The 72089-nt window shown below is 44.7% G+C and overlaps 1 protein-coding gene across 1 annotated transcript; it reads right to left on the bottom strand.

Annotated features, from left to right (window-relative positions):
- Nucleotides 1-28014: 28014 nt before the first annotated feature.
- LOC124552288 (extensin-like) lies at nucleotides 28015-41282 on the bottom strand. The gene is made up of 4 exons (XM_047126565.1): nucleotides 41122-41282; nucleotides 35710-35794; nucleotides 28672-29217; nucleotides 28015-28617 (listed from the first exon to the last, which is right to left on the bottom strand). The coding sequence occupies exons 1-4, from the start codon at nucleotides 41280-41282 to the stop codon at nucleotides 28015-28017; spliced, it is 1395 nt and encodes a 464-aa protein (XP_046982521.1).
- Between the last annotated feature and the right edge of the window lie 30807 nt (nucleotides 41283-72089).

The raw sequence follows: 72089 nt of genomic DNA, 5'->3' as shown, positions 1-72089 counted from the left end.
TGTGCCCAGTGGCAGAACTGTAGATGACGTTAAAAGTCGTCGCCATGCAATTCCTGGTGCACAGAAATATGGTAGGGGTGCAGTCGATGTTGATGTAGCATTCTCAACACCGACGTTTTTCAGATTCCCGATTCTCGCTCAATTTGTCTGCTACTGATGTGCGGATTATCCGCGACAGCAGGTAAAACACCTACATGGGCATGATCATCTGTTGCAGGTCGTGGTTGACGTTTCACATGTGGCTGAACACTTCCTGTTTTCTTAAATAACGTAACTATCCGGCGGACGGTCCGGACACTTGGATGATGTCGTCCAGGATACCGAGCAGCTTACATAGCACACGCCGGTTGGGCATTCTGATCACAATAGCCATACATCAACACGATATCGACCTTTTCCGCAGTTGGTAAACGGTCCATTTTAACACGGGTAATTCATCACGAAGCAAATACCGTCCGCACTGGCGGAATGTTACGTGATACCAAGTAATTATACGTTTGTGACTATTACAACGCCATCTATCACAAAGCGAAAAAAATGGTCCAACTAAAACATTCTTATTTCTTTACGTACTACACAAATATGTAATAAAATATGGGGGTTCCTATTTAAAAATAAAAACGCAGTTGATATCCGTTTGACCTATGGCAGCGCCATCTAGCGGGCCAACCATAGCGCCATCTGGTTTCCCCCTTCAAGCTAGACGAGTCTCGTTCTTTGTAGTTTTTTAGTTTGATGGTTATTTAGTGAGATATTTGGCCCGGTCACTATCAATGGACCACCCTGTATAATACACACATCGCAACAAGTTTTGCGTCATCCCGTTTCCCAGAACTCCTGAAGGCAGACGTTGACTATGTATATTTTATCACAGTCACAGCCCCTTCGACTGTTCAGAGATGTCACTAAACCTACCCAAAGACGTAAACAACGCACATGAGCAGCGCCTATTAGACGCAGGTGGTCCGACAGCCGATCAGTTCCAGTCATTCCACCAGGAAAGAGGTACATGGTTCGTGTTATCTGTAGCTCAGCCATGCCTAGACGGTCAATACCGCGGTTCGATCGCTTCCGCTTTGTTCCTTTGTGCCAGGAAGGATTCTCAACAAGGAAATGTCCGGGAGTCTCGGAGTGAACCAAAGCGATGTTGTTCGGACATGGAGGAGACACAGAGAGACAGGAACTGTCGATGACATGCCTCGCTCAGACCGCCAGAGGGCTACTACTGTAGTGGATGACCGCTACTTCCAGATTATGGCTTGGAGGAACCCTGACAACAACGCGGCCATGTCGAATAAAGCTTTTCGTGCAGCCACAGGACGTCGCGTTACGCCTCAAACTGTCCACAGTAGCCTGCATGATGAGTAACTTCACTCCCGCCATCCTTGGCGAGGTCTGTCTTCGCAACCACGATACCATGCAGCATGGTACAGATTGGCCCAACAACATGCCGAATGGACAGCTCACGATTGGCATCACATTCTCTTCACCGATGAGTGTCGCATACACCTTCAAGCAGACAATCGTCTGAGACGTGTTTGGAGGCAATCCGGTCAGGCTGAACGCCTTAGACACACTGTCCAGCAAGTGTAGCAAGATGGAGGTTCCCTGCTGTTTTGGGGTGGCATTATGTGGGGCCGACGTACGCCGCTGGTGGTCACGGAAGGCGCCATAAGGGCTGTAAGATACTTGATTGCCATCCTCCGACTAACAGTGCAACCATATCAACAGGGTATTGGCGAGGCAGTCGTCTTCATGGGCGACAATTTGCGCCCCCATCGTGCAAATCTTGTGAATGACTTCCTTTACGATAACGACATCGCTTTAGTATAGTGGCCTCCATGTTCTCCAGATATGGACCCTATCGAGTATGTCTGGGATGGATTGAAAAGGGCTGTTTATGGACGACGTGACCCACCAACCACTCCGAGGGATCTCTGCTGAATCGTCGTTGAGGAGTTGGACAATATGAACCAACGGTGCCTTAATGAATTTGTGAGTAGTATGCAACGAAGAATACAGGCATGCCTCAATGCAAGAGGACGTGCTACTGGGTATTTGAGGTACCGGTGTGTACAGCAATCTGGACCACCACCTCTGAAGGTCTCGCGGTATGCCGGTGCAACATGTAATGTGTGGTTTTCGTGAGCAATAAAAATGGCGGAAGTGATGTTTATCTCTATTCCAGTTTTCTGTACAGGTTCTGGAACTCTCGGAAGCGAGGTGATGTAAAATGTTTTTTGGATGGTGTATGTGCGCTACAGAATTTTCACGGGTTATAATCTTTTTACATTTTCATACTCTTGTATAGTCTGTCGGTAAACTGAAGAGCGAGCGAGCGAGTCCCCACTCTGCCAACCCAGCTACGTCATAAGGCGCTTCTACAGGCTGTTTCACAACGTAGTACTGGCCCTGCCGCGGCGCGCGATTTAAATCTGTGGCGACGCCGTGTACAGATATGTCTCGGCTGCGTTCATTTTTAGACAAATGCATTAGGACCAGAAGGGATAGAAAAAACGATAGCTTCTTCCGAAACACAACATTATGGAGTAAATAATATTAAGATAGAACCGAATGCCTGTTCATGTGAATGTATTGTATGATCCTCTATTGCTATTCGTAAAACGAACGCCATATAATGCACTCAATCTGTAGAATTTAAGCCTTGTTCTAACTTTGTGTTTCTACTAAAAGGTGGAAGTTTTCTTTAAAAGACTTGCAACACGAAGAGTGTTTAAAAAGTAAGCAGAAATTTATAATTTTGTGTGTCCGACTTGCACTACTTTTCGTCATTGTCTTCGTGAACATGTCCCGAAAGTATGTGTACAATGTTATACATATTGGGTATTTACTCTGTTGTCATTTGTCAGAAAGGTTACATGTGTTTTCGTAGCATCAAGGATTATTTGTTTTGTATAAAAACAGATTAGAGAATGTGTATTAAATTTTGTTATAGGAATGGAATAAAGTGTATGAAATTTTTAGAAATGTTAAATATTGCTTTTGGTGAGCCTGATATGGGTGAACCAAGGGCATAGTAGTGGAATAAACATTTCAAAGCATGGATGAGATTAAAAATGCACAGTTAAGAGATCCATAAACCATCCCGAAGAAACAGTTCCTAAAGAATCAGGGAATAGGAAAAAGCACTGACACAAGTGTATAGCATGCAACGGGGAATATTTTGAAGAGGATAACGTTGCTGTAGATTAACAAATAAAGTTCTTACCAAAAAATAAAAATTAATTTGTGAACGCGCCTCGTATGTCAAGCTATTTGCTTATAAGTCCAGAATCGATGTACATGTTTCGACGAAAATTTCAGCAGTGTTTAGAATATCTATTGCGCACGTATTTCTAGTAATATGCCTCAGAGTCAGGTGAATAATGACCGAGATAGAGATTTAGTGTTCCATAAGTATCAATGGTTTCGCGTGATTTGGAAACTGTCTATAACGATCAGTTTCCTCCCAAGATTATTAGTTTTCGTTTGTGGCGATTCCATTCAGCCATGCGGCTTATTTTCGCGTTCGTTCCTTATGCGTCCTATTGGACGAGGCTGACTTTTGCATAAATTTCAGCCCTTTGATTGGGGCTGGTAATATTAGCCAACAGCCCTTTTTGTGTCGCCTCTTTAATACACGCTGTAATAACATGAGAGACGATCTAAAGCTCGTTTACTCCGCAAATACCTCCTCTTCCTCGTATTCTGCACATTTTCTTGCAATGCTAGACGATTATCCATCACTTCTGGATATCGAAGTACATCAGCAAGTATACAAACTGACTGACACTGGCAACTAAGGTCCCACCAACAGAAATGACGTATATCACTGCACGCCAATCTACACCGCCAGACAGGTAACGGGCAACAGATTTTGGGTGCCCCTGTAGGCCGGTGGCAGCGTTCTTCCGGGAAAGGCCACTTCCCCCACCAAAAGCGCTGCTCGCTCTTGAGTTTACAGACAGACTATAATTCATTCTTATATTAGTTCTTAATTCTTATATTTTATTACTATGTTTATTCTGTAGGAAGATTTGGTGCATTCCCTTGGGTGATACCGATCGTAGAAAGGTTAGAAACACAGAAATTCCGAACAGCACGAACATGTCGCGAATTCGGGTTTGACACAGAGACATTTCTTTGTACGAATCTCACTAGGCAAAGAAAAGTCGTTAACATAGCTGACGACTTCACGCGATGCCATCAATTTCGTGGCAAACCACAACGGATCACTTTTCCGAAAACTGGTGATTTCAGTTGATTACACAGGCGAACGAAAATTTCTTTTGAAAAAAGTTTTTTTTTTTTACTTCGGTAGCTGATCTTTACAGACTTTTATGAGCCGAATCCAAATCTAGCCTTAGTTTTTTTTGTATCACCCATAGTTCTCGAACAATATGCTTTTTATTATATAGTATAAAAATCCTATGCTCTACGGTAAATGGTGAAATTAATGAAACGCTTTGTTACAACATAAGTAGGGTTTGTATTTACAGTAAAATACTTACAACAATGATGTGTGTTAATAGAGGTTTCATTTGTCAGCTGGAATTGATTTGTGTTTTCTTTCTCTTTTTTCTTTGAAGCTTCTTGTGTAGCTTTTTCTACAATGAGTCGCTTGCTGAACTTATCGGTGAAGTAACCAACAGTAGTCCCACATCATGTTGGTGTTCCAGTGGCTTTGGTAACATTTTTCTACCACTTTAATGCCCTGGTTAAAACGCTCTCATTGCTCCTCACTAACATCTCCCATATTGTACAGGAAGTAATGAAGGTGACAGTTAAAAAAGTGAACTTTCAGGCTCGTTAAACATCATAATATTTTAAAGTTCTTTAACATTGTAGCTATAATAGAAACATATTCTGGGTCTTTTTCATGTCCTAAAAATTTGTAACGACTAGCTTGAATGATACCCATGCTTCTTTCTCATTTAATGTCATTGTGGATTCAAAATGTGGAAACTATTGGCAGCGATACCTCGCATATGGTCTATCTTTAGGCAAAGCCTTTACAAAGTGTTTCATGAAGCCTAACTTTACATGTAGAGGCGTTAGGAGTACATTTTTTGCATCTACAAGGTTTTTGCGTAGAATGTTCTTCTCACCAGGTTTTAAAGAGTCCCTCACAGGCTGGTTCTTTCTGCACCAGTGTTGATCCCTATCCCTACTGTCCCATTGACACAAGAAACATGGAAATTTGGAAAAGCCAACTTGCTGACCAAAGAGCATGCATGTTACTTTTAGATCGCCACATATCATCCAGCCATGAGCAGAATAGCTTATTTTATTTAGCACTATCTTTAGGCTTTCATAGCTTTCTTTCATATGCACGGAATGTCCAACAGGTATAGATGCTTACATGTTACCATTGTGTAATAAAACAGCCTTTAAGCTAGTTTTGGATGAATCATTAAACAGCCTCCAGTCTTCCTTTTTGTATTCAATACCAAACTCATTCATCAGACCGGGAATGTCTGAGCAGTACACTAAATCACCTTCTTGTTGAGAAAACTTGGAAAATTTCTGCTCTCTCTTTCTATACATGTATATGCTGGTTCCAAATGCCAGTAAGGTCTTTTCTTTTAATCTAGAGCGAAGCAATTCAGCTTTTTCTTTCGTTAAGCCCAAATTCCTAACCATATCGGTAAGCTCGGTCTGAGTAAACAATTTGGCATTTAGACTTTGTATTACAGTGGAATTTATCATCATCTGATTCATCTAAATTGCCTCATCCACCCGACAGTCCAGACCTGGTACCCTGAGACTTCCATCTGTTTGGGACGCTTAAAGATTCTCCACGGGGAACACATTCTGAGATGAGGAGAGTGTCAGACATGAAGTGAAAACATGGCCCCGCCTACAGAACAAGAGCTTCTACCAGCAGGGAATGCATGGTGTTCCACAGCGTTGACTTACGGCCATAGAACGTGATGGAGACTACGTAGAAAAACTGGACGTGACCAAAACACGTTGACGTATATTGTCACCAAATTCTGAGAAAAAAAGTAGGGCATTACGTATTGAACGACCCTCGTATACATTTCACTTGGCTCCTGTAGTATTAATGTAGAAGTAGTTGCAATGTATGGTCCAAGTTTTATCATGCTATGTTGCTTGTCAATGGCAAATGATGCGAAAGCTATTTTCTTCCCTACGTTTTGCACAACAGTGAACCTTGCAAAACTCTGGAACAGTTAAGCTGAAATGAAACATATGTCTGCGTAAGCAGAAGACACTAACGATCAAAGTCCGAAAACAATTTATTGGACTGTTCAAATTACCAAAACAAATTCTCCAAGTATAACACCAACACAAAACAGTGATCCGTCTTCGATCATACAAGAACAACATAGAAAACAACTGAAATAATTTCCTACTAGTCTCCGCCAGAGACTTCTACGATATACCAAGCCTATTCCAGAGATCAGCGAGAAGATCCAAGCCGGGCTGCCGGGGCGGCAGCTATCCACGTCTGCTGGCGGTTGATGAACTGCCGATGTGCGGCCGAGCGCCGGCCTTTATAGCGCTTCGGCGGATGAGTAGCTCGGAACTATTTTCCAGCACGTGGTTTGACGTGTGAAAATAGTTCCGGGATCTAAAGCGACCTCTTCCTTATGTTTATGTGGGCCGATAGTGGCCCCTGGTGGGCGCTGGTGTTGTTGTTGTTGTTGTTGTTGTGGCCGTTCATCAATATTGCCTGTCGATTGTGTAGTGCTTCGGTGAGCCTGCGAGGCGGGCAACCGCGGCTGCAGGCTGTCAGTTTGGTTGCTGATACTCTAGGCATTTCACAAAACACATTATCGTATAGTGCTTTTCTATTAAACTTTTAGTGAAAGATTCTTCTATTTTTGTTTGTCGTCTAATATGCTAAAATAATCAGAGGATTCAAATTGATTCAGCATTTTCTTAATAAACATGATCAGACATGGTCGGCTGCATTCAGCGCGTCACAGGTAGTTGAGACACGGCATGTGTGTGTGTGTGTGTCTGGCTGCAGGTGACGGCGATCCAGAGGCACTCGTCGTCGACGTCATCGTCTGAGAGGCGCCGCAGGGCGCACTGCACCTCCCAGGTGGACGTGGGCCTCCTGTCCTCGGGCATCCTCTTCCCCCGCAAGAGGTACCGCCACCACCGCAGGAGGCACCGGAGGTACGTCGCAACACACAGGCGTAAAGTGGGACCGACATCTGATGTTACATCTTCGTTGATCCATTATGGATCGTGGGACGACGGCTGGCGTGAACTGTTTGATGCAATAATTTACCAACATCCGTATGTAGTAAAAATTTGCTTTATTTTATGAACTTCTATGTGCTGCCATCAATGTAATGCAGAAACTGGTAGCATAAAGAAGTTCATAAAATAAAATAAATTTCTACAATACATACGGCTGTTGGTAAATTATTGCATCAAGAAATTTGATATTACAGGTTGCCTGTAAAGTTAGTCCCTGAGCACAAAAATTTATTTCCAAGGAACAATGCGGTTTGTTGCAAATGATACACTATGTGATTCAAACTATCCGGACACCTGGCTGAAAAAGACTTACAAGTTCAGGGCGCTCTCCATCGATAATGCTGGAATTCAGTATGGTGCTGGCGCACCTTTAGCCTTGGTGACAGCTTCCACTCTCGCAGGGAAACGTTCATTCATGTGCTGGAAGGTTTCTTGGGGAATGGCAGCCCATTCTTCACGGAGTTCTGCGCTGAGGAGAGGTATCGACGTCGATCGGTGAGGACTGGCACGAAGTAGGCGTTCCAAAATATCGCAGTGGTGTTCTGTAGGATTCAGGTAAGGACGCTGTGCAAGCGGTTCCATTACAGGGATGTTATTGTGGTGTAACCGTTCCGCCACAGGCCGTGCATTACGAAAAGTTCCTCGACCGTGTTGAAACATGCAATCGACATCCCCGAATTGTTCTACAACAGTGGGAAGCAAGAAGGCGCTTAAAATATCAATGTAGGCCTTTGTTGTGATAGTGCCACGCAAAACAAGGGGTGCAAGCCCCCTCCATTAAGAACACGACCACACAAAAACACCACCGCCTCTGAATTTTTCTGTTGGCACTACAAACGCTGGAAGATGACGTTCACCGGGCATTCGCCATACCCACACCCTGCCATTGGATCGCCACATTGTGTACCGTGATTCGTCACTCAACACAACGTTCTTCCAGTGGTCAATCGTCCAATGTTTAGGCTCCTTACACCAAGCGAGGCGTCGTTTGGCATTTACCGGCGTGATGTCTGGCTTATGAGCAGCCGCTCCACGATGAAATCCAAGTTTTCTCACCTCCCGCCTAACTATCATAGTACTTGCACTGGATCCTGATGCAGTTTGGAATTCCTGTGTGATGGTCTGGACAGACGTCTGCCTATTACACATTACGACCCTCTTCAACTGTCGGCGCCCTCTGTCAGTCAACAGACGAGGTCGGCCTATACGTTTTTGTGCTATACGTGTCTTTTCACGTTTCCACTTCACTATCACATCGGAAATACGGGACTTAGGGATGTTTAGCAGTGTGGATATATCGCGTACAGACGTATGACACAAGTGACACCCAATCACCTGAGCACGTTCGAAGTTCGTGAGTTCCCCGGAGCGCCGCATTCTGCTCTCTCACGATGTCTAATGACTGCTGAGGTCGCTGATATGGAGTACCGGATAGTAGGTGGCAGCACAATGCACCTAATATGAAAAACGTATGCTTTTGGGGTGTCAGGATACTTTTGATCACATAGTGTAGCATATACGGTTTTTATGAATTCACTGACACAGGGGCTCAATTTGTTTCCCGTAGAACCTCTAGGTGGGTTAACTTCTCTCCCCATGAAACTGAAGTTAAATTAATATGACTGAATAATATCTATAATCCGCTCATCATAAGAATAAAACTGATGTAAACAAAGACAAACGCGATGATTTTTGAGAAGCCGTATCCCACATTTACTGTTGTTGTCACGCTCTTGGGATTAGGTCCTACTTATGTATTCGATGTACAAGGTGCCCCAAAACAGTGTATACACTCCTTTAAACTGAACATCTCTTTAATGAAAGGGGTTAGACATACAATTTTAGTGGTGTTACGTGTCTCACGGTCCGACTTAGTGGTAAACATTCACAATGGTGTCAGTCCTTCGCAGTTCACCGTCCACAACGACTTACAACTGACCGACATGCCAACTTTATTGTTTCCAACGTAACAGCATCGCAGGCTTGCTCAATTTGCTCTCGAAGATCATCCAGTGTGTGTGGTCTCGCAGCGTAAACTGTATTATTGAGTGTACTCCACTGAAGTCTAGAGGAGTTAAATCTGGAGATCGAGCGGGATGCTTCACACTCCCTCTTCGTCCTATCCATCTAGCAGGGAATGTACGATTGAGAAATGCACCCACATCCAGGCGAAAGTATCAGTCTTCATTTCGAAACACAACGCTAAGACCAGGAGTTATTATTTCCAACATTTACAAGCACGAGTCGCCCGTGACAGTGTTGTCAAATAAGTACGGCCCGATTAACCCTCTAGAAGACAGAGCACGCCAGACCGTTACTCCTGGTTGATTAACATGCCTTTGCTCGGTTACTTGTGGATTCTCCCTGTCCCAGTACACGCAATTATGGCGGTTAATTGTTCCATCAAGTTGAAACGTCCCTTCATCTTACCAAAGAATTCGATCTTTGAAACGTTGCTCTTCTTCACACCTGTTAATGAACCACTCACAAAATTCGCTTCGCCTATCAGGCTCACCCTCCTTAAGAGCATGGAGAAGTCTTGGAATGGAAATGGAAATGAGCATTTGGCGTCAATGGCCGGAAGGTCCTTGACGGAGCAGGTCCGGCCGCCATGGTGCAGGTCTTATTACATTCGACACCACATTGGACGACCTGCGCGCCGGAATCTAAGGCTTAAAGTTCTGAGACCGCAAAATTGTATGGACACTGCTTCTGCAGCTCCCAGTCTCACGGGAGCATTGCCTCGCAGATTTATTCGGGGATCGTGTGTATGCCTGGATTACTGCATCAACACACTCGTTGTCTGTTGAAGTATTCCCTTCTTCATATCGTGCACCGTTCCTTGGGCTTCAAATCTATCTCTTATTCTTGTAATTACTCTTGTCGGTGGTGATGTCCCAAATTCAACTCTCCGACGTCGACGTACCGCACTAGCATTCTCAGTTTTCCACTAACACGTTAGCACCCATGTCCGTTGTTCAAACGATAACGCCATGTTTGCTGACAATTCTGTTCCAAAAGAAAGCGTTGTTATGTTTTCCACCACCCTCTAAATTATAACCTATAAAAAACTGTATTTTCGTCTCCTTTAATTAAAGTGATATTCTGTTTGAAGGAGTGTATATATTATTTTGGAATACCCTGTATTATTTCTAAGTTCCATTAAACGAATCTTTAAGATATTGTATTAACAGCCATCAACGTTTTTCTTAATCACGCTTTTGCTACGTAGTTTTATTTCAAAAATAGTGTACAGTCAGAACCTCTGCAACAATATGCTCTGATTATCGCACTGTTAATGCGCCGTATAAAAATGACCGAGGCTGCTTTCTGTTCGTAGTGAAACACGTGTGTGGAATAAGGCTAAAAACTGCCAAGAATGATTTTCATAAATTTTCGGAAATAATTGGCTTTGAAGTTTTTTTATATAATTCAGTTACAATTGAATTCAAATCTTACGTGTAGCGCAGTCGATAGCGTAACGCAATAATAGCAACCTGTGGGTAACGGATTGTTGGTTCATACCTCCACAGAATCATTTTTTTCTCGTTCAGTTTGAAATACGAACGTCCTGTAATTATAAAACTCATCATTTTTTATGAATAATGGACACCGTCTTGTTTCTAATTAAAATATTGGACACAAAATCTCTCTTTGCCGATGTTTTGTGAAATACTGTCCATACAAGTTGTAACCTCCCCCTTACTTATCGACCTTAATGACAGTGAAAAATAAAACCGCGTGTACCTAATGGAAATTTGGGAAAAGCAATCGTCACCGAAGTCAATTTGTCGGTAAAGAGGGAGGAAAGGTTTACATCTAAATGAAAGGAAAAAGGCTAATGAAACTGGTGGAAATTAATTTTGAAAAGGGGTAAAGTTAATAAAGAAAGTATATGTGGCCGGCCGAAGTGGCCGTGCGGTTAAAGGCGCTGCAGTCTGGAACCGCAAGACCGCTACGGTCGCAGGTTCGAATCCTGCCTCGGGCATGGATGTTTGTGATGTCCTTAGGTTAGTTAGGTTTAACTAGTTCTAAGTTCTAGGGGACTAATGACCTCAGCAGTTGAGTCCCATAGTGCTCAGAGCCATTTGAAAGTAAATGTGCGGCCGTTACGTTAACAATTAACTAGCGGTAATTAGATATTTGAGATTTGGTGGAAATTACGGTCGCCAGTCCTAAGGACAATTACTATAGTAACTGAAAAAAGAAAGGTAATTACACATATAATTAGCACTAGAAGCGTGGCAACTGAAGGTTGACACGTGTAGTGTGAAAATTGAAAGTGTCAGAAGTAATAAATTTCGCTACACTCTGAGTTAAATTAGCAAAAGAATTAATAAAACCGGAAAATCGAAAGTTAATTTACTGACTGAAGTTAATAGTGAGCTTTCTTTCTGAAGCACATCGAAATTCAGTAAAATACGGTTAGTCTTGGACTACCTCAACAATCATTTCAAAAGCTACTTGAATCTACACAATTTAGAAATAAGAGATTTAACTTTGAACTTGAATTAAATGATTCTGAACAATTAACAATAGTAACATTTAGTACGTACCAAGCTGAGCTGTATCCACAGGTAAGCTAAAATACGGTAACAAAAATCGCTCTCTTAATTTGTGACTGTGTAATTTAAATATTGTAGCCAGCTATGAATACCTTAACTGAACTTTGAAATTAAAGCAGTGAAATCGAATGATGCTGGCGTTTGAATTTCAACGACACTCGGGTTCATTCCGGAAAAGGGAGGGACCCTGCTTGGTAATGCAATTGGAACAATGAGCAACAAAGGTTCATGCTACGTTGCTGTAATTTTGTGATTTGAACAGTTTGAAAAGCTGAGGTCTGCCATACAGTTCTAAAACTTTGCGTGCTTCCAGTCTTCCTTGTTGCTTGATTGAAGGTTTGAAGCCGTCGATCGAGGAGGTGGCGACAGTCACTCATTGTCGGCCGTCGCTGATGCAGAAGCTGGATGTTGGCGCGCCTTCTTCTCGACACGGTCACCAGGCGAAACGGGCTCTTGATGTGCGCCAGCTAATGCTTCCCGTGCGCAACACCGTATCAGAAACTATCGTAGCAAGTCGAGCGCAATTACATGCTGCCCAACCCCGAAAGCGCGGCAACTCGCGGAAGCGTCACACAACACACCTGCTCCACTGCACTACCCCAGCCAGACTCCCTCTCTGCCCGCGCTCCACGCGACAGAGTTAACACTACCAAAGATCCTAAACACTTTGGTTCTCCACACGACCTATCGATGTATTCGTTTGATGGCATAGTTTTCCCTAGGCAAGACCCAGCGTAAAAATACAAATAATATTTACAAAACAAACCAATTATAGATCGACAGAAATGCATAAATATATATATAAAAATAGTGAAACAATTATAATAAAGAGACAGAAATGCCATATCTTCAGGTGACAAAATAAGGAAAAAATTTAAAGTACAATCGATGGAAACAGGAGGATATCCATTTCCGGCGTTACAAAGTTACTTAAATTAAGAAAGCATAACAATTCAATTTTTAAGGCAAAAATGAAAACCCAAATCCTCTTTATTTGGACTACGTCCATCGTTTTATACCACAGAGGAAGATACGTATCGTAGAAACATGAAAAACAATCATTTTCACAGCGTCGAGAATATCATACAAATGCTGCATTTTTAGATTTGCTACTGTACCATTACAATATGAACCTAACAGTACTGATCTGGAGCCAGGTTGCGGTGTTTGGCTCGAGAGGTAACAAGACTCTTAAGGTCCCAGACATACTGGAACTAACGCACGTGGCTTTTTCACAAGTCACTGCCAAACGCCCCCACATTCCGGTGTTAGAGTCGCTGCAACGCACTTCGTCACCGCACACGCAGCGCTATGTCTGGGAAGCAGATTGCTGCCGCAGTGGAAGCCCTTATCAAAGCGATGGGGTTCACTGGCGGTCGCCAACGGCAGCCAAGGCGTAAGCGAACGCAGTGGAATGGGACGATGCTCCAGTGCTACAACTGCCAGCGGCTGGGGCATACTGCGAGCGGGTGTAAGAACGCCGTCGCGTGCTTGAAGTGCGCGGCGGATCACGACACCCGCAGCTGCACGAAGCCTCGTGGGTTAGCCTGTTGCTGCGCGAACTGCGGCGGACCACATGCCGCCAACTCGCGTAGCTGCGGCTACCTCCGCGAGTCACGCCGTCTACCCGCCGCACCACGCCCTGCGGCGACGTCAAGCGCCTCGTCGGCCGACCCGCCCCCCCGCTCCGGCGAGGGGTGCGAGCCGCGCCGTCTTGAAGCCTCCACCGATGAAGCTCTGGCCGGCTTACACGCCGCCTTCGCGGCCGAAAGGGCCGCACTGAAGGAGGAGCTCGCAGCAGTCCATCGCCAGCTCCAACGGCTGCGCGACGAGCTGCGGGCAATCAAGAAGATGCCGCCAGTTCCCGCCGCCCCCGCCGTGAGTCGTTCGGTGGGGGTCGACGCCACCACGCAAACAACTGCCGCTCCGCCCCCTGCAGCAATGCAAGAGGTGGCGCCCATGGAAACGGAGGATGTGCCGCCTGGGCTGCCCCTCTCCAAGGTGGCAGCCGCAAGCAAGGGCGCTAAGGCGCCTCCTGACTCCTCGCAAGCCGAGAAGCCAACGAAGCAGAGGAGACTTAGCTTACCATTCCCTAACGTGAGCAACGTACAGGACGTCGTGAAGAACATCGCAGCGACACTGAAGAACGGGTCCTACCCCCATTCAGATCTCCCATACCCCTTCACCCCACCCGGCCAGCCAAAGCCTCCCCTCCCCCATCAACCGCTCGACCTACGGACATATAGATGGCGTACCATATTAGCAGAAGCAGCCACGGACAAAGAGTTAGCCATCATCAACTCTTACCCCATATTCACGCCCTCCCAATGGGACAGCCTGGTCGACATTACAGAATCGTGGGTGTGGGAAGAGTTCCGGTCGGGTAGGAGAGACAGAAGGAAGAAGCTTCCCGATGAAACATTTGCCAGAGACGAACTTAGACAGAAAGGGCAATTACAGGGCCAAGTTCAGTAATGAACACACGCTAGGCAATTACCAGGCGTAGCGGAGACTTTTACAATTACCACTGGCCAGTCACTTAGGCCGTTCGTTTTCCATTTCTCTCACTGTCCCTCTCACTATCCTTTAATCTTTCTTTTATTTTAAAATAAAAAATATAAAAAATCACAAAAAAGGAAAAATGCACAAAAGCCAAGCAGCACGATAAGTCATGTAATTTTCTAGCCAAACCGTCATGACAGAAGGTGAAGCGCCTTATTGCGCTAGTACTTCGCCCCCAGTCGAGGTTATCATCCTCAGTCCATTGTGCAGGTTCGTAAGGTGACTTTCAGTGCAATAAATTATTTGCGCCGTAGAGTAGAGTGAGCAATTAATCTTGTAGTCGTAATGGATTTACCCTCTTGTGTGTAACAGTATGTCAGATTCGTTAATCGGGCAGGTAGGTTAGAAAATTTAAAATGGGAAATGGATAGGTTAAAGTTAGATATTGTGGGAATTAGTAAAGTTCGGTGGCAGGAGGAACAAGACTTCTGGTCAGGTGACTACAGGGCTATAAACACGAAATCAAATAGGGGTAATGCAGGAGTAGGTTTAATAATGAATAGGAAAATAGGAATCCGGGTCAGATACTACAAACAGCACAGTGAACGCATTGTTGTCGCCAAGATAGATACGAAGCGCACACCTACTACAGTAGTACAAGTTTATATGCCAACTAGCTCTGCAAATGACGAAGAAATTGAAGAAATGTATGATGAAATAAAAGAAATTATTCAGATAGTGAAGGGAGACGAAAATTTAATAGTCATGGGTGACTGGAATTCGAGTGTAGGAAAAGGGAGAGAAGGAAACGTAGTAGGTGAATACGGATTGGGGCTAAGAAATGAAAGAGGAAGCCGCCTCGTAGAATTTTGCAGAGAGCATAACTTAATCATAGCTAACACTTGGTTTAAGAATCATGAAAGAACGTTGTATACATGGAAGAACCCTGGAGATACTGAAAGGTATCACATAGATTATATAATGGTAACACAGGGATTTAGGAACCAGGTTTTAAATTGTAAAACATTTCCAGGGGCAGATGTGGACTCTGACCACAATCTATTGGTTACGACCTGTAGAGTAAAACTGAAGAAACTGCAAAAAGGTGGGAATTTAACGAGATGGGACCTGGATAAACTGAAAGAACCAGAGGTTGTACAGAGTTTCAGGGAGAGCATAAAGGAACAATTGACAGGAATGGGGGAAAGAAATACAGTAGAAGAAGAATGGGTAGCTTTGAGGGATGAAGTAGTGAAGGCAGCAGAGGATCAAGTAGGTAAAAAGACGATGGCTAGTAGAAATCCTTGGGTAACAGAAGAAATATTGAAATTAATTGATGAAAGGATGTAGGTTCCAGTAGGTACTGAGAAATGAAGAAGCTTGCACAGGACAGAGTAGCATGGAGAGCTGCATCAAACCAGTCTCTGGACTGAAGACCACAACAATTTAATTGATGAAAGGAGAAAATATAAAAATACAGTAAATGAAGCGGGCAAAAAGGAATACAAAGGTCTCAAAAATGAGATCGACAGGAAGTGCAAAATGGCTAAGCAGGGATGGCTAGAGGACAAATGTAATGATGTAGAGGGTTATCTCACTAGGGGTAAGATAGATACTGCCTACAGGAAAATTAAACAGACCTTACGAGATAAGAGAACCACTTGTATGAACATCAAGAGCTCAGACGGAAACCCAGTTCTAAGCAAAAAAGGGAAAGCAGAAAGGTGGAAGGAGTATATAGAGGGTATATACAAGGGCGATGTACTTGAGGACAATATTATGGAAATGGAAGAGGATGAAGATGAAATGGGAGATACGATACTGCCTGAAGAGTTTGACAAAGCACTGAAAGACCTGAGTTGAAACAAGGCCCCGGGAGTAGACAGCATTCCACTGGAACTACTGACGGCCTTGGGAGAGCCAGTCCTGACTAAACTCTACCATCTGGTGAGCAAGATGTATGAAACAGGCGAAATACCCTCAGACTTCAAGAAGAATATAATAATATAATATATAATATATATCCCTAAGAAAGCAGGTGTTGACAGACGTGACAATTACCGAACAATCAGTTTAATAAGCCACAGCTGCAAAATACTAACACGAATTCTTTACAGACGAATGGAAAAACTAGTAGAAGCGGACATCGGGGAAGATCAGTTTGGATTCCGTAGAAATATTGGAACACGTGAGGCAATACTGACCTTACGACTTACCTTAGAAGAAAGATGAAGGAAAGGCAAACCTACGTTTCTAGCATTTGTAGACTTAGAGAAAGCTTTTGACAATGTTGACTGGAATACTCTCTTTCAAATTCTAAAGGTGGCAGGGGTAAAATACAGGGAGCGAAAGGCTATTTACAGTTTGTACGGAAACCAGATGGCAGTTATAAGAGTCGAGGGACATGAAAGGGAAGCAGTGACTGGGAAGGGAGTAAGACAGGGTTGTAGCCTCTCCCCGATGTTATTCAATCTGTATATTGAGCAAGCAGTAAAAGAAACAAAAGAAAAATTCGGAGTAGGTATTAAAATCCATGGAGAAGAAATAAAAACTTTGAGGTTCGCCGATGACATTGTAATTCTGTCAGAGACAGCAAAGGACTTGGAAGAGCAGTTGAATGGAATGGACAGTGTCTTGAACGGAGGGTATAAGATGAATATCAACAAAAGCAAAACGAGGATCATGGAATGTAGTCGAATTAAGTCGGGTAATGCTGAGGGAATTAGTTTAGGAAATGAAACACTTAAAGTAGTAAAGGAATTTTGCTATTTGGGGAGCAAAATAACTGATGATGGTCTAAATAGAGAGGATATAAAATGTAGACTGGGAATGGCAAGGAAAGCGTTTCTGAAGAAGAGAAAATTGTTAACATCGAGTATAGATTTAAGTGTCAGGAAGTCGTTTCTGAAAGTATTTGTATGGAGTGTAGCCATGTATGGAAGTGAAACATGGACGATAAATAGTTTGGACAAGATGAGAATAGAAGCTTTCGAAATGTGGTGCTACAGAAGAATGCTGAAGATTAGATGGGTAGATCACATAACTAATGAGGTAGTATTGAATAGGATTGGGGAGAAGAGAAGTTTGTGGCACAACTTGACCAGAAGAAGGGATCGGTTGGTAGGACATGTTCTGAAGCATCAGGGGATCACCAATTTAGTATTGGAGGGCAGCGTGGAGGGTAAAAATCGTAGTGGGAGACCAAGAGATGAATACACTAAACAGATTCAGAAGGATGTAGGTTGCAGTAGGTACTGGGATATGAAGAAGCTTGCACAGGATAGAGTGGCATGGAGAGCTGCATCAAACCAGTCTCAGGACTGAGGACCACAACAACAACAACGTGTAACAGTACCCACGCGATTACGTTCAGGTCAACGCAAGGGGTTGGCCCATATTTGTTACAGCATGTTGGTGTGCACACATGCTTGTTTCCTTTCTCGGAGAGAACAGATGTGTAGGTGCGTCCATAACGAACAGTGTAAGTTACCATTCGCAATCAAAGACGTAGTTATATGAAGCGCAGTTGCTTATAGATTAATTGTCGGTATCAGAGATGGACTTTCTGCTCACCTTATAGCCTCCTGATAAGTTGATTTAGACACTCCCGTCTAGCAGTCATTTGCACCTCATTTCGCTTTTATGATCCTGCCGCACACACCACAGTGAATGCACTTTACGACACACTCAAAGTGTTGGTGTAGACAAAGCCTTGGGTGATCATCATCTCTAAAATGCTGTCTACAAGAATCACCAGCAGAAAAAGGGCGAAACTGTGAGGAGTGTTCAGTAAGTAATGAATCTTTTTTTTTAGGAAGTTGGTTTCATGCAGGATTCCAATACGTCATACAATTTCACACTCTTTTGGCTGCAAAACTCTATTTTTCTGCCTTAAGCCACATCACTGGGAGGGCTCGTCTGCACGCACGGTACCACTCTATTGGTCGACGTCGGAGGCAACGTCTTACAGCATTAGTACCTTCCCCATCATGCACATACTGTTTCCCGCGGAGTGCAATCCGTCAAGCAGATGGAAGGCGGAAGATGTAAGATCCGGGCTATATTGTGGATGAGGGAGAACAGTCCACTGGAGTATTGCGAGCTCATGTCGGTTGCGCAGACTCTTGTGAGGTGTTAGGTTGTCATGGAGATGTATTTCGTTTGCATTTTTGTTTCTACGAACATGTTAAAGCCGTTTCTTCAGTTTCCAACACTGCGAAAGTGACAACTGTTTACGGCCGGCAAGCACGCCGGATGTCGGACAGGTTCGCGCGACCTTGTTACGATGGTGACAGATGTCTCGCCCTGTGACTCACCGCGCTTTTGTTCACTTGCCTGTCTCCGAAGACACTCTGCAGGCGCTTATCAATACAAGCGATGCTCAGGTAATCCGTCAAAAGAAACACATTGACAGCTCTGTTTGGAACGCACCTCTGCTACAGACGCAATTTTGAGGAGTACGTAGCGCCGCCACTTAACGGAACTTCATGGAACTATAGCGGCTAAAGCGAAAATGTTCCGTGATGTTCAACAACAAATTCCACAGTTTTCAACCGCAACTGGCCAAGGAAAAAAACTGTGATGGTGTACTTATTGAAAGCCCCTCGTAGTAATTATAAGTGATCCAGAATGAGATTTTCACTCTGCAGCGGAGTGTGCGCACACTCCGCTGCAGAGTGAAAATCTCATTCTGGAAACGTCCCCCAGACTGTGGCTAAGCCATGTCTCCGCAATATCCTTTCTTTCAGGAGTGCTAGTTCTGCAAGGTTCGCAGGAGAGCTTCTGTAAAGTTTGGAAGGTAGGAGACGAGATACTGGCAGAAGTAAAGCTGTGAGGACAGGGCGTGAGTCGTGCTTCGGTAGCTCAGTTGGTAGAGCACTTGCCCGCGAAAGGCAAAGGTCCCGAGTTTTAATCTGCAAGGAAGTTTCAATTATAAGTGATGTTATCACGCTCCGATTCCAACCGCGTAATGCTTTCCGGACATTATTAATCATTTAAAAGTTTCTGCATAGACTCTTGTGTGCACTGAAACCGGTGAAAAAGTTCGCATTGCCGTAGTAATGCTCGTATTTTATGTGGTTAAATAGATTATGAAGCTCAATGTCGTGTGATTTTATGTAATTTCATTTTCTTATAGATTTTCCATTCCTTGAAATTTCCTCTATTACATCGGGGGACATCCCATAAGTAATGCAACAGATTTTTTTCATGGTCCGTTTCGGTTGAAAAAATTCGGAATTTGTTGTTGGACATGCTGGTATATTCCCGCTTCAGCCACGATAGTTTCTTGAAGTTGCTTTAGGTGGCGGCTCTGTATGTACGTACACTTACTGGCCATTAAAATTGCTACACCACGAAGATGACGTGCTACAGACACGAAATTTAACCGACAGGAAGAAGGTTCTGTGGTATGCGATTGATTAGCTTTTCAGAGCATTCACACAAGGTTGGCGCCGGTGGCGACACATACAACGTGCTGACATGAGGAACGTTTCCAACCGATTTCTCATACACAAACAGCAGTTGACCGGCGTTGCCTGGTGCTACGTTGTTGTGATGCCTCGTGGAATGAGGAGAAATGCGTACCATCACGTTTCCGACTTTGATAAAGATCAGATTTTAGCCTATCGCGATTGCGGTTTATCGTATCGCGACATAGCTGCTCGCGTTGGCCGAGATCCAATGACTGTTAGCACAATATGGAATCGGTCGGTCCAGTAGGGTAATACGGAACGCCGTGCTGGATCCCAACTGCCTCGTATCACTAGCAGTCGAAATGACAGGCATCTTATTTGCATGGCTGTAACGGACCCTGCAGCCACGTCTCGATTCCCGAGCCAACAGATGGGGAAGTTTGCAAGACAACAACCATCTGCACGAACAGTTCGACTACGTTTGCAGCAGCATGGACTATCAGCCCGGAGACCACGGCTGCGGTTACCCTTGCCGCTGCATCACAGACAGGAGCGCCTGTGATGGTGTACTTAACGACAGATCAGGGTGCACGAATGGCAAAACGTCATTTTTTCGCATATATCCAGGTTCTGTTTACAGCATCATAATGGTTTCATCCGTGCTTGGCGACATCGCGGTGAACGCACATTGGAAGCGAGTATTCGTCATCGCCATACTGGCGTATCACCCGGCGTGATGGTATGGGGTGCCATTGGTTACACGTCTCGGTCACCTCTTGTTCGCATTGACTGCACTTTGAATCATGGACGTTACATTTCAGCCGTGTTACGACCCGTGGCTCTACCCTTCATTCGATCCCTGCGAAACCCTACATTTCTGCAGGATAATGCTCGACCGCATGTTGCAGGTCCTGTACGGGCGTTTCTGGATACAGAAAATGTTCGGCTGCTGCCCTGGCCAGCACATTCTCCAGATCTCTCACCAATTGAAAACGTCTGGTCAATGGTGGCCTAGCAATTGTCTCGTCACAATACGCCAGTCACTACTCTTGATGAACTGTGGTATCGTGTTGAATCTGCATGGGCAGCTGTACCTGTACACGCCATCCAAGCTCTTTTTGACTCAATGCCCATGCGTATCAAGGCCGTTATTGCGGACAGAAGTGGTTTTTCTGCGTACTGATTTCTCAGGATCTATGCACCCAAATTGCGTGAAAATGTAGTCACATGTCAGTTCTAGTATAATATACTTGTCCAATGAATACCCGTCTATCATCTGTATTTCTTCTTAGTTTAGCAATTTTAATGGCCAGTAATGTATCATTTGAAACGGCGTCCGTAACGGAGGTGCATTCCAAGCAGAGAACTGTCACTGTGTTTCTTTTGGCTGAAAACCAGCGCATCGCAGATATTCACGGGCGCATACAGAATTTCTGTGCAGAACTGGCATTGAACAAAAGCATGGTGAGTCGTTGGGCGTGGCGTGTGTTATTAACGCAACGATGTCGCGCAAATCTACCCGATGTCCCGCGTGCCATCCGGCCGCACACAGCTGTCACTCAATGCAGTGTTGGAACGTGGGGACACTCTCATTCGAGGTAATCGGCGGATCACTACGAAAGACCTCGCTGGTCAACTGGAGGTCTCTGTTGGCAGTGCTGACACACTCGTCCACGAGCTAGGGTAATGAAAAGTGTGTGCCCGCTGGGTACGTTGCCGTCCAGCCGAAGACCATAAACATCTACATCTATATGGTTACTCTGCAGTCTGCAGGTCGCACTAAGTGCCTGGCAGAAGGTTCATCGAACCATTACTCTACTACTTCTCTACCATTCCACTCTTGAATGGCGCATGGGAAAAAGGAACACCTAAATCTTTCCGTTCGAGCTCTGATTTCTCTTATTTTAGTATGATGATCATTTCTCCGTACGTAGGAAACTGCATCTTACAAAGTTATAAACATTAAAGTAAAGTACGAGGGGATCTCAAAAAGTAGATTACTCACTATTGTGGCAGGTCAAATAACTTTCACTGAATGCTGTTCTATATTTCGGGGTGACACGTATTTGTGGTGTCACCGCCAGACACCACACTTGCTAGGTGGTAGCCTTTAAATCGGCCGCGGTCCGGTAGTATACGTCGGACCCTCGTGTCGCCACTGTTAGTGATTGCAGACCGAGCGCCGCCAAACGGCAGGTCTAGAGAGACTTCCTAGCACTCGCCCCAGTTGTACAGCCGACTTTGCTAGCGATGGTTCACTGACAAATTACGCTCTCATTTGCCGAGACGATAGTTAGCATAGCCTTCAGCTACGTCATTTGCTACGACCTAGCAAGGCGCCATTATCATTTGCTATTTATCTTGTGATGCATGTACCGTCAGACCGATGTTCACCAATTATGGATTGAAGTTAAGTATTCCCGCAGCTACGTACGTTCTTTGCTACTATAACTTCCTTTACCTGTTCCAGACCTCACGCCAGCCTGCGTGAGCTTAAACGCGCGCCTTTCGGCTACCCGTCATTGTGGATTGGCTGTCCCGCCAGTCCACAACAATATTCATGACAGTATTTTCGAAATTAGTCGCCAAGGTTCTGCAAGCAACGGTCGGAAAATGTTATCAATCGCTCAGTTCCCATATGATACACTCCTGGAAATTGAAATAAGAACACCATGAATTCATTGTCCCAGGAAGGGGAAACTTTATTGACACATTCCTGGGGTCAGATACATCACATGATCACACTGACAGAACCACAGGCACATAGACACAGGCAACAGAGCATGCACAACGTCGGCACTAGTACAGTGTATATCCACCTTTCGCAGCAATGCAGGCTGCTATTCTCCCATCGAGACGATCGTAGAGATGCTGGATGTAGTCCTGTGGAACGGCTTGCCATGCCATTTCCACCTGGCGCCTCAGTTGGACCAGCGTTCGTACTGGACGTGCAGACCGCGTGAGACGACGCTTCATCCAGTCCCAAACATGCTCAATGGGGGACAGATTCGGAGATCTTGCTGGCCAGGGTAGTTGACTTACACCTTCTAGAGCACGTTGGGTGGCACAGGATACATGCGGACGTGCATTGTCCTGTTGGAACAGCAAGTTCCCTTGCCGGTCTAGGAATGGTAGAACGATGGGTTCGATGACGGTTTAGATGTACCGTGCACTATTCAGTGTCCCCTCGACGATCACCAGTGGTGTACGGCCAGTGTAGGAGATCGCTCACCACACCCTGATGCCGGGTGTTGGCCCTGTGTGCCTCGGTCGTATGCAGTCCTGATTGTGGCGCTCACCTGCACGGCGCCAAACACGCATACGACCATCATTGGCACCAAGGCGGAAGCGACTCTCATCGCTGAAGACGACACGTCTCCATTCGTCCCTCCATTCACGCCTGTCGCGACACCACTGGAGGCGGGCTGCACGATGCTGGGGCGTGAGCGGAAGACGGCCTAACGGTGTGCGGGACCGTAGCCCAGCTTCATGGAGACGGTTGCGAATGGTCCTCGCCGATACCCCAGGAGCAACAGTGTCTCTAATTTGCTGGGAAGTGGCGGTGCGGTCCCCTACGGCACTGCGTAGGATCCTACGGTCTTGGCGTGCATCCGTGCGTCGCTGCGGTCCGGTCCCAGGTCGACGGGCACGTGCACCTTCCGCCGACCACTGGCGACAACATCGATATACTGTGGAGACCTCACGCCCCACGTGTTGAGCAATTCGGCGGTACGTCCACCCGGCCTCCCGCATGCCCACTATACGCCCTCGCTCAAAGTCCGTCAACTGCACATACGGTTCACGTCCACGCTGTCGCGGCATGCTACCAGTGTTAAAGACTGCGATGGAGCTCCGTATGCCACGGCAAACTGGCTGACACTGACGGCGGCGGTGCACAAATGCTGCGCAGCTAGCGCCATTCGACGGCCAACACCGCGGTTCCTGGTGTGTCCGCTGTGCCGTGCGTGTGATCATTGCTTGTACAGCCCTCTCGCAGTGTCCGGAGCAAGTATGGTGGGTCTGACACACCGGTGTCAATGTGTTCTTTTTTCCATTTCCAGGAGTGTATTTTCATTCCAAAATTATGTGCATGTGCTTAATGATTTAACATTTCACACATTTATTAAAGCTTTACAAATTTCTTAAAAAGGTATACCGCTATAGTTACTTTATACTAAAAAGTATATAGCCTATGTATGTTCAAATGAGCATTACGGTATCGTGTAATTCCCCTTTATGTATTACATAATAGATGTTCAGAATGTTCAAATGTGTGTGAAATCTTATGGGACTTAACCGCTAAGGTCATCAGTCCCTAAGCTGACTCACTACTTAACCTAAATTATCGTAAGGTCATACACACACACACCCATGCCCGATGGAGGACTCGAACCTCCGCCGGGACCAGCCACACAGTCCATGATTGCAGCGACTGAGACCGCTCAGCTAATCCCGCGCGGCACGCAATAGAGGTTTCTAATCAGATTACGAAAACATGTAGACAGTAATCTAACATTTATCTTGAAGGTAAAGTTCATCAAAATCGGAATAAAATTAGATTTCATATTTAAAATTTATTTTCGTATCCCACTGCTTATATTCTTCTTTAAGCCTTGAAGTATTTGAGTAGTGGGATATGAAAATAAACATCACAAAACTCAGAACTTGGTTGTCGAACGTACACGAAGTGATATTGTTATGGATGATAAATATACAGGTATATGCAGTTGATCAAATAAATGCTGGGCGGTGTAGCCGAGCGGTTCTAGGCACTGGTCTGGAGCCGCGCAACCGCTACGGTCGTAGTTTCGAATCCTGCCTCGGGCATGGATGTGTGTGATGTCCTTCGGCTACTTAGGTTTAAGTAGTTCTAAGTCTAGGGGACTGATGACCTCAGAAGTTAAGTCACACAGTGGTCAGAGCCATTTGAATCATTTGATCAAATAAATATCTTTGGACAATCACTTCGGACAAGGGTGGAAGCATTGAGGAAAGAAAGCACAACAAGAAAAGGGAAGATGATAATTAAGCACCTAGACTCTATTATTCGGAATAAAATACGTTAAAAATTTGAAAAGAAGTGTATACGTAACTATAGTTGACAGCATTACTCTGTATGGTGCTGAACTATGAAAAGTCTCCAGCGAACATGAGACGAAATTAAACGCAATGGAAATGGAGTGTTTGAGAATTTGTAACATAACAAGAAGAGAGAAAATAAGAAATGAAGTACTGTGCGAACAGATGGGGGTTAGCAAACATATTGTAGAGACAATTGAAAACAAACGCCTGACGTGGTATGCACGTCTTAGAAGCATTCCAGAGGACAGACGCCCTTCTAAAAATTCGCACTGCTGACCTCCAGGATACAGTGAAAGAGGGAGATTCTGGATCCATTGAAATGATGGAGTGAGGCGTACGATGTAGGACAGAGCCATGCAAGAAGAGGACTTACAAGATAGGAGATGGAAACTTGAATGTTAGAGTAGTGTAGAGAACTCGCAGAATGAACAAGATAGAATTGAAGGCAATGGATGTACGCACTACTCTGATACGAAGAGGCTGGCACAGAGAAAGGAAGTCTTTGACGGTCCACATCAAATCATTGATATAACTGACGGTCAGAACAAAACAATGTAGGTAGGAATGGATTCCATGAGCTTCCGGAATTGCAGCTGAATGACAAACACATTGCAGCTGATAACCAGTCAGCCAGTTTCTGGGGAGTGTTTTACACTGGAGGCTGCTAATGCACGTTGAACCGTGAATTTACTTTCAAAATCTATTCATAAAGAGTTTACTTTATTTACTAGTGATTCATAAAGAACATTAACACATTTCATCACACTATGTGAACGTGGAAGTAGTTTCCAGGGAGTAACTGATGGAAACAAATGAAATTTCATCAAGAACATTAACACATTTAATCACACTATGAGAACGAGGAAGTAGTTGCCAGGGAGTAACTGATGCAAACAAATGAAATTTCATCAAATGGAAATTTTATTCCTAAAACCCTTTCTTTAATAACAGATTTAAAATTACAATCAGAAAGCACCCTCTAAGTATCAAGTTACAATTATTCAGAGGCAGAAATAACAATTTTTTTTTATGACAGTAGGAGCCTTCGGGCTGAGAACCTTGCCGCTCTCTTTTAACATGGCCGTAGTCACGACCGCTCACAACTACTTCTGAAAGACTACACTGGTGCAAATCTGCAACACACCAGATTATTTTAAACTAAAAATTTTAACAACTCACACAAACACATAAACTATGCACCCGGTAGGAGGGATGGAAAAGGTACAAAACACTCACTTTAAAATTCATTTGCCGCCGAATGTGCAACTTGTTTTTAAAAGAACTCTTACGGTGGAAGGGTGGCAACTTTATATACTAAAATGACCATTTAAATAAAATCCATGAAATGCAGTTTTACATAAAATGTACCAATATGCCGTACATTAAACATATACCACCTCGCAAGATGATAGGCAAGATTAAAACATATTTCAGGATTTCGGCCTTTACACCTTAAGCAGTAAATTCGTTAACACCGAATCCGACAAACATGACACAGGCAGCTATTAACGTACGGCAGACCGACAGACAGACAAACAGACAGACAGACACCAAATGCCTAACAAATTCGGACGAGAGACAAACGAGTAAGCTCGGGATGGGAGACTGACCAAGAAAACAATTAGAATTTAACAACTAACTGAAACAACATATCAAGAATTACTTCTAACAAACTGCGATTTATGGCGAAGATCTGGCGCTGCACCCCGAAAACGCTCTCCCGACCCGTCTGCTGACAGCCGCTTCAACGGAAGCAGGAAGGCGCGCCGATCTCCCGTCTCACGGCGTCGCAGCTCGCACCGGCCAGACTGATGTCGTGGGTTGACTTCTGTTGCTCTCCTGTTGGCCGCGAAGCCACTACGCCTCTCTCTATATGGCGCGGTCCACTGGACTGACATGGGGACCTCACATGCGCCGACGCTCAAGACGGACAAGTCATCTTGTGTCTCAGTGCGCGACTGACCAACCGATCGATCCAACCGCCAATGACCGTTGCCTGAACAAACTAGTCCGCCGCTCGTGGTCTCGCGGTAGCGTTCTCGCTTCCCGAGCACGTGGTCCCGGGTTCGATTCCCGGCGGGGTCAGGGATTTTCACCTGCCTCGAGATGACTGGGTGTTTGTGTTGTCCTCATCATTTCATCATCATCCAGGAAAGTGGCGAAATTGGACTGAGCACAGATTGGATCATTGTACGGGCGCTGATACCCACGCAGTTGAGCGCCCCACAAACCCAACATCATCATCATCATCATCTGAACAAACTAGAGCAGACTGGCGGCCTAACACGTGCTAGCACTCCGGACGACAGACAGACACTGACTGCCCCACACTGAGCCGGCTGACCAACTGACCAGACTCACCGAGAGTGACAGACTGACTGAATGACCAACTGCCTCCGACTGACTTCACACTACGTGCTGCGGCGCACTGTTCAAGACAGCAATTTTTACCACGGCTCACATGTCACCATGTTTGCACTAAAAATTAGCGTGGAGTTGCATGGGCATTAACGCTTTCTGTCGAGATTAGCACCATCTTTGAACAATGGCTCCATCAGAGGTGCGCAGATGCGCGCGTAATGGTGACATTGCATGCACGCCCTCTGCCGACTTGTTGGCCTGTAGAATTAAAACTGTCGCAGAGACTATATATATATCTTATCTTCCTGAAGATACTATAGAATCTACTGCGTCCCATGCATTATGGAGTTGAAAGCTGCCATCTCGAATAATAAGATCTTCTTTCAAACGTGTTCGTACAGCTTTCTTAGTAACTGGCCACCCTCCTTCTCTTGACAGACACAGCAGCAGCAGCGCCTCGCCGCCGCGCAAGCAGCCGCGGCCGTGCCGCCTGCAGGAGACGGCCTTCTGCACGCCGCCCCCGCCACCGCTGCCGCCCCCGCCGCCCCCGGCCGCCTCCGCCGGCGCGTCCGTCTCCTATGGCGCCGCAACGACAGCCGCCGCTGCCCCTCAAGCGACGCCCGAGCCTAGCCGGCGCGCTCGCCCCCGCGGCTACTCCAACTACAACTACAATTACAACTACACCTACAGTTACGACGACAGCTCCCCAGCAGCCAATGGTGCCGCCTGCTGCGCCGCCCCCAGCCCCGCACACTCGTGAGTACCGTTCAGCACTGCTTTTATAGCCTAAGAACCATTGTCTGCTACAACTTTTGGTTGGGCGACTTTTGGTCGGGCGACTTCTGGTCGGGCTACTTCTGGTCGGGCGACTTCTGGTCGGGCGACTTCTGGTCGGGCGACTTTGGGACGGGCGACTTTGGGACGGGCGACTTTGGGACGGGCGACTTTTGGTCGGGCGACTTTTGGTCGGGCGACTTTTGGTCCGGCGGCTTTTGGTCGGGCGGCTTTTGGTCGGGCGGCTTTTGGTCGGGCGGCTTTTGGTCGGGCGGCTTTTGGTCGGGCGGCTTTTGGTCGGGCGGCTTTTGGTCGGGCGGCTTTTGGTCGGGCGGCTTTTGGTCGGGCGGCTTTTGGTCGGGCGGCTTTTGGTCGGGCGGCTTTTGGTCGGGCGGCTTTTGGTCGGGCGGCTTTTGGTCGGGCGGCTTTTGGTCGGGCGGCTTTTGGTCGGGCGGCTTTGGGTCGGGCGGCTTTGGGTCGGGCGGCTTTTGGTCGGGCGGCTTTGGGTCGGGCGGCTTTGGGTCGGGCGGCTTTGGGTCGGGCGACTTTGGGTCGGGCGACTTTGGGTCGGGCGACTTTGGGTCGGGCGACTTTGGGTCGGGCGACTTTGGGTCGGGCGACTTTGGGTCGGGCGACTTTGGGTCGGGCGACTTTGGGTCGGGCGACTTTGGGTCGGGCGACTTTGGGTCGGGCGACTTTGGGTCGGGCGACTTTGGGTCGGGCGACTATGGGGCGGGCGACTTTGGGTCGGGCGACTTTGGGTCGGGCGACTTTGGGTCGGGCGACTTTGGGTCGGGCGACTTTGGGTCGGGCGACTTTGGGTCGGGCGACTTTGGGTCGGGCGACTTTGGGTCGGGCGACTTTGGGTCGGGCGACTTTGTGTCGGGCGACTTTGGGTCGGGCGACTTTGGGTCGGGCGACTTTGGGTCGGGCGACTTTGGGTCGGGCGACTTTGGGTCGGGCGACTTTGGGTCGGGCGACTTTGGGTCGGGCGACTTTGGGTCGGGCGACTTTGGGTCGGGCGACTTTGGGTCGGGCGACTTTGGGTCGGGCGACTTTGGGTCGGGCGACTTTGGGTCGGGCGACTTTGGGTCGGGCGACTTTGGGTCGGGCGACTTTGGGTCGGGCGACTTTGGGTCGGGCGACTTTGGGTCGGGCGACTTTGGGTCGGGCGACTTTGGGTCGGGCGACTTTGGGTCGGGCGACTTTGGGTCGGGCGACTTTGGGTCGGGCGACTTTGGGTCGGGCGACTTTGGGTCGGGCGACTTTTGGTCGTGCGACTTTTGGTCAAGTGAAGTTTAAACAGAGCAACTTTCAGTCTAATACCTTTTGCTCCCCATCATTCAAGCAACTTCCAGTGTAGTAACTTTCAGTCGAATCACTCTAAGGTCGATGAAATTTAGGTCGTTGAACTTTAGGACGAGCATCTGTTGGTCGAATAATTGTCACTAGAGCAACTTTCGAGCAAAGAACTTTCAATCGAACATGTTTCGGTTGTTGGATGTGAGGTCCGCCAGTTATGCAATACACCATTTTTTCTCAGTACCCAATCATGTTTCGGCACCACTATGCCATCATCAGTGGTAGAGTTGGGGTTGGGTTGGGTTGTGTGGGGAACGAGACCAGACAGCAAGGTAATCGGTCTCATCGGAATAGGGAAGGATGGGGAAGGACGTCGGCCGTGCCCTTTCAAAGGAACTATCCCGGCATTTGCCTGGAGCGATTTAGGGAAATCACGGAAAACCTAAAGCAGGATGGCCGGACGCGGGTTTGAACCGTCGTCCTCCCGAATGCGAGTCCAGTGTCTAACCACTGCGCCACCTCGCTCGGTATCATCAGTGCGTTTTCGTTTTTATTTATTCTGCAATGTGAACATTTTTGTTAAATGGTTAAAAAATTATGTGAATCTTTAGTTCAAGCGACAGATCGTTTCTTTTTGTAAATACCTTTAGATTTCCTGTGCGTGAATTTTCTCGATCACTTGTGTGCTAATTAATACACGTAGCTTGTCTTCTGCAACCAAACGATGCTGATGAAAAAGTTTTTTGCTGGGAGTTAACGTATCTTCTAGAACGTATTTTAGTTTATCGCGATCTTTTCGCGCCTATATTCGTTTTTACTTACGTTTTCGTGTAGCAAGCTCTTCCATTCTCCGCATCATGCTGAGGTGTTGTGATGCACACGTAACTATAACAAGTATTTTCCACAAATAACGTAGTAAAGACACTTTCCTCTTCACCAAAACACCAAACCACAATCACACTGTGTTTTGGTTTGGCGCGGGATTAGCCGAGCGGTCTGAGGCGCTGCAGTCATGGACTGTGCGGCTGGTCCCGGCGGAGGTTCGAGTCCTCCCTCGGGCATAGGTGTGTGTGTGTTTGTCCTTAGGATCACTTAGGTTAAGTAGTGTGTAAGCTTAGGAACTGATGTCCTTAGCAGTTAAGTCCCGTAAGATTTCACACACATTTTGTACATTTGACTGAAGAGAATCGTTCAACGTGACAGAAGTCCAACCCTTCCGCAAATTACTGCAGATTTCAGTGCTGGGCCATCAACAAGTGTCAGCGTGCGAACCATTCAACGAAACAGCATCGATATGGGCTTCGGAGCCGAGGACCCACTCGTGTAGCCTTGATGACTGGTCAATACAAAGCTTTACACCTCACCTGGTCCCGTCGACACCGACATTGGACTGTTGTGGACTGGAAACGTGTTGCCAGGTCGGACGAGTCTCGTTTCAAATTGTGTCGAGCGGATGGACGAATCCGTGGACCCTGCATGTCAGCAAGGAACTGTTCAAGCTGGTGAAGGCTCTGTAACAGTGTGGGTCGTGTGCAGGTGGTGTGATATGGAATCCCTGATACGTCTATACACGATTCTGACAGGTGACACGTACGTAAGCATCCCGTCTGATCACCTGCATCCATTCTTGTCCTTTGATCATTACGACGAACGGTTAATTTCAGCAGGACAATGCGACACCCCACATTTTCATAATTGCTATAGAGTGGCTCCAGGAACACTCTTCTGGGTTTTGATGTTTCCGCTGGCCACCATACTCCCCAGACAGGAACGTAATTGAGCATATCTGGGATGCCTTTGAACGTGCTGTTCAGAAGATATCTCCAGCCCGTCGTACTTTTACGGGTATATAGCCAGCCCTGCAGGATTCATAATGTCAATTCCCTCCAGAACTACTTCAGACATTAGAGGAGTCCATGCCACTTCGTGTTGCGCAACTTCTGCATCCTTGCGGGGACCCTACATGATATTAGGCAGGTGTACCAGTTTCTTTGGCTCTTCGGTACAGATAACAGTATCATCTGCAAAATATCTTTAATATTTCCAGAATGAGATTTTCACTCTGCAGCGGAGTGTGCGCTGATATGAAACTTCCTGGCAGATTAAAACTGTGTGCCCGACCGAGACTGTGAGTACCGGGCGTGAGTCGTGCTTCGGTAGCTCAGATGGTAGAGCAGTTGCCCGCGAAAGGCAAAAGTCCCGAGTTCGAGTCTCGGTCGGGCACACAGTTTTAATCTGCCAGGAAGTTTCATATCAGCGCACACTCCGCTGCAGAGTGAAAATCTCATTCTGGAAACATCCCCCAGGCTGTGGCTAAGCCATGTCTCCGCAATATCCTTTCTTTCAGGAGTGCTAGTTCTGCAAGGTTCGCAGGAGAGCTTCTGTAAAGTTTGGAAGGTGGGAGACGAGATACTGGCAGATGTAAAGCTGTGAGTACCGGGCGTGAGTCGCGCTTCGGTAGCTCAGATGGTAGAGCACTTGCCCGCGAAAGGCAAAGGTCCCGAGTTCGAGTCTCGGTCGGGCACACAGTTTTAATCTGCCAGGAAGTTTCATCTTTAATATTGTCCGCAAGGTCATTAACGTACAGCATGAACAACCAACGTCCCAACACCTTCCCCGGGACAAACTAGAAGATACTTCTACATCTATGAGTTTCTATCCAAGTTAACTTGCTATGTTCTTCCTGCCAAAAAATCCTCAATCCAGTCACGAATTTCCCTTCATACCCATTAGGATCGTACTTTTGGTGACAGAGGTAGGTGTCGTGCTGAGTCAGAAGCTTTACTGAAATCGAGAAATACTGCGTCCACAAGTGCGAGTTGGGTTTCGCACGACTGCTGTTTTCGGAATGCATGCAGGTTGGTATGGGGTAGTTCATTCCCCTGAACGTAACGCATCACCTCTGCGCTCACAATAACATTTAAAGATTCTGCAACAAACTGATCTTGAGGATATTGGACGGTGCTTTTTAGATGGCTTCTGATAGCCTTTTAGGTAGCGGCTTTGACTTGTACTTTCTTGCAACTATTGGAGCACAGTTTTGTTTTGTTCGAGAGGGTCTGCTTAAAAGAGTCTGAAAGTTTGCCAGAGCATAGTCTATTTTCTTGGTAAATTCAGCTATTCTTCAAAGGCAGCTAACCACACATTACAGTGTGTGACTCTAAAGCGCCAGAGAAGTGATGGGTGTGGTCGCTACATGGTGTTGACGAAGACGAGAAAAACAGTCTGCAAAGAAATCTTTGTTACTGGACGGGGAAAAATGATATGCAGTTTCCTGCAGTTTCATGGTAACTCATCAGTAGGTCTGCAGTAAGAAAGAACAAAAGACGTCAACGCCTGCAAACTGATTGCTAGCATCAGCTTCAAATAGAGTGCATAAACAGGGAGTCGGTAAGAGGCTGACAACATGCGGCTTCTCTGTAGCGCATTTCCAAGCGTGAGCGGCAGAACACAGAGTACTTCGGCTTTGTTCAGATTTCTGGGAAACGTGAAATAATGCGTTGAGGCGTCGCTTTCTACGTCACATTCCGAATGGAGCGTTTGTAGTACTGGGAAATACGTCTGTGAAGATGTAAAATGTCGAAGTTTGTAATTTGAATAAACACAGTAGCGTGTAAAAGAGCTTGCTTTTTTTCATACCCGACATATTGTAGCAGAAGGTACAAATTTAGAAAGTATTTCTCACGCGGAATTCAGATTGCCCTACTTCTCACATGGTATCTGTAGTGTTTCTAGAGGAGGCCGAAATGCACGCGTTTAATTACACGCTGACTGGCGTGAGGTTTGGAACAGGACAATGTCTTGAGAATTTCAAATAAAGTACGTAGATGATGTCTGGCGGTGACACCACAGTATCCTATGAACCATGGGTGGAGGACAACAGGCAGATACCATAGTCTTATATTTCTGGAAAGTGTTTGATACAGTGCCGCATTGCCCCGCTGTACAGTATTAACGAAGGTCCGATCATATGGAATACGTTTTCAGATACTGCCTCGAGGACATTTTTAAAGGAAAGAAGGAAAATAAGAAATACGCACCCAATATGTTGTCCTGGACGCCTAAAGTTCATCAGAGATAAGGGTATCATCAGGAGTGCCCCAGGGAAATGTGGCAGGACCGTTCTTATTTCATAAATGTTGTCATGTTTCCAAACGAAACTATGGGTTCCGCTACGTATTTATATAATAACTACCTTAGCACTCGCCGATTCGCTCGTGTAGACTTTACGGCCTGTAGAGTATTTTATTTATTTATTTAGTCGAATTTTTATGTTGTTCACAAACTGCAACTTCATCTAAGCTAATGAAGGACGCATAAAAGCATGGTCTTTTTAGACTGTACTTTCGACCAAAAAGCGATTCTGGTACTTCGAGTCCATAGCTTTTGTTAATTATGCCTTTTGGACTCGTGTGGACATAGTTCCATAGCAACTTTCATCCCCTAACAAATATTGCTGTCCACTTTTCAAGAATGTAGCTTCAAAACTTTTTTAATGTGACGAAATATTCTCTTATCATTTTTGATCCTTAGGTGTTGAATTTCCAAAACAGTCAAACACCTATTTTTTCAGTTCTAACTGAAAAGCTGAATTTACATTTTCATACATTTAGCTTTAAAATGCTTTCATAATAAAATATTTTCATAAAAAACCTCATCCCCTGTTGCACTCGCTCAGGGCTTCAGTTTCCAGAAATTCTAAAACGCGTATTTTTTATTTGTAACCAATAAGTTAAATACCAATGTTGACAGATGCAGCTTTAAAAATACTTTACAGGCTCTTTAATAACTGTATTTTCAAAAAAATCTTTCACCTGCTATTTCACCCGTAGGGTTCAATTTCCAGAAATGCTGAAACATATATTTCTTTATTTCTGACAAATACCACAAACCAATTTTCGTAGGTCTAGCATGAAAGGGAAGCAGTGGTTGGGAAGGGAGTGAGACAGGGTTGTAGGCTATCCCCGATGTTATTCAGTCTGTATAATGAGCAAGCAGTAAAAGAAACAAAAGAAAAATTTGGAGTATGAATTAAAATCCATGGAGAAGAAATGAAAATTTTGGGGTTGCCGATGACATTTTAACTCTGTCAGAGACAGAGAAGGAACTGGAAGAGCAGTTGAACGGAATGGACAGTGTCTTGAAAGGAGGGTATAAGATGAACATCAACAAAAGCAGAACGAGGATAATGGAATGTAGTCGAATTGAGTCAGGTTGTGCTGGGGGAAATAGATTAGGAAATGAGACACGTAGTAGATGAGTTTTGATACTTGGCGAGCAAAATAACTGATGACGCTCGAAGAAGATATGATATAAAATGTAGACTAACAATGGCAAGGAATGCGTATCTGAAGAAGAGAAATTTGTTGACATCGAGTATAGATTTGTCAGGAAGTCTTTTCTGAAAGTATTTGTATGGAGTGTAGCCATGTATGGAAGTGAATTGTGGACGATAAATAGTTTAGACAAGAAAGAACTAGAAGAAGAAGAGGAATTTGTGGCACAACTTGACTAGAAGAAGGGATAGGTTGGTAGGACATGTTCTGAGGCTTATTTAGTATTGGATGGCAGCGTGAAGGGTAAAATTCGTCAAGGAAGACCAAGAGATGAAGACATTAAGCAGATTCAGAAGGATGTAGGAAGCAGCAGTTACTTGGAGAGGAAGAAGCTTGCACAGGATAAAGTACCATGGAGAACTGCATCAAACCATTCTTTGGACTGAAGACCACAACAAGAACAGCTTCAAAAATCCTTAATAGCTAAATTTTTCAAACAAACGGTTCATCCCTTGTTTCAACCCCTTAGGGTTGGAATTTCGAAAAACTCCTTCTTAAACTACGCCTGCAGTATAAGATCCACATCTTCGCCGAATTTCAAGTTTCTAACATGAATGATTTGGGATGAGCGATGATGAGTGAGTGAGTTAGTTAGTTAGTTAGTCAATCAGTCAGTCAGTCAGGACATTGCCTCATATATATACAGAAATTTATTACGTCCAAGATCGCTTGAACAGTACAACGTTGACATTGTCGAATTGAGCATTTGCCTCACATCTTCAGATGTGATTAATTCGCTAACAGGAGCTTCATTATGTGTAAGAATTTCAATTAACCATTTCGAACATCACGAAATATTGTAAAATGTCTATGAGCGCATCATATCCTCACAAACTAAAAATGTTAATATGTGATGATGTGATGTATTTACGTATATGAAATGAGTTACCCCTACGTTTAGTATGCCCATGGTTTTCGTTCTACAGCTTCCACTGAGGGATACAAATTACTTCAGTTAAAAGTAAGTGGGGTACAAGTAAGTAAGTTTGTTGTAGGAATACGATGTCGCTGGCTTTATATCGTCTGCAACTACAATAATGGTAGATTCCAATTATTTAAGGGGAATAGCAACATAACTATATTCCTAAATACTGTCGGCTTACACATTATTTCCCTCAAGGAATCTGAACCTACATTTATTGTGGTTTCATATGATATTAAGCCGGCGATGTCCCACTGGTACAAATTTACTTCCTCGTAACCCTTGTATCCCTCAGTGCTACAAGCAAAAGGGAATCATTGTGGATAGTAAAGGTAAATCCCGCTATTTCACACAGACGTAAATGTACAAATATAACACATTTCTCATTTTCATTTTATTACTGTGAACGCAAGTGTTCTTTGAATACATAATGTGCTGTTGTATAGAACTTTTAAAACGTCAGATCCTAATTACTATCACATACGGTCGTAATAACATATGATACATAGTACGTATAATAATAAAGATACGAGGGCGTGCTGAAAAGTAGTAGCTCCGAAATGCTTTATCTGAAAACTCTGGAACCTTTTTAAAGAAAAGAAACTTTGTGAACATTTTACATCGTTATTCTTCACGTCTATATGTTTATTTCTCAACGCAGACACCCTGGCGACGAACACATTTCTCCCAACGGTAGAGAAGTTAGTTGATACCGCCACTGTACAATGTTTTGTATTTGTTGACCGAGCCACAACCCCACCTCTGCTTGCACCGCTTCTTGACTGTCGGAATGAGGGCTTCAAAACGCAAAAGCAGTTGTTGACAGATCTCCAGTCTCCTCTGTTTTCATGTCAGGAGTGAGCATTCGAGGTACGCACCCACATTGTTTTCTGTACCGCAGTTCTGCAATGACGGCCTGTACGCGCGCTCCTGATATGGCACACTTCTCTGAGAGCTGCGTGTATCATCCGACGATTTTATCTGACGATTTCGTCGACCAGATTCCGACGCGTCTCGTCGGATGCCGTACGTGATCATGCACTCCTACCTCTGCCACACACGATGAGGTTAGCACCACGGTTTCCTTCAGTACGAGCACGAACAACCCATCCCCGCACATTACTGATGTCGATACAACCATCACCGTACATTCTTTATGGATTTCAGTTGAAGGCACTCGATTACAGAGAACTGTTCCTCACACACCCACATAATTACCTTACGTTGACTGACTATTCCGTCTGTTTTTGGCAGAGTATTTTGCACATTAGGCATGAAACATACACAACAGCGGTGTAACATTCTACAATATTTATTATTTGTTGCTCGAACCGGTTTTCCATTGTTACTCCCTCCTCGGGTAGAAAGATATGTCTGTGGTGCAGTGAAATATTGCTGGATCAAAGATTTTAAACTAGTGCGTGTGCAGAGTATATCCATTTCAAGAGACAAAAATGTTAATGTTAGATTAGAAAGTAAACAAGCGAGATTATTTCAGTGTAAATGCGATGTAGAATTTTTTAACTAAGAAGGGGACCATCAGGAGTGTAAATAAATGACACTGATGGGTCTCGGATATGTTGTAGAGGGACATGCCCTGAGTATGAATCTGTCCGCTTTTTTAGCGACGGGCCTTGGTTTTCGAGAAAATTCATTTTGAAATTGACTGCGCGCTGTAATACGCGTAACTTTAGCCATGTTCCAACCAAGTGAGCGTGGCACAGTGGTTGACGTCTACAGCTATGACCTAGAGGTACCGTGTTCGGGTCCTTTCCGTGTTTTTGTTTTTTTTTAAGTCAGGAAAGTCCAACATTTTTCCACTTTACTTTAACAGAATATCAACAAACAGTTTAAATTGTGTGAAATTATTAAGATATTTAAATTGTGTAGGCACAGTCGAACAGAAAGAAGACTGCCCTAGCAGACATCCCGTGCGAACTCTGTGTATTGTGACAGTGTATACTGCTGGTCACCGCCTTTTATTGGCTACGGCGATACAATTTCGTAATATACAGAGTTCTCGCGGACAGTGCTCTGTCTGTAATGAATATGTATCGCCATGGTCAAACAAAAGGCGGTGCTCTAGCTCCTAAACCGCTAGTTTGCACTTGTCTTCAACGTGCGTTGCTCGCAACGATTTGTTATTACCGTGCGTGTTCGAAGAATACATTGAAATGGACGACCCAAGTGTGTCTACAGAAGTGCAGCCAGAAGAAGATACATCAGAGGTAGAGGAGTTGAATTAACAGTCGAAAGGCGCAATCACTAACGCCATAACGTACGCCGAAAAGTTGCCAGCACGATCTCTGCTAATTCAATAGCAATTGGCAATGAGACATGTATCGCAGTGCAAGACCTGTTGGCAGAGAGACGGATCATCGATGGTGATGAATTAATAAACATCAACGAAGATGACGAGGTGCACGAATATGAGGAGGTAAGTTTCCCTTTTGTGTGGATGTTCTCTTTCTTGCGGACGAATCGACATAATATGAAGCTATTTACTTTGCGGCGTACGGGAGTAGAGGGATATGGCGATTTCGTCGACGACAATTTCGCCCATGATCCACGAAATTATGTGCCTGTATCTTACAAAGAAAGGGTAGTCGCTCTTGCAGTAGCTCATCCGTAATAGAGCCCAAAGAGCTTGCAGTCCCACGGCGTCGCTCGATTAAAACATAAATCAATGCTGTATCAATGGAAAGAGGATATGAAATGAGGTGGAACTCGTCGTGATAAATGTAACACTATCGATAGTGAGACGTAAGAACGGTTCGTCGAAGCGAGACAGAATTTGGAACAGGTAAATCATATCAAAATATATGTCAAATACATTGTAAGAAAGAGACCGGGTTGTTCTTCCGCGCACAGTAATGTTGATTCCGTACGTCTTTTTATGTATGGAGGGAAAATTTGGTCATGATGTTCAGAAAAAGCCGGCCACAATGGCCGAGCGGTTCTAGGCGCTACAGCTTGGAACCGCGCGACCGCTACGGTCGCAGGTTCGAATCCTGCCTCGGGCATGGATGTGTGTGATGTCCTTAGGTTAGATAGGTTTCAGTAGTTCTAAGTTCTAGGGGACTGATGACCTCAGAAGTTAAGTCGCATAGTGCTCAGAGGCATTCGAACCATTTGTTCAGAAAAACAGTCGATGAATTAATCCTCAAATTTAAAGACGTAATTGTGTCCTGCCCGAAATCAGAAAAGTTCACAAAACTGGTGTAAGAAGACTTTGTAAAACGCTGTGATTCTTCCGTACGTGGAACAGGAGAAATTTCACTGATACGTAGGGAGAGCAGACTGATCTGACCGTATACGATCGCATCTTCGTGCATGAGAAGAAAGCGTGCACCTGCACAGTAAAAGGTATCCCATCAAGGTGTACTCCACTTTGCCGGCATTGGGACGTACATTATTCCCGGTGGGTTAAAATTTTCACGAAGAAAATCAGAATGGTCCCGATTCGTTGAAGACAACAGAGCATTCGCCTTCGGGGATGATTCCATTAAACTACACTCCTTAATTGTGCATCAATTCAGGGCAACTCCTTTTTCGAAAATGATTAAACATGCATCGTTCGCATCGACGTTAACGGATGAAAGAGAAACCTTTTTGAATGCAAATGAACAACGTTTTCCGGTATCGCTCTGAAAAACTCCGTGCGCCTGCAAGACAGCAGCTTTAATGAAATATGATTGATGCTGTAAAACTGTGAGTTTCGGTTGCTTTTACGACAGAAATCATCCCTAATTCTGTTGTGGCATAACAAGAGATGCTGGCGATAGCGAGTAAGATCTTGTTATAATGACGTGAAAATTAAATTACTACTGCAAAATTGAATATTTTTTAATAATTTCACACAATGTACACTGTTTGTTGATATTCTGTAAAAACCGAAAAATGTCGGACTATTCTGACTAAAAGGAAAAGCAAAACGACAGGCAATGCAGATGATAAACGGGTATTCATTGGACAAATACATTATACTAGAACTGACATGCGATTACATTTTCACACAATTTGGGTGCATAGATTCTAAGAAATCAGTACCCAGAACAACCACCTCTGGCCGTAATAACGGCATTGATACGCCTGGGAATTGAGTCAAACAGAGCTTGAATGGCGTGTACAGGTACAGCTGCCCATGCAGCTTCAGCACAGTTCAGCAAGAGTAGTGACTGGCATATTGTGGCGAGCGAGTTGCTCGGCCACCATTTACCAGACATTTTCAATTGGTGAGACATCTGGAGAATGTTCTGGCCAGGGCAGCAGTCCACCATCTTCTGTATCCAGAAAGGCCCGTACAAGACCTATAACATGCGGCCGTGCATTATCCTGCTGAAATGCAGGGTTTCGCAGGGATCGAATGAAGGGTAGAGCCACGGGTCGTATCACATCTGAAATGTAACGTCCACTTTTCAAAGTGTCATCAGTGCGAACAAGAGGTGACCGAGACGTGTAACCAATGGCACCCCATACAATCACGCCGGGTGATACGCCAATATGGCGATGACGAATACAGGCTTCCAATGTGCGTTCACCGCGATGTCGCCAAACACGGATGAGACCATCATGATGCTGTAAACAGAACCTGGATTCATCCGAAAAAATGTACTGCCATTCGTGCACCCAGGTTCGTCGTTGAGTACACCATCGCAGGCGCTCCTGTATGTGATGCAGCGTCAAGGGAAACCGCAGCCACGGTCTCCGAGCTGATAGTTCATGCTGCTGCAAACGTCGTCGAACTGTTCGTGCAGACGGTTGTTGTCTTGCAAACGTCCCCATCTGTTGACTCAGGGATCGAGACGTGGCTGCACGATCCGTTACAGCCATGCGGATAAGATGCCTGTCATGTCGACTGCTAATGATACGAGGCCGTTGGGATCCAGCACGGCGTTCCGTATTACCCTCCTGTACCCAGCGATTCCATATTCTGCTAACGGTCATTGGATCTCGACCAACGCGAGCAGCAATGTCGCGATACGATAAACCGCAATCGCGATAGCCTACAATCCGACCTTTATCAAAGTCGGAAACGTGATTTCTCCGCCTTACACGAGGCATCACATCAACGTTTCAACAGGCAACGCCGGTCAATTGCTGTTTGTGTATGAGAAATCGGATGGAAACTTTCCTCATATCAGCACGTTGCAGGTGTTGCCACCGGCACCAACCTTGTGTGAATGCTCTGAAAAGCTAATCATTTGCATATCACAGCATCTTCTTCGTGTTGGTTAAATTTCGCATCTGTAACACGTCATCTTCGTGGTATAGCAATTTTAATGGCCAGTGGTGTATTATAAAGAATTTTTTGTTAGAAACCCTTGGTTGTGAACCGTAACGTTTTTGAAATGTTTACGAGCTGTGGGGTACCGCCTTCGTGAAACATATTACAGAAAATGTGCTGTCGTTGAAGGGGGGACGGCAACACAGTATGGACTGCAAGTCTCGTGTCAGTGACGGCTCCGCGTAGTGAGGCAGAGATGTGGGGCAGTGCAGCGCAGGCGGTTGACAAACGAGCGTGGGAGTGGCTGGCCGGTAATTAAACGCGCCACCCCCCACCCTCCACCCCCGCCATTGTCCGGCAGGGCGCCACTTGTTGGCCCCTGCCGCTGCTTTATTGCCCGGTAATTGGAGGGCCGGAGCCGAGCCAGCTGCGGCCGCCGCCGTTGGCCAAACCACTCTCCGCCACCCACTGCTGGCACTGCCGCCGCCGCCGCCTCCCACCATTAAATAACGCACAGCTCTGTGGCAGCGGTCCGTGTCGTTTGTCCTCACGCCGCATTCTCCAAATAGCGCGTGTAGCCTTAGTGCAGCAGCCTCAAAATGCGGTGACTATTCACAGAATAACCCACGATTAATAACAACTTACAGATGGATCCGCATTTTTTAAAGCACACAAATTATTGTTTTAACACTCAAACATGTTTCACCACAGTTGTAGCATCCTCCATGCAGGTATTATTATTTTCGTGAAGTACGTACATATACCGGGTGATCAAAATGTCAGTATAAATTTCAATACTTAATAAACCACGGTGTGGTGTGCGTACTGTAAGACCTTCGGTACACACACCATCAGATTATTTGACTTGTCGCTCTAGCGAAGTAGGCGAGTGTCAGCAATAAGTCTCGTGGTCTTATCGTGGCGTGTTTATCTTCTTCTGTTAGGTCAGACGATAGAAATGCCACTTGCACGCTTAGAGTAGCAGATTGACGGTGACCAACTTTTAACAGAACTTGATTAATTTTCACACACATTAAAATAATAACAAGCATAAAAATAACTTAACTTGGTTCTGGATGCTATTTACAATTGACAATCTGAAGTTCCTTTGGTCTTGGTACGTTAATCTTCTTCTCACATATCTCTGATGCTTGACAAAGTGTCTATACGTTTCTCTTCATGGCTATGTACAATAATATGGTAATCTTATTAGGCGCAGACTGAAACTTGACTACAGACTAATGCAGACTGGTACAGACAAATGCAGACTGACTAATCGGAGGTCTGTACACTCGTTATAATACCTCGAGCGTTCAGGTATCACTGCGCGAGTGTGATCCGCGAGGAGAAAAGGTTCTACGTTAGCAGGAATCTCATTGGCTGCGTTACATATTAATACGCGGATCGTCGGAAGCAGAATTTGGTCCGTCTCTAAGACAGCGCCATCACATACTGCGGAGATGGACGAGCGCTGCGCCTGCGCTGTTGTGCTTAGTGGGGTGCGCTCTATTGGGAAAGTTGTGTACGCTCTGACTACGCGGAACTATGTACACAACACACGGAATAATGTAGATAGAGCGGTAAAAGTTAACACACATGCTTGAAATGACATGGGGTTTTATTAGAACAAACAAAAAAAAACCACCCCATATTGCTAGATGCATGAAAGATCTCTTGCGCGCGTCGTTTGGTGGTGATTGTGTGCTCAGCCGCCACTTTCGTCGTGCTTGGCCTCCCATCTCCCCACACCTCAGTGCGTGCGATTATTGGCTTTGGGGTTACCTGAAGTCGCAAGTGTATCGTGATCGACAGACATCTCTAGGGATGCTGAGAGACAACATCCGACGCCATTGCCTCACCATAACTCCGGACATGCTTTACAGTGCTGTTCACAACATTATTCCTCGACTACAGCTATTTTTGAGGAATGATGGTGGACATAGTGAGCATTTCCTGTAAAGAACATCATCTTTGCTTTGTCTTACTTTCTTATGCTAATTATTGCTATTCTGATCAGATGAAGCACCATCTGTCGGACATTTTTTGAACGTTTGTATTTTTTGCTTCTAATAAAACCCCATGTCATTGCAACCATGTGTGTCAATTTGTACCTCTCTATCTACATTATTCCATGATTTATTCAGTTTTCAAATTTATACTGACTTTTTGATCACCCGGTAGGTAATTTCTAGGCTAAGGAATGTGATACTTAAGGTGTTGTTGGCATTTAAATTTGTGACCTTTACCTTTGATTTTACTTTGTATTCACCCTGTGACTGCCGACCAAAAATCGGCCACAGTTCTAAGTTAGTACACCATGTCAGCTGCAAATACTGTATGATGGATGTTAGGAAATCGCCTGCATTGAATTTTTGTTTATTGTCCAATTTGCAAAAATGTATGTTCTGCTAGACACATGTTCTGGTAAAATTCGTAGCATATGCCCGTTTACCACCTTACCGTAGTATTATTTTGCAAGTCTTCAGCTGTGATACACTTGCTTTTATGTTTCACATATATTTTTGGATAGTTGAGCTGAACCTGTGGATAGCGAGTAGAATTTTGTGGAGCTTAGGTATTTCGAGTGGTTTGTTATTCATTGATTAAGTTTCGTACTTCGACAGTGTTTATTGACGTTTTCTCCTCTACGTTTCTAAATACTGCGTCCTTTTGTGTTGCTGTGGCTTGAACGCACGTTTCACTGCAAAATTTACGTCTTTAATGAGCTTTCGACTGTCATTTGTTTACTACATTCTTTTATTTTGACTTACGCGGAATTTGAACCTATTCCGTTTGTTTTTATTCTCTCTCTCCCTCTCTCTCTCTTTCTTTCGACACACACACACACACACACACACACACACACACACACACAAAACAGCTCACAGTACTTAGAAAACGTGAGTAAACACTAAAAAAAAATGTGAAACGCATTCGATGAATAACGAATTACTCGAAACTTTTCGCCATTATACAGAACAATAATTTGTGTACTTGCAAAAAGTTGGATCCATCCTTAATTCAGTATCATTTTCCTGCGAGCATGGGAACTGAGCTCAAAGCTCCGATTTAACCTGTGATTATTATGAAGAAAATAAAAAAGATAAAAAAGTAAGAAAAATGTATACTACGAGGGTTGACTGAAAAGTAATGCCTCCACCTTCGCAACTGTTCAACAGTTGGCAGCATTGGTATGCGGCAGGTACTGGCTTGTTGCGTAGCCTCTTCTCTACAGCTCCAGTTGGCGGGAAGCCTTAGCACTGAACAGTTGTGTTGTTACTGTTGTGTTTGCTGAAGAGCCAACACCGTGTTACCAGTGGAGGCCGAAATGGACGCGTTTTAGCTCACGCAGGCTGGTGTGAGGAGGGAAGATCTATACTGACGTGAGGTCTGGAACATGAAAAGTAATTAGAATTCAGAAAGCGGACGTAATTAGTTTGATACTTAACTTTAATCCATTAATGATGAACGTCGCTCTTAACGGTACATGATTCACAATATTATCTGTTCAGGATAGTAACTGAATATGGCGTCTTTCTAGGTCGTAGCAAATGACGTAGCTGAGGGGTATGCTAAACTGTCGTCTCTACAATTGAGATCGAGTGAACCATCGCTAGCAAAGTCGGCTGTACAGCTGGGGCGAGTGCTAGGGAGTCTAGACTAGACCTTTCGTGTGGCGGCACTCGGTCTGCAATCACTGATAGTGGCGACACGCGGGTCCGACGTATACTAATGGACCGCGGCCGATTTAAAGGCTACCACCTAGCAAGTGTGGTGTCTGGCGGTGACACCACAGTTACAGTGTAAAGTATGAAACCCTGCGCAGACGGTCGGCCAATGCCATTTACGCAACGTGCAGTCATTGAGTTCTTGACAGCAGAACGCGTCATCCCAAAGGAGGTTCATCAGAGAATGAAAGCAGTTTATGGTGACTGTGTTAATGTGAGTACTGTGCGTCGTAAGTTTAAACATGTTGAGGCGGGAACATCTGACATGCGTGACAAACAAGGAGTTGGACGTCTTGTGACAGCAACCACCAAGTTTCACAAGCAGAATGATGACAGATTGATTCAGGACGATCGTCGTATCACTCAGAGAGAAACTGCGAGCACATACGGCATTTCACAAGAACGTTTGGGTCATATTATTGCTTTGCTTGGCAATCGGAAGATCTGTGCACCATGGGTACCCCGGATGCTGACTACTAAAATGAAAGCGCGCAGACTTGAAATTTGCACCGTCTGACTTCTATCTGTTCACGATAATGAAAGACGATCTTCGGGGACATCATTATGCTTCTGATGAAGCCGTTGAGAGAACTGTGAGACTGTGGTTGCGGAAACAAGTGTGTCGACTTCTTCCGTGACGGCTTCAGAAAAATTGTTCATCGTTGGCAGAAATGTATCCCGAGATTATGTGGAAAAGTGAATATTAGTACTTAAAGATCACATTCTAAGGATTATTTCTGCGTTTGGTTTATTAAAACATTCCCATCTAAGCCCAAATAACGAAGGTAGAGGCATTAATTTTCGTTCAGCCCTCATATATGTACCTACACGTACTTCTCCACACAGTTGCGACAAAAGTGCAAATGTGTCTCATACATTTTGATACTTTATACAGGTGTGGAAGGAGTACCTGCTCAGCAGGCACGAGGATATAGGCGTTTGAAAGGTTTTTAAAATGAAATAGTTAAATAAACTAATTTCTGACACCTTGGAATAGACTGGTGCGCAAACTTTTTTACAATAAATATGTCACTGCCAAGTAATATAGTTGGATGAAACTTGGACCATATATAGAAAAAACTGCTTATAGTATAGTATAGGTGCCAACTGACAGCAGTAAGCATTGGAACGATCAGACATGACACTTTTATTCATCACATTTATCACCTTTTTTTGCCTGTTACGGTACTCATCGCTTCTTCGGTTTTCCTTGACTTCTTCTCCTAAGGGCTTAAATCTTATTATGTAAACAGATAATCTTTCTGTACTCATTCTTTCAAGACACTGATTTTATTTTCTCCTATTTTCTTGTATTCTTTTGAGGTTGTTAAATATACTCAGTTCTTCCCTAACTTTGGAATTCCCAAATGTGTCGACTCTTACGCACCCCTTTAATGCTCTTAGAAACTTACTTAATGTTTACTTACAACCCACGATTCATTTTCATGAAGGGGCGTCGAACTGCCAATCCTTTATAATATTTCAATCTCGTGTCCTTCCTCGTTTTATTTTTGAGACGTCTGTTTATAGTTCCACACATATTCGGAAACCGTGTGCTTTCTGCTCTGTGTCTTCGTGATACTCATACATGACGTCTCAATCTAAGTAGCTGAAATATTTGACATGTTCCATTACTCTGTTGTTGATCACAATTTTTGTCGATATACGACTTTCAGTAAAAGTCCGTAGTTACACTGAACGATCCTGTTGGACAACGCTGGACATAGCTCATATGGCGAGATGAGCGAAAACTTAATGCAACCAGCAACATTCTCGAAAGTGATCGTTTTCATGATCCAGGTGTTATACAATGAAGAGGCATAATTCATTGGCGTACTGATTTCCAAATTGTTGAATACGGTACACCCACCAGCCTTTAAGGGCTGCATTCGGCTCCAACTTCATTTCTAGGGTTTCTTACCTCATTCTGGACCCTGGGTCACGTAGGGAACCCTTGGAATGAATTCGCTGACAGCCTGGTCAAACGGGCTGCCAACGAACGGACTGTTGAGATCGGTATTCCGGAAACAGACCACTGGTCGGTATTAAACCCTTTTTTTAGGAATATGGACTACGGAATGGCACACTCTGACTTCACGAAACGAACTATGAGTAAAAAAGAAGACTACGAATGTGTGGAGGTCCTCCATGCAGGCCACTCGTAAGTAATCTACAGACCTTTCCTGACTCCACATAGGCCTTATTTGGTTGACTCATGGTCATCTGCTTTGTAGCGAGAACCCATGCCACTGTTGTTGGGACGTCCGTTTGACGGTGTCCACATTTTGCTGGACTGTCCCAGCCTAGTCGCCCTACAGCGATCTCCCTGACTCGCTGCTCGCATCTCGTGGTCGTGCGGTAGCGTTCTCGCTTCCCACGCCCGGGTTCCCGGGTTCGATTCCCGGCGAGGTCAGGGATTTTCTCTGCCTCGTGATGGCTGGGTGTTGTGTGTTGTCCTTAGGTTAGTTAGGTTTAAGTAGTTCTAAGTTCTAGGGGACTGATGACCATAGATGTTAAGTCCCATAGTGCTCAGAGCCATTTGAACCCTGACTCGCTACCTATGGTGTTAGGAGACGATGCCCCCAGCGGCTGACTTCGTTTTATGTTTTACTCTTGAAGGGGGCTTTTACCACATTATATAAGGGAGGTCCACCTATTCTTATCGGCCCCTCTGAGCGGATTGCAGAACACTGCGTTGCCTGCTCTGCCCAGACCGGGCTTAGTGGTACAGGGTCTGTTAGAGTTGTTCATCTTTCGTCTCTGTGTGTCTTCTCTCTCCCTGCCCTTGTTGCTAGTCTTCCCTCTGGTAAGTGTTGGGGGATGTTTGCCCCCCTCCCCCGCATGCACTCTGCTTTCGGGGGCTTCCGGCTGCTCCCTAGACAGGGCACCTTTCCTGCCTTTCTTCCTCTATCTCCCTATCTTCTCTTCGCCCATTATCTCGCCTTCCTTGACCTTTAGTAGTAGACATTGGTATTTTCTTCCACTGGGTTTTTCGCGGTAGGCTATATCTGATCTACTGTCATGTATGCCTGTGTGTTCGAAGAAAAAGGGACTGATGAGCAAGTAGTTTGGTCCTTTTGATAATCCAGCCGCACTAAACTTACCTCAGTCGAATACAGAGCCCTGCTAGGATGACTTTGCTCCCTGTCTGTCCGACCCATTTCTTCCAGGAACGGATAGAGATATCAAGTTGAATTTTATGTCAAATACTGAGGTCTGTGGTGCTTTGGCGGTGTAAAAAATTGAAGGTTGTAAGTCAACGCAAGGAAAAGATACGGCCATTAATATCACACGCTTCGATGCTCACAAATTCGCTCATCGAAACCTACAGGGGACTTACCGTTGTAGAATCATGAAAATCGTCACGAGAGAAGGTTTCACGCCCAAGTAAAGAAAAAAAATCCCCAAAACTGTTAACTTTCAACTGCTATCACAAAATTTGCCATTTGTAGTGTATCTCTCTGTTCTTCTGTTAAAACCCCTTTTCCTCAACAGCGGGCAGTGAACAAAGTGAGATGTATGTTCAATACTTAGGTCTACGGTCCCTTGGTGATGTAAAAAATTTAACGTTATAGGTAAATGCAGTTTTGTCACATATTTTGGTACCCTCAAACTCCCTCATAAAACCCGTACATGAACTATGTATGTACGAGGGCCACTTCAAAAGAAATGCTCACTACTTTTGTAAAAATACATTTTTCATTCTGCATGTGTGAAAGTTTTACAGTGTGTAGATACATCCTTCCCACTTGATTTCTAAATTAGTTTAACCTTTTCCCGTGAGTGGCGCCGTCTCAGCATGTCTTCAAGATGGCTGCTACACTTGACGTTCTTCAGAAGCACCGTGCTGTCATAGAATTCCTGAGGTGTGAAAACGAGACAGTGGGAAACATCCACAAGAGGTTGAGAAAGGTGTATGGAGATGCTGCTGCCGATCGCAGTACAGTTAGACGGTGGGCAAGCAGGTTACGTGATGAAAGCGGGCACGGCAATATTGAGGATTGTCCTCGCAGCGGCAGGCCTCGTACTGCAAACACTCCAGACAATGTGCAGAGATTTAACGAATTGGTGACTGCTGACAGACGCGTCACAGTAAACGAATAGTCACGCTACGTTGGGATAGAGGAAGGAAGTGTTTGCAGAATACTGAACATTTTAAAAGAAACATGATGCGGCCTAATAACCTAGAAGATTTTAACTTCAGTTAACTTCAATACTGAAAGTGTTGGCGTTAAAAAAGGTTTGTGCCAGGTGGGTCGCAGGATGTTGACTCTGGCTCACAAAGAAACAAGAAAAACGGTATGCAGCGAACTTTTGGAACAGTAGACAATAGTGAAGATGAATTTCTTGGAAGAATCGTGACAGCTGATGAAACATGGCTTCCTCATATTTCACCAGAGACGAAGAGGCAATCAATGGAGTGGCATAATGCAAATTCACCCAAGAAAAAAAATTAAAAACCACACCTTCTGCTAGAAGAGTTATAGCTACGCTGTTTTTCGATTCCGAAGGACTCTTGCTCGTGGACATCATGCCAAGTGGAACCACCATAAATTCTAATGCATATGTGACGACACTGAAGAAACTTCAAGATCGATTGAGTCGTGTTCGACCACATCGGCAAAAGCAGGATGTTTTGCTGTTGCACGGCAATGCACGGCCACATGTCAGTGAAAAAACCATGGAAGCGATCACAAAACTCGGATGGACAACACTGAAACACCCGCCTCAGAGTCCTGACTAGGCTTCATGTGACTATCATCTCTGTGGGAACTGAAAGACTCTCTTCGTGGAACAAGGTTTGAAGATGAAGACTCCCTTGTGCACGCTGCCAAACAGTGACTCCAACAGGTTGGTCCAGAATTTTTCCGTGCGCTTATACAGGCGCTGGTTCCAAGATGGCGTAAGGCAGATGAGAGGAATAGAAATTATGTGGATAGCTGAAAATATTGTCCCTAACGGATGTGTCTACACGCTGTAAAACTCTCAAACATGTAGAATAAGAGATGGATTTAAAAAAAAATAGTGTGCGTTTCTTTTGGAGTGACCCTCGTACATAATTAAGTTTGTGCAAAACGGTCAGAGCGCAACCTCATCAAATCGCGCAGGGGGAGGAGCTTTGGAAACAAGAGGATAATCGGAAAACGGACCGGTCTGCCCATTTCCTCGACTTAAGCGCTATTGGGCGTATGTGGGAGACGTATTTCAGCACGTCCACATACACCAGCGACCAAACAGTTGTCAATCGCGCTGATGGAGAAATGCAACCCCCTACCACGAGAACTCCGGACCAACGCAGCAGTCAGCATGGGAGCTCGTTGCAGAGGATGCACTGCTGTCCATGGTGACCACACACCCTGTAAATAACAAATGGTTCTAATGGCTCTGAGCACTATCGGACTTAACATCTCAGGTCATCAGTCCCCTAGGACTTAGAACTACTTAAACCTGACTAACCTAAGCACATCACACACATCCATGACCGAGGCAGAATTCGAACCTGCGACCGCAGCGGTCACACAGTTCCAGACTGAAGTGCATAGAACCGCACGGCCACTAACGGCCGGCTGTAAATAACAGTGTCCCACTTTCTGTAATGTCCAGGGGACCATAATAAATCGCGCTGCGTGTAAATACTGTACTGCAGGAGGCGCTATTAATATGCACCAAGATTCATCCAACTACGTTACTTGGCAGTGACGTATCATGCGGAAGTTGCTTCCCTCCTAAAGTTTACCAGTGCTCGTAGGGACTCGCCCAGGATGGAGTCTGCGGGTGGCTAGAGAAATAGGAAGACCAGTATTTTAAACATAGCTGCGCAACAGCAACGGTTCCACGTAATAAGATTAAAAACAGCCGACCAGTTGCAATGGATAAATTAATCTTTACCTAGGTTTCGACAGATTTAAATCTATCTTCTTCAGAAGGCGGCAGTATTACATTAATATGGATTCGCTTGTGAGCTCTGCAACTTCCATGCACTAATTTTTATTTACATGACAAACCCTATTTTCAGGGCTATATTTTATTTTGGACTAATGGATCTATGCAGATATTTGTAAAAACGACAATGACATATCATTCCATATTAATGTAATACTGCCGCCTTCTGAAGAAGATAGATTTAAATCTGTCGAAACCTAGGTAAAGATTGCTTTATCCATTGCAACTGGTCGGCTGTTTTTAATCTTATTATACACTCCGGGAAATGGAAAACAGAACACATTGACACCGGTGTGTCAGACCCACCATACTTGCTCCGGACACTGCGAGAGGGCTGTACAAGCAATGATCACACGCACGGCACAGCGGACACACCAGGAACCGCGGTGTAGGCCGTCGAATGGCGCTAGCTGCGCAGCATTTGTGCACCGCCGCCGTCAGTGTCAGCCAGTTTGCCATCGCATACGGAGCTCCATCGCAGTCTTTAACACTGGTAGCATGCCGCGACAGCGTGGACGTGAACCGTATGTGCAGTTGACGGACTTTGAGCGAGGGCGTATAGTGGGCATGCGGGAGGCCGGGTGGACGTACCGCCGAATTGCTCAATACGTGGGGCGTGAGGTCTCCACAGTACATCGATGTTGTCGCCAGTGGTCGGCGGAAGGTGCACGTGCCCGTCGACCTGGGACCGGACCGCAGCGACGCACGGATGCACGCCAAGACCGTAGGATCCTACGCAGTGCCGTAGGGGACCGCACCGCCACTTCCCAGCAAATTAGGGACACTGTTGCTCCTGGGGTATCGGCGAGGACCATTCGCAACCGTCTCCATGAAGCTGGGCTACGGTCCCGCACACCGTTAGGCCGTCTTCCGCTCACGCCCCAACATCGTGCAGCCCGCCTCCAGTGGTGTCGCGACAGGCGTGAATGGAGGGACGAATGGAGACGTGTCGTCTTCAGCGATGAGAGTCGCTTCCGCCTTGGTGCCAATGATGGTCGTATGCGTGTTTGGCGCCGTGCAGGTGAGCGCCACAATCAGGACTGCATACGACCGAGGCACACAGGGCCAACACCCGGCATCATGGTGTGGGGAGCGATCTCCTACACTGGCCGTACACCACTGGTGATCGTCGAGGGGACACTGAAAAGTGCACGGTACATCCAAACCGTCATCGAACCCATCGTTCTACCATTCCTAGACCGGCAAGGGAACGTGCTGTTCCAACAGGACAATGCACGTCCGCATGTATCCCGTGCCACCCAACGTGCTCTAGAAGGCGTAAGTCAACTACCCTGGCCAGCAAGATCTCCGGATCTGTCCCCCATTGAGCATGTTTGGGACTGGATGAAGCGTCGTCTCACGCGGTCTGCACGTCCAGCACGAACGCTGGTCCAACTGAGGCGCCAGGTGGAAATGGCATGGCAAGCCGTTCCACAGGACTACATCCAGCATCTCTACGATCGTCTCCATGGGAGAATAGCAGCCTGCATTGCTGCGAAAGGTGGATATACACTGTACTAGTGCCGACATTATGCATGCTCTGTTGCCTGAGTCTATGTGCCTGTGGTTCTGTCAGTGTGATCATGTGATGTATCTGACCCCAGGAATGTGTCAATAAAGTTTCCCCTTCCTGGGACAATGAATTCACGGTGTTCTTATTTCAATTTCCAGGAGTGTATGAAATAGGATGAGATAGGAGACGTTTCGCGTCTGACATGTCTGAAGTAGATGGTAACCGTTGAAGAAGGGCAGAGCCCAGAGACATACGAACTAAGCCATCTGCCCGATAAAGGGTCTAACGCACAGATTGTGTGTGTGTGTGTGTGTGTGTGTGTGTGTGTGAGAGAGAGAGAGAGAGAGAGAGAGAGAGAGCGAGCGCATGTGCTCTGCACTCCAAGGAGCAGCCGGCAGACGGCAGCCAACATGTGATGCTGCTCAAATATCTCCAATTGGCTCCACACGGTGTCGCGTGCGGTTGCTTTTTTTTATAGATTACTGGGAATACCAGCATAGCAGAGCCGCCGCTAGCTTGTGTTCGTCCTACAGTAACAGGTGTCAAGGAGCTCTTCCTCTGTAGAACGACGGATACGTGCCCTCCCAGCGGCATGATGAAGGAGGTATCGGGAATCATCAGTCCACGCAGCGTTCTGCCACTGCACCGACGTCCTGTGCCGATGGTCACGTACCTATTTCAGTAGTAGTTGACGATGATGTGGTGTTAACATCGGCAAATGCTTGGGTCGTCGTGCAGTTCCTAAATGATCGTACCCAGCCTCTGGACCATTACAATCTGCGCTCGCTCAAACTCAGTTAGATCGCGTGCCTTCCTCGTTCTACACACGGACAGCAGGCTCACTGATATTAGGTGCACCATGCGTGTGTCTGACTGTCATCCCAAGCTATCGTCTGGGCGGGCTTATGTCGATAGCAGGTCGGTGGCCATAATGTTCTGGCCGCTCAGTTTGCATCTCCGTTGTGGTTACTCCTACGGTACGGCTGTCTGAGACACGCAAGCCATCTCATCTCGATACGGTTCGTGGTTACCGATTACAGTGGGTTTCAAGACCTAAAGGGGTCGTTGGCGTCAGTGAGTGCAGGTTATTCTCAACCAGTTTCACCAAGCTAACACTGCGTGGGGTACGTCGCAAACGTCCATTGCTCAAGGCGTCGCATCGAGCTGCACGTCTTCGGTGGGACAAACTGGACTGTGATAAACTTCCTGGCCGATTAAAACTGTGTGCCGGACCGAGACTGGAACTCGGGACCTTTGCCGTTCGCGGGCAAGTGCTCTAATATCTGAGCTACCCATGCGTGACTCATGACCCTATCTCACAGGTTCAGTTCTGCCAGTAACTCGTCTCCTACCTTTCAAACTTCACAGAAGCTGTTCTGCGAGCCTTGGAGAACTAGCACTCCTGGAAGAAAGGATATTGCGGGGACATGACTTTGTCAAATCCTGGGGGATGTTTTCCGAATGAGATTTTCACTCGGCAATGGAGTGTACGCTGGTATGAGACCTCCTGGCCGATTAAAGCTGTGTGTCGGACCGAGGCTCGAACTCGGGACGTTTGCCTTTAGCGGGAAGTGCTTGGGTAGCTCAGATGGGAGAGCAATAGCTGGTGAAAGGCATATGTCCCGAGTCCCGGTCCGACACACAGTTTTAATCTGCCAGGAAGTTTCATATCAGCGCACATTCCGCTGCAGAGTGAAAATCTCATTCTGGACATTAACAGGTCACAAATGATGCAAGCGTCAAGGGCAGCTACTGGCCAACGATTCGTTTAATCTGGAACGTGTGAAGGATTTAAGTTACGCCCGAAATAGTTCTGCCCTGATATGGTGTGTTTTTCGTGCAATGACTTGGTCTATCCATTCACCTTACTATGAACATTAACCTTGGTGTTTATCCCGACAATTTCCGTGACAAAGTGTTGACCTTTTTTCTACATCTTCGTGATGAGTTTACTATTTATACTGCAGTATTCCAAGATGACAACAGCCACGTAAAAAAGGTTGCACGGATACGCTCCTGGTGCGACGAACAATTCGACACCCTATCGCACGTCACCTGGCCCGCTAAATCACCCCATCGTAATCTCAAAGAGGATATCTGGAACGTTTTTGAACAACGGATGAGTCGTAGCAATATGCTGGGTCTGCGGGATGTAATGAACAACAAATACCTTTAGCTCTATGTGGCATACCTCAACACACTTGTGGATACTCCTCCTAGTGGAACTGATCTTACGGTGACGTCTCCCCGAAGTGGTTAATTTATTGTCTGGCGTGCTTGTGATGGCACAACTACTTGGAGTTCAATAAAATGATACGTAAACAACCTATACTCTACCAGTCCAACACCTACCTGAACAACGTCGGTCTTCATAGGATGAAACTTCTCAACTGTGCATTTCGACTCCGCCGTGTTCTACATTGACGTCTTCTCACTGTGTCCCAGTTCCGTTGGCACTGTGCCTGTTAAGAATAAAAAGTCATGGATTATGTTCACAAAATCACTGTAATTACTCAAAGTAGTCTACCCCTGAATGAAAACAAAGCTTAAATCGAAGTGTTTTGAAGCAGCCACTGTAGTCCTTTCTTGCATTTCGTACAGTAGTACAGTTTCCTTGGATGTCCTTAACTGCATCATAATGGTGTACTTTCATGATCAGCTGTAATTAGTAAAAGTCGACTGGGGCCAAATCCGGCGAAAATGGTGGGTGATCCAAGACTGCGATTCATCCGCTGGCCAAAAATTAATGCACAGTCTTCGTATTGCGGGCTGCGGTGTCATCACGCAGAAACAACCACAAACTTGCCTGTCGATATTTGGGTCGAAATCCACGAATTGTCCCCCAAAAACGGCGGAGGACTGGAGAACCTTGATTTTGTGTCACTACTGCACCGCCTTTTCCCGACGAGCGTCAGTCACGTATTGTTACATTCGCGGCCGAAATTCCTGCTGCAGCAGTGCTATTACCTTGACTTCCTACACAGTTGTTCTTTTTAACTGCAACACTGCAACTCGAGACGAGATGGCACAAGAGCTTGGAATTTCACACAAGCACTCCTAAAGGAACTGTGGCATACTGTGTATCAACGTCTACCCGTGTTTCCATTAGTGAATATTCCCAGGAAACGAGTTTATATTAGTTGCAGTTATTCGTTGAGACAATCATGCTGACGTTTACAACCCTTGTTCAAATAACTTACGGGTTTGCTGCCGTATGACGTCGTCCAATACCGCCGATATTTCGACAGGAGCAGACCCTGACATTCTCAAGCCACAAATGCAAGGGAGAAGAAATGTGCAAGGAAATTTAATACCTCAGTTCACAGAGGAGAAACAAGGAAGACACCACACACAGAACAAGTGTCAACATAAACAAAGATAACTAACATCAGAAATATCGATAGTTACTATTAATTAACAGGTGAGGTAGCACTAATTCTGTCCCTCTGTTTTTTGATGAGAGACAGAGCCGGATTCCAAGCAGCATTTAAACAAAATCCACCATCTCTGTTAATAAGGTTGCTTGATAGTTTGATTTCAACAGCTTCCTTAATAACACTATCCCAATAGCTGGACGTGCAAGCCAGAATCTCCGTGTTGTTGTATTCCATAGGATAACCGGTATCAAGGCAGTGTTCTGCAATAGCGGATTTGCTCGGCTGTTATAAGCGTGTGTGACGCTTATGTTCAATACACCGGCCTTCCACAGTCCTGATTGTCTGTCCAATATATGACATGCCACAACTGCAAGGAATACGATAGATCCCAGCCTTACGCAAACCAAGATCACCTTTTACGGACGCCGATAGAACCTTAATCTTAGAAGGTGGTCGAAAAACACATTTCACACTATATTTCCGCAAAATACGACTAATCCTGTTGGAAATGCTTCCTGCGTAAGGCAAAAAGGACGTCGTCTTAGGGGCCACTTCGTTGCTATCGTCACTCACCCGTTGCACAGAAGGCTGATTGCGCAACGCGCGTTTGATCTGCCTCTCACTATAACCATTCTGACGGAAAGTGACTTCGAGACGTGATAGCTCAGCTGCCAAACTTTCAGAGTCTGAGATAACGTGGGCCCTGTGAACCAAGGTGCGAAATACTCCTTCACGCTGAGCTGCATTGCGGTTTATCGTATCGCGACATTTCTGCTCGCGTTCGTCGAGATCCAATGAATGTTAGCAGGATATGGAATCGGTGGGTTCAGGAGGGTAATACGGAACGCCGTGCTGGATCCCAACGGCCTCGTATCACTATCAGTCGAGATGACAGGCATGGCATGGCTGTAACGGATCGTGCAGCCACGTCTCGATCCCTGAGTCAACAGATGGGGACTTTTGCAAGACAACAACCATCTGCACGAACAGTTCGACGACGTTTGCAGCAGGATGTACAATCAGCTCGGAGACTATGGCTGCAGTTGCCCTTGACGCTGCATCACAGACAGGAACGCCTGCGATGGTGTACTCAACGACGAACCTCGGTGCACGAATGGCAAAACGTCATTTTTTCGGATGAATCCAGGTTCTGTTTACAGCATCATGATGGTCGCATCCGTGTTTGGCGACATCGCGGTGAACGCACATTGGAAGCGTGTATTGGTCATCGCCATACTGGCGTATCACCCGGCGTGATGGTGTGGGGTGCCATTGGTTACACGTCTCGGTCACCTCTTGTTCGCATTCACGGCACTTTGAACAGTAGACGTTACATTTCAAATGTGTTACCACCCGTGTCTCTATCCTTCATTCGATCCCTGCGAAACCCTACACTTCAGCCTTTCTGGGTACAGAAAATGTTCGACTGCTGCCCTGGCCAGCAGATTCTCCAGATCTCTCACCAACTGAAAACGTCTGGTCAATGGTGGCCGAGCAACTGGCTCGTCACAATACGCCAGCCACAGCTCTTGATGAACTTTGGAATCGTGTTGAAGCTGCATGGGCAGCTGTACCTGTACACGCTATCTAAGCTCTGTTTGACTCAATGCTGAGGCGTATCAAGGCCGTTATTACGGCCAGAGGTGGTTTCTCAAGATCTATTAACCCAAATTGCGTGAAAATGTAATCACATGTCAGTTCTAGTATAATATATTTGTCCAATGAATGCCCGTTTTTCATCTGCATTTCTCCTTGGTGTAGCAATTTTAATGGCCAGTAGTGTAATAACCGGTTCGCAAGAGTTCGTGTTGATACGTCACAGCCCACAAGGCCTCTTAATAGTTCTGTGGAAGCTGTACAGTCTGTCACTGCTGTCCTTACAATACGACGGTCCTGGCAGGCATCTGTGCTGCATGGACGTCCAGAAAACCTCATTTACGGGCGTGAGATTGTTCACGTGACCATTGCTACCAGCATCGTTGGAAAACTGGCACAGCACGTCCAGGATGTGTCGCAATTGTCCGAGAGGACCATCCTGCCACATGCAAGACCACAATTTGATTCATTTCGAACTCGCTCAGTTGGCTGTAAGAAGCATGAGTTCATCTCCGTGGCACAGTTCCTTGCTTGCTTCACACGTTTAAACCTCACGGAACCGCTACGGTCTGACTCAAGGATTTGGGTCTCTCGGGCATGAAAATACACACCCAGGAATGGAACTCACTGCCGCCTTGGTATCTGGCAGAGGCCCAAAATGATTTTAAGGTTGACACAGTACACGAAAAGTTGTACTCCAGGTGTGGTATTTACAACTTTGTTTTCGTCTGTTTTCAGTATGTACCATAGTCTTATCGTTATTTATACAGATGGATCCCAGCAGGCCCAGCAGGAGAATGCTCTCGGTTGTTCTGTGGTTTTCTAGGGTTTTTAAACTGCGTCTTCCAGACCAATTTACAAATTATTATGCGGAGTTATATGTCATTCTGATGGCACTGGAGAGGGTTCACAGACATCACCGTACGAGTTTTCTTGCGCGTTCCGACTCTCTTAGTGCACTGCAAGCACTTCACCCAATGCATCCGGTAGACCCGCTGATTCAGCTCATCCATAACTCCTTACAGCGGCTCCAACGCCGTGGCAAGGAGGTGATCTTTTGCTGGGTATCTGGCCACGTTGGAATACGGAGTAACGACATGGCTGACAAAGCTGCCAAGGATGTATGTTGGGATGGTGCTGTCCATCAATGTCCCATCCCATTGCACACCATTGCCTCATTTTCTGACAGATGCGTCAGTGGGAGATTGAATGGTTGCAGGTGTGAGACAACGAACTGCGGTCGCTCAATCCGACCACGGAGGCTTGGCGGACTTCGTGTCAGCCTTGCCGCTGGATGGAGGTTTTGCTTACCAGACTGCGCATTGGGCATAGCCCTTTCACACAGGGCTTCCTCCTCCTGGGGAAGGATCCACCATTCCGTGAAGTTTGTGGCATGATGCTTGCAGTTCAGCATATTGTGATTACGTGTGTCCTGTATACTGATAATAGGGCAGCCCTTGGTCTTGCTGGAGATCTGCCCACCGTCCTCGGAGATACCGATACCACTGTTAACACAGTGGTGAAATTTTGTGAACTGTCAGGCCTCATCCATAAAGTGGTGGGGAAATGCGGCAGACTTTAGTACGTTATAAACTGCTCCGCATGTGGGGACTGCCTTCGTCCCCACCCATGAGATTTCATGCTGGCTTCTCGTAAGGGCACTGATGACCATGATGTCGAGCGCCCCCTCAACCCAATTATCATCATCATCATCATCATCATCATCATCACCACCACCACCTCACGGACCCTTCTGGTTATGAACATTCCGTATTGAAGGGTGCACGCAGATCACGCTCTGTTAGCTATGCCTCAGCGCTATCTTTGGCGGACGGCGTTGAAACAATATCAGTTCAAAAAATGTTCAAATGTGTGTGAAATCTTATGGGACTTAACTGCTAAGGTCATCAGTCCCTAAGCTTACACACTACTTAGCCTAAATTATCCTAAGGACAAACACACACACCCATGCCCGAGGGAGGACTCGAACCTCTGCCGGGACCAGCCGCCAATATAAGTACATCTAGTGTACCCCAGATGGTACATGCCATCGTCTGGTCAAAATCGACGTCGTATTTCCACTTGTACAGTTCTTTCTGTTCTGGCAGTGTGTGTCCATTTCATTCAGAATTACCTCACAGACGCTTTTCTCAGTGTTGGCTGTTAATTGAGATACACGGCAAATTAACTTCGTATTAAGAAAACAGTCTTAATCGCGTTATTTATTTATTTAGTGCCGACCGGTCTCAGCCCATCGCAGGGGCCATCTTCAGGGCGAACATACAGTGAAATTAAAATATATATCTTAGACACAACCGAGCGAGGTGGCGCAGTGGTTAGCACACTGGACTCGCATTCGGGAGGACGACGGTTCAATCCCGTCTCCGGCCATCCTGATTTAGGTTTTCCGTGATTCTCCTGAATCGCTTCAGGCAAATGCCGGGATGGTTCCTTTGAAAGGGAACGGCCGATTTCCTTCCCCATCCTTCCCTCACCCGAGCTTGCGCTCCGTCTCTAATGACCTCGTTGTCGACGGGACGTTAAACACTAATCTCCTCCTCCTCCTCTTAGACAAAACTAATGATAACTGTCTTATAAGAGTGGATTACCTAAATATAAAGTTTTACCCACTGCTCGACTGCTGGTGGCATCACGTCTACCAAGGTGTGGCAGGAGACTGAAAGGAATTTACCTCATGTCTGGGATTATGTAGCAAGCTATGAGCACGTGAGTGTAAGCAACGCTTGCAGAGGTGACCAATGGTAGACGTCTAGGCTTAAAAACTGAAGTATAAATACAATTTTTTGTTAAGTTTACAATGTAAAGAAACCATATTCATTTAAAAAACACTGTAAGATAAATAAACATAAAAAAGTATGAGAAAAAACTTTTCAACGTCAAATGTAAAGATAGTGTGGATAGAGGTAAAAATTGGCACACATGCTTAGATTGACATGGGGTTTTATTAGAACCAAAAGTTCATAAAATGTCCGACAGATGGCGCAACTGTTACCGAGCCGGGTGAGAGGTACGCCGATATGTTACAGACTCGCATCATCCCCAGCCTGGCTGATAAACACCTGCTGGAACGTACGATGTTTATGCAGGATGGCGCTCCACCCCATATTGCTAGACGCGTGAAAGATCTCTTGCGCGCGTCGTTTGGTGGTGATCGTGTGCTCAGCCGCCGCTCTCGTCATGCTTGGCCTCCCAGGTCCCCAGACCTCAGTCCGTGCGATTATTGGCTTTGGGGTTACCTGAAGTCGCAAGTGTATCGTGATCGACCGACATCTCTAGGGATGCTGAGAGACAACATCCGGACGCCAATGCCTCACCATAACTCCGGACGTGCTTTACAGTGCTGTTCACAACATTATTCCTCGACTACAGCTATTGTTGAGGAATGGTGGTGGACATATTGAGCATTTCCTGTAAAGAACATCATCTTTGCTTTGTCTTGCTTTGTTATGCTAATTATTGCTATTCTGATCAGATGAAGCGCCATCTGTCGGACATTTTTTGAACGTTTGTATTTTTTTGGTTCTAATAAAACCCCATGTCATTCCAAGCATGTGTCTCAATTTGTACCTCTTTATCTTCATTATACCGTGATTTATTCAGTTTTCAAATTTATACTGACTTTTTGATCACCCGGTATATTGTAATTTCACAGTTAGTTCGCCCTGAAGATGGCCCCTGCGATGGGCTGAAACCGGTCGGCACTAAATAAATAAATAACGCGATTAAGACAGTTTTCTTAATACGAAGTTAATTTATATTAATCAGTGTTTCTCCATAACCATATTGTTCAAACACACGAAAATAGCCTGGTGGTCTTCGATTAGAGCACTGTAGTGAGTTTCATTATCAGGCGATTTCTTGTTGACTAATGGCGTCCCAGCTCACGAGCTGTGGGGGCCTTATTTGTGTCAAGGCTGCAAACGTTTGTGTGCATCGCTTCGCCCACGGGCTGTAATGTAAATCTAGTGAACGTTGGAATTAGACCAATTAATACCTCCATTTGGCTTTGCGTCTACCGCAAGTGTAACAGACATCCATGTATGCCCGCATCTCGTGGTCGTGCGTAGCGTTCTCGCTTCCCACGCCCCGGTTCCCGGGTTCGATTCCCGGCGGGGTCAGGGATTTTCTCTGCCTCGTGATGGCTGGGTGTTGTGTGATGTCCTTAGATTGGTTAGGTTTAAGTAGTTCTAAGTTCTAGGGGACTGATGACCATAGATGTTAAGTCCCATAGTGCTCAGAGCCATTTGAATCATTTTTGAACCATCCATGTATGCTGTTTTAGTCACGCACCCAATACACAGTGCAGACCTCCACAGGGAACAAGCTTTAAGGGCGTCTCGCCTATCTTTGAATTAGATGGGGATAGACTAGCTGCGTGGTTCTTCCTCAGAACTAGTAACCCACCTATGTTGCTCCAGAACACTTTCTAGCGTCATCTACTCACTAGCCAGTATATGGTTCACCTAACCGTATGTCATGGGCCCAGTTCAATTTCACTTTCAGTGTAGGCATATTTACGTTTTCACATCTAGTATTTTCAAAAAATGGGGTTCAAATTGCTCTGAGCACAGCCTAGAACTTAGAACTACTTAAAGCTAACTAACCTAAGGACATGACACACATCCATGCCCGAGGCAGGATTCGAACCGGCGACCGTAGCAGTCGCGCGGCTCCGGACTGAGCGCTTAGAACCGCTAGACCACCGCGGCCGGCTAGTATTTTCACAAAATGTATTTCATACTCTAGTTATACCGTTATTTCTTCTGCCGTACACCCAATCGTTGTCTTGTACTATTATTCCTACTTGTGGAGAAATTTTCTTTTGAACCACACAACATGTATGCTTTAATTCCCACATCAAGCACTGCGCGATAATAATGTGATAGAATAGCAGGCCCATAAATTGGCTGCAAATCTTTTACTGATCTAATGCCAAAGGTTTCTCATAAGACACACACTTCGTCATTGTTACCTTGAAACCACTGCTCCTGCAGTATTTTATTTGTGTGTTGCAGCGCTTAAAAGTGTTACCCATATTGATATAATTGGTCGTGTTTTCAATTGTTTCGCAACTTTTAATATTGATAATAAAACAGGTATTTGACTGTTTTCTGGAAATCGTCTTAAATGGTTAATTATGTCATTTTATGCTCATAAAATGCTCTTTTCCTTTTTGAATTTCAGTACTCTTTCATAAAAACGGGAATGAAATTCAAATAACTTGAGAGCCCTCTAAAACGCCGCGTTCGGTTCGTGTGATGCCATCACTGGCTAGATCACCGCCCCTACTGTCATAATGCTAATGCACAGTGTTGTTCTAGAATTTACGTTTCGGAAGAATGATTACAAATGGTGTGTAATACCACACCATATAAATACATCCATAGAAACTGCTGAAAATTATTTTTTTTTGTTTCTTTTTTTTTTTTTTTTTTTTTTTTTTTTGTTTCAGAGAATGAGAAGTTGCGTAAAAATTGATTGCACTGTAACGACAAAACGTCACAACGTCGATGGTCAAGTTTTCTTACTTAATTAAAAATATCTTGCATTCTGAAGTTAACATTAATTTACCTCCGAGATACGCTTTCCCATTGTTACAAAGAAGAACAGCGTCAGTCGACGAAATAAACGCTCAGTAAAAACTACCGTTAAGCCTGATTCTTTGAACGTCATTGGTAGCTCATTTCGTAGAGCGGTGGACTGTCGAGTATTTAAAGATGAATCTAGCCTACAAACAATATTTTAACTTATTTATAAAACAAATCGACAGTTCTTTCAAATGAAAGCCGATTCACAGTTACGAAACTTCACCACACCGATTAGAAACCGAGTATTATTGTGTTTTCCTTGGTGTCTACATGCGCTTGCATTTGCAATAACTGTTCCACACGTCACGTTCAAAAGATTTCCCAGTTAATGTGACAGTACACTTTTTATTTTATTAGAGACAATGTTTTCCTTACCTTCGCACTGTCCAGCTGGGATCCTTATTGTTCAAGTTTTGAAGTTTCATCATCTTACGCAGGATGAATTTAAGTCTGTTTCAGGTAGTGACATTTCTTTACACTCACAAACAGCACAGCCCTTACGTTTGTGTTACCTGCATGTTGTTCATGCTTTATATCCTTCCGAATACAAAACCCCATCAGTCCACGTCCTGTTGTACTGTGGGAGTATTGTGATATCTTCACTACTCGCAATGCTTTCCAAACAAGGTAACCGTTGTTTGTCCTCAGTTGACCAATTCTCAGACTATGATTCGTGTCCAGCTGTGTACGATACCTCCCAACATAGAAACAACTGCTGCTACGAGTTCTTACTAACACTATTTTCATATTTTGTAAAAATTTATGACGGTCCCAGGGATTCGTACCTGCGTTCATCTTAACCGTAATCAAACGCGTTATCCTTTGCGCCACAGAATGCGGGCTTTTTGCGGTATCCCTCCTACTGAGCATCTTGTATAGTGTAAATCGGCATTAAGATTTGCCAACAATAATTTACTTGTGCTTTATTTCATGACTAATACTTGACAATCTAGATATAAGACATGGACCCATTTGCAAAAGTTCCACAATTCCTCAGTTTTTAGCGGATTTAATGATGTTGCAGGCAGCAGGCAAAGAATGTCCGCCCTTGCATATATAGCCGCTCCAAATGAGCGGAGCATAATCGCATGAGTTTTCGTAAGGTTCCCATTGTGAGCGTCCACAAAATTCCTTTCTAGTGTTACTCAAAAGTCGCAAATGCGTCTTCCATCACTAAATAGCTACAGCATTTGCAGAAAAAGTACGGAAAAATCTAATAACTTCCGCTAACAGTTCTGTAACACACTTACACCTTCGACTAATTCCTAGCTTACGACCTAACCAGAGTTTCAGCCAATAACACAGCGTTTTAGACCACGTGACCAGATATTAATAATTAATTCTCTTTAAGCTTTAATTACATAAAAATAAGAGATTTTGTGTGAGAATGTTGACCGTAAATGCGATTTAAATCTTATAATAACTACGAATAACAACAATCTGAACCATATTTTTACCACAGGAAAACAGCCTGTTGTGTTTCTACATGATAGTAACAATAATAATTATAATCACAATTATAAATGGCAATAAAAATCTTGTGCATTCGTAGCAATGTCAAATATGACAGTGCATGTAAAATTATTGGCTCAAATGAAGCAAATAAAAATTTAGGTTCAAAATGGCTCTGAGCACTATGGGACTTAACATCTGAAGTCATCAGTCCCGTAGACTTAGAACTACTTAAACCGAACTAAAATAAGGACAGCACACACATCCATGCTCGCGGCAGGATTCGAACCTGCAACCGTAGCAGTAGCGCGGTTCCTGACTGAAGCGACTAGAACCGCTCGGCCACAACGGCCTGCCAAAAATTTAGGAAGAGGAAAAAGTTTAACACTAAGAGGCATTTTAAATGTGGTAGTAAATGTGAGGGTTAAGGGCCGAAATGAACAATGGGCAACACACAAGAGACAGTTCGCAGATTATAATAATTGCCTGTAATAATAAATGTGAAAAGGGTGCAGCGAATGAAATGTAATCCGAAAGTGAGTAACCTGAGCTGTTTATTTGGTAAACAATGGAAATGAATTAAATGCGCTACGAGTTCCCAGAACTGTATCGGCGTGCAGTGGAAGTCGCGATGCGCCTTAACAGGAATAAAAGTAATGAAATGCTGCTAAATAAATAGATAAAAAAATGAAATAAGTTACAGCAACAAACGATCGAACATATTCCAAGTCGAAACAATTACAAAACTGCCTAACACAAAAAGCAGTATTTAATTCAGAATTGGCAGAAACATCCGATAATATTTCACCAGATTCCACTCCCGAGTCTCACTGATTGAAGACGAATTGCTATTGTCCTACACAGTACGCGAATTGCCGAGAACGTCCCAATGACTATTCGCAACGATTTCCCGCTCCTTGCGTGGTACTGAAAATCTTCCGTGGAGTTACACTTCTGCTGAAAGGTGTTTCTGTGGAGCCTGTGGCTCTAGCCGGGATAAGCGACTTTTCACAGGTGGCTGTATCAACAGACTGATCTTTAGGTTGGCCCGAAGGTCTACGTTGCTCTGGAAGGTGACAATGTGCATGAGAGTTGGCGAAGCCAGTGAATGTGCGGGAAAAAAAGAAAACAAAAAGAAAAAAAAAACTTGAGTGGTGTTTCGCTCCGCAGAAATGCCAACACGTTTCTTGTCACAATCACCCTTAGATTTGTCTGCTGGCGGGTTACAAGAAGAAATTGTAGCCGGTATGGAAGATATAAGAGATCCATTCAAAAAATGGTTCAAATTTGCTCTAAGCAATATGGGACTCAACATCTGAGGTCATCAGTCCCCTAGACTTAGAACTACTTAAACCTAACTAACCTAAGGACACTACACACATCCATGCCCGAGGCAGGACTCGAACCTGCGACCGCAGCAGCAGCGCTCGGCCACAGCGGCTGGCAGAGATCCATTATTAGAGCCAGAATTATAATAGAGCTCTGGAAGATCTGAAATCAAGTAATGCATTTTGAGTAATGGCAACCAAACGAATACTGAATGCGGTTTGTAGAATCTGAAAGACTGAAGAAAAGTATCAGTCACACAATTCCGAGTATAGGACACAGTCAGCTTAATATTACATTCATAAAAGCTGTTAACAACAATAATATACAGAAGAATGGGGAATACTGAAGTTTTGTTAGATAAAGGTCAGTTCGGCTTTAGGGAAGGTAAAGGAACCCGGGAGGCAGTTCTGACGTTGCGCTTGATAATGGAAGCAAGACTGAAGAAAAATCAAGACATGTTTATAAAATTTGTCGACCTGGAAAAAGTGTCAGGCAATGTGTAATGGTGCAAGATACATGAATCCTGAGAAAAATAGGGGCCAGCTATAGGGAAACACGGATAGTGTGCAGTATGTACAAGAACGAAGAGGGGACAATAAGACTGGAAGAACGAGAACAAAGTACTGGGATTAAAAAGAATGTGAAACAGGAATGCAGTCCTTCCCCCCTATAAATCGAAGAAACAATAATAGAAACAAAAAATGTTTGAAGAATTGGATTAAAGTTAATGCTGAAACGGCGTCAGAAATGAGGTTCGCTGATAAAGATGTTGTCCTCAGTCAAGGTGAAGAAGAATCACGGCATCTGTTGGATGGAATGCAGTCTAATGAGAACAGAATATGGATTCAGAGTAAACCGGAAAGAGTCAAAGATAATGAGATGTAAGAGAAATGAGAATAGCGGGAAACTTAACATCAAAATTGGTGACCGCAAGTAGACTAAGTTAACGAATTCTACTACCTTGGAAGCAAAATAATGCATGATGGAGTAAGCACGGAGGACATAAAAAGGAGACTCGCACAGCCAAAGAGGACAATATGGCCCAAAAGAAACTCGCCAGACATGGGCCTTAATCTGAAGAAAAAATTTCTGTGAATGTACGTTTGGATCACAGCATTGTAGATAGTGAATCACGGGCGGTGGGAAATTCGGAAAAGAAGAGAATCGAAGCATTTGAGATGTAGAGCTTCACAAGAACGTTGAAAATTAGGAGAGCTGATAAAGTAAGCATTGAGGAAGTTTTCAGCATAACCGGTGAAGAAAGAAACACTTACAGAAAGGAGGAGATGATGAGACATGCTTTAAGACATCAGGGAATAACTTCCATAGTACAAGACGGAGCTGAAGGGGGTGAAAACTGTAGAGGAAGGCAGAGTTTGGAATGCATCCAGTCTATAACTGAGGACGTAGATTACAAGTGCTACTGTGAAATAAAGAGGCTGGCACAGGAGAGGAATTCGTGGCGGGCCGCATAAAACTAGTCAGAAGGCTGATGACACAAAAGAAAAAAGTAATCCTCATAGCCCCCCGAATTAATTATTTGAACACTGAACACACTTCTAAATTAAACGTTCAAAACAAATACGTAATATACATTAAATGTGTGTCTTTTGAAGCTGGTCACTTCTAGATATTTCATATTAACAAAGAATACATAAAATTTAAATGAGCTTAAGTAGTTCGTATCTTGTGTGATCAGGAAAAGCGTAAAATTACGAATACAAACCAAATACAGTTATCACAACACATGGCCACGTCATCCTGTGGATTAATTTCACGCGCACGTATCGTAAGTAACAGTGACTTAAACTTACATGTAATCACCAACTTTTTTATTCAGTACTCTTTCAATTTATTATATCTAACTGAATAGTTTCTGGGGTCCTTTGTTTACGTTTTAGTCAGTACTTAAATCAGTTTATACGATTTCTGTTTTTACCATGAGTGAGAAATGTCTGACATGCCGTAGGGTCGTTAGTTCCGGGGTGTGGTGTGGTGGGTGCTGTAGTTCCTATCATTGGGGCGAATGTAGTGGCGTGGGAAATGGGGACATAAAAGAGGCTCACCAGGATCTGCAGTAGAGATAGGGAAATACTGGAACAGGAAGGGAAAATTGCACCTCTTCAAGCTCACTTAGACAAGGCGAGGGAGGATCTGGACAGGTTAAAGAGGGAGAAGGGTGAACAGAGGTGGGAAGTGGCAACAGGTAATAGGGGGAACAGGCAAAGGAGAGCATCAGACAGGTTTGTCATAAATCTTGAAAATAGATTTGACCTGTTGCCTCAGTCAGAATCGGATGAACCTCATGTAGCTGAAGCTGTAGAAAGGGCACAACAAACTTTCAAGGACTTCGAAAAGGTAGGGAAATTTGTAAAGAGAAAGAAAGTTCTGTTGTTAGGTAGCTCCCACGGTAGAGATGTTGGCCAACTACTGCAGTAAAATCTAGGTCCAGAGTATTAGGTCACAAACTTTTTCAAGCCTACTGCAGATCTAGGTCAGGTAACAGAGGATGTAGTTTCTTTATGTAAGAATTTCACAAAGGAGGATGCCGTGGTTATAGTGGGTGGTCCGGGAAATAGCACTGACGGAGACTCTGAATATTCCATAAAGAATGACCTGGTGAAGATAGCATCAGCAACGAAGCATATGAGTGTGGGATTTGTGTCTGTGTTGAGACGCCATGATCGGCCGCATTTGAACTCTTCCGTCGGGAGGGTGAACTTGGAGCGGCTGCTTAGGACGGATATAGGGTCCCATATTGGTTTGATTCCTGTGGATGCTATCGATAGGTGGGACTGCACGAGGCATGGCCTTCATCTCAATAGGAAAGGGAAGGGAAAACTGTCAGGGTTCATTGCAGAAAACTTAAGGGGGGACACTGTCACAAATGGTAAAATACCATTGGTTACAGGTGCCAGGGGGATGACTTTTTTAGGATAGGGAATGGGAAAGGAAACGAGCTTTAAGAGAGATTGGCAGACACACTCAGTTTGAGAAAACAGATGAACAGTAGTCAGATTTTAGCACACAGCCTCCATTTAAACAATGTTTAACAGAAAGTAATCAGAAACTGCCAGTTCATCTTCGCCAAAGCAGTTATAATCCCATTAGTATGCAGTATCAGTTATCGTTTATTACACCAGAACATTCCAGGACCCAGAAATAAAGTTGATCAACTACTCATTTGTTTTGGTGAAATGAATTCATCTAACCAAATTGACATATTCTCTCTGAACATCAAGTGACCACTGGTACACATATGTTAGACATTTCAGGATTTAAGCTAGCTTTCTACGTCTGCAGAGTAGATATGGATGGAGGAAGAGTTGCCACATTTATTAAAAACTGCCATAAATTCAAGAACATGTGCAACAGAAGTAGAGTTCCATAACAGATCCTATATAGTAGTAACTATTTACTGAGCACCTGGAGGAAATTATAATCTATTCATAAATCATCTAGAAGCCCTTTTAGGTTATTTAACAGGAAGGTTACTTTAATACAGATTTTCTAATCCAATCTTCCAGTAAACATTTACTGCAGTTAGTAATGTTGTCTTTCAGTGTAACGCACACTGTAAACTTTCCAACTAGGATCACTAAATCCTCAAGGACAGCCATTGACAGCATTTTTATAGACAAATCAAAGGAACAAAACCATATCATAAAACCTGAACTAAAGGGACTATCAGAACGTGACATGCAGCTCCTTGTTTTAGATGTAAATTCTAAGCAGATTATCAAGGCTGCTAAATCTGAGTACAGGAGAGTAGTCAATCAACCGAAAATTGTTTTAGAAAACTGCTCAAAGATATGAACTAGAAAGATGTTTGTAGTGCTAATAACATGAATGAAAAATATAACATATTCATGAAAAATGTCAGTACCATGTTTGAAAACTGTTTTCCTCTAAAAGTTACTCAAATTAAACAGAAGTCTGTAATAAAATCACGGATTACACAAGGAATAAAGATTTCCTGTAAGACAAAAAGGGAAACGTATCTGTCGACCAAGAATATAGCTCCAATGCTGATGATTTAGCTAAATATAAGGAATACTTCAAAATATAAAAAAAGTAATTGAGACATCTAAACAAAAGCACTACAAGAAGAAGATAGCAATGTCAGGGAACAAAATAAAAACAATATGGGATATGGTGAAAGAGGAGACTGGCAGGACCAGAAAGGAACAGGAGCAAATAGCTTTAAGGGTAGATGACACATTAGTAACCGATAGACATAGTGTGGCAAATTTATTTAACAAGTACTTTATATCCGTTACTGACAGAATAGGATTCTCACGATCAGTAAGTAATGCCCTTGAATATCTGAAGCTAGCCTTTACAAATAGCTTCAGGTACATGAATATGTCATTCACTTCACCAGAAGAAATATCTTCCATAATAAAATCTTTAAAAACAAACTATTCTAGTGGCTACGATGAAATATCAACAAAGTTAATTAAGGCATGTTCTTGTGAGTTCAGTACAATTCTAAGTTACTTGTGTAACCAGTCAATTATAACTGGGACATTTCCTGACTGGCTAAAATATGCAGATGTTGAGCCTCTATTCAGGAAAGGGTATAAAGAGATACCATCAAACTACAGACCGATTTCACTTTTGCCAGCATTCTCAAAAATTTTAGAAAAAGTAATGTACAGGCAGCTTCTCAACCATCTGACCACAAATGAAATATTATCAAGAACACAGTTTGCATTTCTGAAGGGTTCTGATATCGAGAAGGCTATTTACACCTACAGTGAAAATGTACTTAGTTCATTAAATAACAGATTACAAGCAGCAGGTAATTTCTGTGATTTGTTAAAGGCATTTGATTGTGTGAACCACAATATCGTTTTAAATAAATTAGAATTCTACAGTCTCACGGGCAGTGCTGCAAAATGGTTCAAGTCATACCTCGCTAACAGGAAACGAAGGGTGTCAGTGCAAGGGACTAGTGAATTAAGTCATCAGTCATCATCAGAATGGGAAGAAATTACATGTAGTGTCCCACAAGGATCCATCTTCAGGCCATTGCTTTTTCTTGTGTACATTAATGATCTCTCATCAGTTACACTGCCAGAAGCAGAGTTCGTTTTGTTTGCAGATGACACAAGTATTGCAATAAATAGTATGTCGAGTGTATTCTAGAAAGATCTGCTAATGATATTTTCATGGATATTAATAAATGGTTTAAAGTCAACTCACTGACATTAAACTTCGAAAAGACTCATTATATGCAATTCAGAACCTGTAAGAAGTTTCCACCCAGCATATGCATGAAGTATGAAGAAGAGCAGATAGAAGAGGTTGACAGTCTTAAATTCCTGGGATTACAACTTCACAATAAATTCAGTTGGGAGGAGCACACCACAGAACTGCACAAATGCCTTAACACATCTGTATGTGCAGTTCGAGTGACATAGGCGACATAAAAATTAAAAAGCTTGCATACTTTTTCTACTTTCATTCCATAATGCCATATGGTATAATATTTTGGAGTAACTCTTCAAGTCAAATATAAGTTTTCAGAGTCCAAAAGCGTGTAATACGTATTATTTCTGGAGTAAACTCACGGACGTCATGTAGAAACCTCTTCAAAGAACTGGGATACTAACCACCGCCTCTCAGTATACTTACTCCTTAATGAAAATTGTCCTAAATAATATATGTCTTTTTCGAACAAACAGCTCAGTTCATGCATACAATACCAGGAACAAGGACTTAAAAGCACTTACTTTAGTTCAAAAACGGGTCCACTACTCAGGAACACTCATCTTCAATAATTTGCCAGCAATTAACCTAATTATCCTAACGACAAACACACACACCCATGCCCGAGGGAGGACTCGAACCTCCGCCGGGATCAGCCGCACAGTCCATGACTACAGCGCCTGAGACCGCTCGGCTCATCCCGCGCGGCATCATATATCGAAGTTTGATGTCTTCGATTAGGAATGTCTCTCTCGCTAGCGGGTACACTAATTTAGATCTTGTTGACTTTGAGATACCTAGTTCACTTTTTAGATAAGTCGATTTTGCCTTTTCTAGTGTTTCCAGATTTTTTTCTGTCATATGGTCTCATATAACTTCCATCCCGTAGGCCAGGATTGGCAAGGTTTTTGCGTTGATAATTTCACGGCCGTTTCAAGACTGAGTAGGCGGATGTGCTGTATGGCTATTATTGCTTGGGCTGTATGTTCTGTTGTATGTGTTGTGAAGCATTTGCCTGTTGGTTGCAATGTCACCCCTAGGTGTTTAAATTCTTTATGAAATTTTAATTTTTTGTCGTCTGATGTTGATTTCCGCATTCTTGGTTGTTTTGCCTCCTTTTCTGAAAATCACCATTTCGGTCTGTGTTATGTTTATGTGTAGTCTGTGTTCACTGCACCATTTATCTATTTTCTCAATGATTTTCTGCAGTTCCTGTATATCTGTTGATCCTACGGCTATATCGTCGGCGTATGCATATATCTGTACATCTTCTTCAAAAAATGGTTCAAATGGCTCTGAGCACTATGGGACTCAACTGCTGTGGTCATCAGTCCCCTAGAACTTAGAACTACTTAAACCTAACTAACCTAAGGACATCACACACATCCATGCCCGAGGCAGGATTCGAACCTGCGACCGTAACAGTCGCACGGTTCCGGACTGAAGCGCCTAGAACCGCGAGAGCACCGCGGCCGGCACATCTTCTTCATTTTCTCCAATTCGCAGTACTTCTTCAGTGACAAGAATGTAAAGCAAAGGGCTCATTGGGTCACCCTGAAAGACTCCGAATGCAAAATGAGGTTCGTAAAAGAGAGGTTGTCTGA

Source organism: Schistocerca americana, chromosome 10 (genome assembly GCF_021461395.2).
Source record: "Schistocerca americana isolate TAMUIC-IGC-003095 chromosome 10, iqSchAmer2.1, whole genome shotgun sequence".
Classification (NCBI taxonomy): Eukaryota; Metazoa; Arthropoda; class Insecta; order Orthoptera; family Acrididae; genus Schistocerca; species Schistocerca americana.
Note: the sequence above shows the minus strand (reverse complement) of the source record. Positions and strands in the feature narration are given on the sequence as shown.

Coding starts and splice junctions, on each gene's coding strand:
- LOC124552288 (XM_047126565.1), bottom strand. CDS start 41,282: ATGCGGCGTGAGGACAAACGACACGGACCGCTGCCACAGAGCTGTGCG. Junction 35,795..41,121: donor TCCGGCCCTCCAATTACCGG/GCAATAAAGCAG, acceptor TTTTGCTTGTAG/CACTGAGGGATACAAGGGTT. Junction 29,218..35,709: donor CATATGAAACCACAATAAAT/GTAGGTTCAGAT, acceptor CTTGACCAAAAG/TCGCACGACCAAAAGTCGCC.